General features: G+C 40.1%; 1 protein-coding gene across 5 annotated transcripts; it reads left to right on the top strand.

The window, feature by feature from the left end:
• Positions 1-27776: 27776 nt before the first annotated feature.
• On the top strand, positions 27777-58707 carry REST (RE1 silencing transcription factor). 5 transcript variants are annotated; one of them, XM_043973049.1, is made up of 4 exons: positions 27777-28103; positions 31485-32404; positions 39071-39154; positions 55945-58707. In XM_043973049.1, the coding sequence occupies exons 2-4, from the start codon at positions 31495-31497 to the stop codon at positions 57828-57830; spliced, it is 2880 nt and encodes a 959-aa protein (XP_043828984.1). In that variant the 5' UTR covers positions 27777-28103; positions 31485-31494; the 3' UTR covers positions 57831-58707. The 5 variants fall into 5 exon arrangements, with proteins under 5 accessions (XP_043828984.1, XP_043828982.1, XP_043828985.1 ...); XM_043973047.1 differs by lacking the exon at positions 27777-28103 and adding an exon at positions 28242-28309; XM_043973050.1 differs by lacking the exon at positions 27777-28103 and adding an exon at positions 28467-28506.
• The last annotated feature ends 13382 nt before the right edge of the window (positions 58708-72089 follow it).

The raw sequence follows: 72089 nt of genomic DNA on the forward strand, positions 1-72089 counted from the left end.
TTTCTGATCACATGTCTTCTACATGACGTATTTTAACCCAACTTTCTAGTTCACAAGAATAAGGTAACATGCTACTTCAATCTAGCTAAGCTAACCCCGTGTCTACATTACCCTTTAAGTTATCCACAGTTGTGATTTTTCAGAGACTGCAGTGTTTATAATGATTAGTAGCCATATAACATCATTAGGAGAATACTGGTGTTAAAAAGATAAGCATTTGTGTTAACGAGCAACCAAGGATCACTGAAAGGCACATAGTTTCCTGGATACAATTTAGTGTTGTGCCTCCCTCCTCTTGAGTTCTATCCCAGCTCATTGCCCATCTGCAGTATGCTCTCTCATATTTATTGCATGATGGCTTATAAGGGGGCAGAATCCTAATGGAGCATTCTCAGTAATATCCATGGCCTCTTAGAGCAGATCAGGCTAACAATCCACAAATGAAAAAACAAATGGATAAATAAAGCCCATTATCAAGGCTATGAGATGCGGTCAGACTGCTAGTCCATCACCATTCCTATTGGCAGGGGGCAGCTAGGTGGCGCAGTGGATAAAGCACCAGCCCTGAGTTCAAATTTGACCTCAGACACTTGACACTAGCTGTGTGACCCTAGGCAAGTCACTTAACTCCCACTGTCCCGCAAAAAAACAAAACAAAGAAAAAAACCAAAACCATTCCTACTGCCATAGCAAATCCTTATTTCCCTTACATACTCTTACCTTGTGATCTATTTCATGTGGACATTTTGTCTTTGTGATGAGATTGTAAGGGCCATGAGAGTAAAGATTGTCAGCGCCTGCTAGCACAGTGCTCAACTCTAGAACTGAACTGAGTTGAACAGGGTGGATAAAGAGACCTGAGGGCTATAATAATAAGCTCAGGTACACTTGCTTCGTTTTATGACCATGCCTAATACCTGACTCTCTCTAAGCTGATTAATGATTGCATCTGTTTGGATCAGATCCATTTGCTAAGTACCAACATGCACAAAAATGATTAGCATTCTTCCGGACCTTCTATTTCTTTTCTATTTTCTACAGACTTGGCAAAGTGCTCTGTTCTCTCTACAGACTTAAGGGCTTGAGCAATCTGCATCAACAATCACCCCTTGATAAGAGCAGCAATTAAGAACTTTATCAGTTATAAATTTCTGCCATCAAACTCAGCTGTTGTTACAACCACTTCAAATACTATCTGGGATTTCCTGGAAAAGTGTAAAGGAATCATAGTGGTCAATCCAGGATCCTCCCTTCCTTCATGACAACAAAATAATGGAATAATGTAGAGGAACCCTAAGTATTCTATTGCACCTGTATAGCTCTAGCAATATGATTGCCATTACCATCCTGTTCACCTTGCTTTGGATGCTCTCTCAGGAAGGGCAGAGGAAGGTGAAAAGTAGGGAAAAGATAAGGTTGTTTTTCAATTTAAACTGACCATGATGTTTCCACTTTAAAGTAGAAAGCATTCTGAATTTGGAATCAGAGTACTTGGGTTTAAGCCCCAGCTCTGCCAATTACCGGTGTGGCCTCAGGTTAGTCACTCAACCTCTCTGGTAGGCATCTCCTAATCTGGAAAACGAGGGGGTTGGACTAGATGACCACTGAGGTCCCCTTCAGCTTTTATCTTTTTTTTATTTTTTATTTTTTTGGTGAGGCAATTGGGGTTAAGTGACTTACCCAGGGTCACACAGCTAGTAAGTGTTAAGTGTCTGAGGCCGGATTTGAACTCAGGTACCCCTGACTCCCCCCTTCAGCTTTAAACCCAGGATCTTAAGGAATCATAGGAGTCTAAGTTCAGGAGTGATGGGACTAATCACTAACAGCTAGGATTCCCCTTTGCCCCTCCATATGGATCAGTTTTCTCTAAAAGGCAGCAAAGGTTACCCTGGGTCTTGACTGGCCTCTGTTTCCCTTGGCAGCTTGTAGGTCACCTTGATGTGGAAAATCACACATAGTCTCTGGCCTTGCTGTGTTCCAGCTACAGCTGCAGGTCTGTGTCTCTCCTTTGTAAGGTAATCTCTGCCCTCCGACCTTGTCTGTCTCAGACAGACTCTGGCCTTGCTCTGTTCCAACTACAGCTGCAGGCCTCCTTTGTATAGTCATCACTGACCTCATCCTTCCTTATGCAATACACTTGTATGTATCTTGCTTTCCTTGCTTAATGATGACTAAACCACTAGGTGCCACTATGCATCCTTTGTAAGGTAATCACTGACCTCATCCTTGTTTGATACACTTCTATGTATCTTACTGACTATGCCACTATATCATGCCTACTCTTTCTGTATATAACCAGGTGGGCTACAAGACTCGGGGGCCCACCGTTGGAGGTCTGTTCCTCCTTTGGGCCCACGTGTAATACACCCTCTCTCTCTTCACCTCAAGTACCTGGCTGAGTAGTTTCTGTGTCTATCGTGCTGTAAGAACCTGAGGGCATAAAAACTTCCCCCCACCGGATTTTCACCTTTGGTGGATTTCTGAATAAATCCATATTGCCTTGCCCTGTTGACCCGCCCCCCACACACACACACACATGAGGCAGTGCTGTATGCTTGCTACCATATGCTTCATTGGGGCTAAGTAAACTTCCTCCCGTTTCCTGTTCAATCACCGGTGAGTGCCTCATTTCATTCCAACATAGAAACTGAACAGGTTCCTGGCTGCGTAAATACAGTCCCTAACAAAAAAGGGCCTTAGAACACGTCTGACGTCCCTCATTTTTACCGTAATGCCAACTTGGGCAAGTAGTAATCTCTCATCTCCGTTGTTTTGAAGTTTAAAAAAAAAGTTTTAAAAGGTCAGTTATAGAACTTCCTGTGCCAAGATGGCCGAGTAAGGAAGCAACCCACTGAGGCTCTCCCAGATTTCCCCTGCAAACTGACATAAAACTGTCTCTGAATTGTCCCAGGAGCAGGGAAACAGCCTACCAGTCCAGCAGGAAAGGTCTGTCTTCCTTGGGTCAGAGGGAGGTCCAGGAACAGCAGTAGCAGGGGGCCTCAAGCAGGGCTCTGAGCCTGGGGTAATCCAACAGTGAGGCTCCACCCACCTGCAAACCAGCAGCTCCCTGGGCAGGTAAGCAGTCTGGAACTTTCACCAGCTACCCCAAAGCTAGCACAGACTACCAGGGAGGCTTTGACCCCACTGCTGACCAGTAGTGAAACCCCACCTAAGTCTGGTCAACAGCAAGTTCCTACCCCTAAGACCTCCCATCAGGGAGACTGTTTCCAGGGCAAATCAGCACCAGGGACTGATCTCAACAAAATTACCCTTCCAGAGCCTGCTAACAGAGCAGAGTGACTGGTTACCATAGCAACCCAGCAGCACCCCCCCCCACACACACACACTTGGGCATATTGAAACAAAATTACTCTTCCAGGGCCTGCTAACAGAGAGGCCCTGGGGCCCACCAACAAGAAGATCACTCCTCCAGGGCCAGCCACCAGAAAGACTTTGTTAACTTCAGCAACCCAACAAAAGAAAGCGTCTAAGCCCTGAAGGGCAGTGGAAAACCACCAATAAGACCCAGAGTCTCAGCACAAACCCTGGGACAGTTTAGGAAGAGAAGAGACCCCCCAACTCGAATAAAAATATCAAGGCACAAAAATGAGCAAAAAAAAAAAACCCAACAAGAGGTGGGGAGCTTAACTATTGACAGTTACTATGGTGATAGGGAAAATCACCATAAACATTGAGGACAATAGGAACAAAATGGCTACAGGTGAAGCTTCAAAGAAAAATGCAAATTGGTCTCAGGCCCAAAAAAAATTCCTGGAAGAGCTTAAAAAGGACTTTAAAAATCAAATTAGAGAAGTAGAAGAAAAATTGGGGAAAGAAATAAAAATGTTTATTATTAAAAAAGAAAAAAGATAAATCAATTGAATCTTGAAGGGATTGGCTTGGTCTACTTCTGAAAGCCTTAGTACTGAAAATATGAGTAACCAAGGTTAAAAAAAAAAACAAGGTAAGGGTGGCTAGATGGCACAGTGGATAAAGCACCAGCCCTGGATTCAGGAGTACCTGAGTTCAAATCCGGCCTCAGACACTTGAACTTACTAGCTGTGTGACCCTGGGCAAGTCACTTAACCCCCATTGCCCTGCAAAATAATAATAATAATAATAAGGTAAAAAGAGCGAGATTTCAGGAATGGTGTAAACCCCAATGCTTTGCTGTAGTATTTACCTCAATCGAGTTTAATTAAACACAACGTGCACAGTTCCGAGATACAAAGACAAAAGAAAAAAAAATTTTAATTGCCCTCAAGGACCTTACATTCCCCTGGTAGATACATGATGCAGATGGATAAGTGAATAGAAGTTAATTGGAAAGTCACATGGACAAGACTGTGGCAGGGTGGCCAGATTTCTTTTATCTTTTTCTTTTTTTCTTTTTTTGGTGAGGCAATTGGGGTTAAGTGACTTGCCCAGGGTCACACAGCTAGTAAGTGTCAAGTGTCTGAGGCCACATTTGAACTCAGGTACTCCTGACTCCAGGGCCGGTGCTCTATCCATTGTGCCACCTAGGGCCAGATTTCTTATGGGGAAGATGAAGAGCTTTGCAGAAGGGCTGAAGAGTCTTTGCAAGCAATTGAAAGAAGCTCTATATTCTGGGAGTTGCCATTGCCAGCCAGCCACAGGACATTCAGCAGCTGCTGCAGGCATAGAAGCTGGGGCTGAGGTTTCTGAAGCCTTCAAATGAAGTAACCAGAGACCAAAACAGGCAGAAGGCCAGGCAGAGATTGAGCAGTAAGGACTGCATGGGAAGAAAGACTTGAAGGCCAAAGAAACTATGCCCCGGTTGCCCTAGAACTCGCAGTGCTGTTAGTAGAGAAAAACCGTGGAGATGTCGCTCCTCCAGGCCTGCTTCCTGGAGAACAGAGAGGACCTCCTGGAATGCTGTGACTTTTTGTATTTGCCATGCATGAAAACTACTGTCTTGATGGAGAGGGGGAAAAGATAGAAGCTCCTTTTCTTCAGGTTTGCTGAACAGTTGCCCTGAGGTAGAGTATACAACTTTAGCCTTGCTGCATTTATATTCTTATTTCAGGATAGTCAGTTATTACTTTGTGGAAATAATTGCATCCAAACAGATGCAATTCTTGTTTGTTTGTTTTTTGGGGGTTTTTGGTGAGGCAATTGGGGTTAAGTGACTTGCCTAGGGTCACACAGCTAGTAATTGTTAAGTGTCTGAGGCCGAATTTGAACTCAGGTCCTCCTGAATTCCAGGGCCCGTGCTCTATCCACTGTACCACCTAGCTGCCCCCAGATGCAATTCCTAATCAGCAAAGAGAGAGCTTGATATTGGGCATGGCCATAAAATGGGTCAAGTGTACCTTTATCCAAAGTCAATTCAGTTCAGTATAGGGCTTCAACCTCTGGAGACTAGGGAATCTAGCTTTCATACAGGCTGAAATCTCATTCAAAGATTTAATATTCTTACCTTTTCTTTCATACTAAAAAAAAAAAACTTGTTTAATGAGTACAGCTTTTCTGTACCTTTTAGGTGGTAAACTGTAAAATGCTATCCTGCTTCCTAAGTGATCTTAAGTGCAGAAGAAAAATCCTTAAAGAAAGCTGTTAAAAACTGCTTACAATTTTAGGGGTCTTTCTCTAGGGCTTTATTACAGTAAATATCAATTCACGTGCTTAAAATAGCCTCACCTAGACAGGGGCCAGCATAATGTTGCTGATACAGTCATTTAGGATCCTTTGAGTTACTCTTGTTGGAACACCGCTGTCTCACAGAGCCCAGGTGTTTAAAGGAAGTAATACTATGTTACATTTAGTATAGAGATGGCCACTTGAAAATAAAGACTTGAATATAACTGCTCTTTAGTTTGCATCTTTTCCTCTGGTTCATACTTTGTTAAGCAAATATCCGAGAAGAACCCTTTGACACAGCTGTTCTGCAAGATGTTGCTTGGGAAATTAATAGCCCTCCAAGCCTTTAGAAAATGTGCATTATGGGAATGGGGGGGAGGGATAAATAGCAATTTTTCCTAATATTAAGTAACTCATGATCCTCTATTTGTGTTTAGTATCAGAGATTCTCCACAGTACTGACTTTTGATGCCTGTTATGGCCTGGGTACTTCATTTGAATGGCCCTGGGTACCCAAGAAGTTTACTGGAGTAAATCAAAAGAACCTTCTCCTTGAGAAACTAAACCAAAGGACCACACACCTAACCAATCTCCCCCACCCCTGGGGAGATAAGATTAGGTGTGGCTGCTGCCTTTGTGCCATGAGGGGAAAAGAGATGGCTTGAGAGATCCAGAGCCACCCCTCACTCAACTTCCCCCAGCCACCACAAGTGGGGGAAGGTCCTCTCCCAATAAGGGAACTTTCCACAGTCAGACAATCACCTCATCGGACCACCATTGATTCTCTATAAAAGTATCTGCCTGAGGGGGCAGCTAGGTGGCACAGTGGATAGAGCACCAGCCCTGGTCAGGAGTACAAATTCGGCCTCAGACACTTAACACTTACTAGCTGTGTGACCCTGGACAAGTCACTTAACCCCAATTGCCTCATTTAAAAAAATAAAAGTATCTGCCTGTCCTCTGCTCAAGGAGATAGGTATTTCAGAGCCATTCCTCTGTGCCATGCCTTCTCCCCATGAGAAGAAGTCCAAGGATTTCTCTCTTGGTTTCTTTTCCCTAGCACCTAAATATACTATTATTTTATTCTAATTGGATTTGTGTGCAACTCTTAGTATACTCTTTTGCTGCTTATATCGAGGAAGAGAACAATGGAATTTATTGAGGTTTTTTAATCATAACCTTGTGTTTCAGTAGTACACAGTACCAAAGCACCATTATTTCATTGGCATCATATTCAAAAGTCTCAGAGGTAGGGGCAGCTAGGTGGTGCAGTGGATAGAGCACCGGCCCTGGAGTCAGGAGGACCTGAGTTCAAATCCAGCCTCAGACACTTGACACTTACTTAGCTGTGTGACCCTGGGCAAGTCACTTAACCCCAATTGTCTCACTTAAAAAAAAGTCTCAGAGGTTTTAGAGTGTCATTGGTACAACTAATTAAACTTGGGACTTCAGGTTTATAAGACTTAATAACTTTAGGTCCACCCATAAACATTTATTTTCTAGTACCCCTGAAGGGAACTTGATTAGGTAACCCTTTCTAGCTCTGTAATTCCAAGAAAGGGCCATGCTATTTTAATGTGTTGGATAGATCTGCCCCAAAGTAAATTCAAAGCATAGTTTTGCCAATAGAATGAGGATAGGAGCTGGCACTCTGTTTTTACTGATATAGGGAACTCTCTGGTGAAAAATTCTTACAAATGCTGGTCAGCATCATCTCTGTGATTTATAGTCAGTCTACTTGTCTACAGTCAATTTTTGTTCAAATATTAAGCCTGTGGCAGCCAATCATGGGATATGATTATTTGACCCACAGAATCTGCATTGGCACTGGTGACATTCCCCTTGTTGCCATTTTGTAACTTTTATTTCTCCCCATTTCACATACAACTAATTTCTCTTAAGACATTCTATCCGCATGTCTCTGCTTGAAAGCCAATTCAGAGATTCTCCCCATTCATGCCCCTTCCTCCCCTCTCCCTTTCCCCCCCCTCCCCCCTGACCAAATAAAGAAATATAAAGAAAAGGCATCATATTCAAACTCTTGGATGTCTGTTTACTCCCATAATTTTTTTTTCTTTCGGGGCAACATGGGTTAAGTGACTTTCCCAGGGTCACACAGCTAGTACGTGTCAAGTGTCTGAGGCTGTATTTGAACTCTGGTCCTCCTGAATCCAGGGTTGGTGCTCTATCCACTGTGCCACCTAGCTGCCCCTACTCCCATAATTTTATAACTCTTTGTATAGTTACTTTGTTCTGTAGCAGACTACAGTGCTCATTAACCTGCTTTCCCACAAGATTAATTCAAATAAATATTGATGCCCCCTTTTTCCCTCTAAAAAAAGTTAATTGGAGAATGGTAGAAAACACTAACAAGTAGATGTACTAGGAAAGGCTTCCCACAGGAGCTGGCAACTCAGGTAAGCCTTCAAGAAAGCTACAAGTTGAGCAAGGAATGCATTCCAGCTACAGGGCACAGAAAAAAAGCAAAGAGGAAGGAGAAAATGCTCAGTTTGGGGACCAAGAAGGAGATAAATGAAAAAGTAAACCTAGAAATGTAGACTGAAATTAGATGGTGGAGGACTTTAAATGTCAGCATGAGGAGTTTGGATTTTGTCCTAAAGGAAATAGAGAGGGGACAGCTAGGTGGCGCAGTGGATAAAGCACCAACCCTGGATTCAGGAGGACCAGAGTTCAAATCCGACCTCAGACACTTGACACTTACCAGCTGTGTGACCCTGGGCAAGTCACTTAACCCTCATTGTCTGGCCAAAAAAAAAAAGGAAACAGAGAGTCACTGAAGATTTTGAGCAGGAGAAGGATACTGTCAAACTTGTGCTTTAAGAAGCTTATTTTTGGTAGCTGTTTGGAGGGTGGTTTGGAGTAGGGGAAAGGAATGGAAGCAAAGAGACCCAATGAGGAGGCTATTTCAATAGTCAGGTGAGATGGGATGAGGGGCTGAACTATGGAGGTGATCATTTCAGTGGAGAGAAGGGACGAGGAGCATGAGGGCTATGGAAGTAGAATTAGATAGACTGACCAACTAATTGGCTATGAAAGATGAGGAAAGGGAAGAACCAAGGATGGCTCTGAAATGGCAAGTCACTTAACCCCAACTGCCTCAAAATAAACCCAAAACAACATTGAACTTGAGATGCCTATTGCATATCCAAGTAGAGATATCCAGTGGCTAGTTAGTGATCTGGGAATTCATGAGAGAGATTCAGGATGGATACATAGGACACCGGGCCAGGTGGCTATCACTCAGCACTCTGCCTTTCACTACAATATCTAAGGGCTCTTGGGGCAGCTAGGTGGCGCAGTGGATAGAGCACCGGCCCTGGAGTCAGGAGTACCTGAGTGCAAATCCGGCCTCAGACACTTAACACTTTACTAGCTGTGTGACCCTGGGCAAGTTACTTAACCCCAATTGCCTCACTAAAAAAAAAAAAAATCTAAGGGCTCTTTACCTACAAGTATTTGTCAATCATGATATGTTCCTTACTTATCAGTCTCTTTTCTTTCCCAGTCCTAGGATGCTACTTTAATTATTGACCTCCACTCCAAGTCAAATTGAGAAGCAGGATAATTTGATTATATATATTTAAAAAACCCCATTAAATTGAAAGGAAATAGACACATTCATCAAAAACTCAATGTTCCTTTCTAATCCTACCAAAAAAATCCCAAATCTCTCAGGTTACTTTTGTTTTTGACTCCTCAGCACCAAATACAGTGACTGGTACATAGTAGGTGCTTGATTAACTCTTGTTCAAGGAGCTAGGTATTTAGCCTGGAAAAGAAAAGATCAAAGAACATAACTCCTATTTTCAAGTATTTGAAGGAGTGTCAAACTGAGTAGCATTAGATTTGTTCTCTTCGGCCACAAAGGACAGAGCCACTAGCAATCAGTTAATGAACATTTCTTAAGCACCTAATATGTGTCAGGAACTGTATTAAGTGTTAGGGATACAATGAAAGACAGTAGTTGCTCTCAAGGAGCTCACAGTGTGATGGGGAAGACATGCCAACAATGTACAAGAAAATTATATGCAGGACAAAATGGAATTTTGAACCTAATCAAGAGAGGGAAAGGACTAGAATTAAGGGGGGGAGGGGGAGTGTTGAAGGCTTTCTGTAAAAGGTGGGATTTTAACTGAGACTTGAAGGAAGAAGCCAGGGAACCTAGTAGGCACTGATAATGAGGGAGAGCATTCCAAGCAAGGGAGACAGCCAGTAAAAGTACCTTGAGTCAAGGGATGCAGTATCTTGTGTAAGGAAAAGCAAATTGGCTGGTATCACCAGATTGCAGAGGACATAGAGGGTTTGGGAGCAGGAAAGTGTAAGAGGTATAAGAAACAAAGTGTAAGAAGACTGGAAATATCAGGAAGGGGAAGGTTATGAAGGGCTTTGAAAGCTAAACAGGATTTTATTTTTGATCCTGGAAATGATAGGGAGGTTTATTGGGTAGGGGGATGATAGGGTCAGATCTTTATTTTAGGAAGATCATTTTGATGGCTAAGTAGAGAATTGGGAGAAAGTTGCAAAGAGGGTAGATAGCAAGAAAAGCTTCCAAACAAAAGCGGGATGGGCTTCTTCTCAGAGGTCTTCGAGCAGAAGTTGGATGGCTGTTTATTGAGGGTATTATAGTGGGGATCCCTTCCAGTTCTCAAATTCCATGATTCTGTGAATCAATGAATGAGGGAACTTTCCATTTCTTTTTTGTTTGTTTGTTTTTGTGGGACAATGAGGGTTAAGTGACTTGCCCGGGATCACACAGCTAGTAAGTGTCAAGTGTCTGAGGCTGGATTTGAACTCAGGTCCTCCTGAATCCAGGGTTGGTGCTTTATTCAAAGCGCCACCTAGCTGCCCCCGAACTTTCCATTTCCCTAGTGTTTGGGCACTTAATAATTCTGGAGGATTGAGGTAATGCTTTTTTCAGAGAGTGAAGTTGGTAAAGATTACCTCCACATTTTTTTTTTTTTTAGTGAGGCAATTGGGGTTAAGTGACTTGCCCAGGGTCACACAGCTAGTAAGTGTTAAGTGTCTGAGGCCGAATTTGAACTCAGGTATTCCTGACTCCAGGGCCGGTGCTCTATCCACTGCGCCACCTAGCCGCCCCACCTCCACATTTTAAAGTAGGTTCTAGAGCAAGGAGTCTTAAAAATCCAGTCCCAGGGAGTTATGAAAAGGTATTATGGTACTACAGGAAAGATTACACACAGTCCCACTTTGAAAACCCTTTCAAGTCCCATCCTTAAAGGAGCTGGAGTAAGAGCGTCAATCTCCCAAGACCCTCCATAGGTGGAGGTTCCCCCTTGGTCGGGGTTGGGATTGGGGAGAAAGTCAGCGATATTAGATCAGTTGTGGCCGTGGTACACATAGAAACTAAATTTAGTCTCCAAACCATGCCTTAGATTCTTCTGCAGGATGGAAAGTGCCAGGAAGTGTTTGGGGGTTGGGGGTAAGTAGGAGGCTTGGAACTGGTAGTGACATCTTCCCCTCCTTGGGCTTTGGGTGTCAATGGAGGGTTGCTGGCATTGTTATAGTGGCTCAGGATACCCTCCTATGGAGGTGTGAATTAAGTAGGTGCTTAAAAAAATTTGTTGCATTAATAGAAATACCCTAGTCCAAATTCTATCTTTTCCAAGAATATTTGTCTGATTGCCACAACCAAAAGTGATCATTTTATAGACAAGGAAACAGACCCAGAAAACTTAAATGACTTTTCCAGAGTCACAGACTCAGTGGCAGAGAACCCGGGTTATGATAACCGACAAAAGTTAAGCCAAAACGTTTCTGTGTAATGTGCCTTTGGCACATTAAGAAAGAGCCTAGGTAAACACTCCACAAACAAAAGGTAAAAATGGTATTGTCTTTATCTTGGGGATGGTGTTCTGGGGATACTTTGTGCATGGCAAATCAAATGTTGACTCTTCATAAACAATTTGGAATTCAATTGTACAAGATATACTTGGCAGTAGATTTGACCTATGACATTGATGTCATTATAATTTGGGTCACCAAATATGCCATCCTTTGTAAAAGGACCTCTACTAATTTTAAGTAAACACAACTGTTCATTTGTCCTTGTGTATTTGCATGATAATGAATGGGGAATGAATTCCCAATTAAAGTATTTGCATTGTGGTCTAGGACTAAGAAATGGAAAATTTCCCCAGGAAATTGTTAAAAGTCGGGCTCTAATGAGAAACATTTCACTCCTTTCTAGATGAAAGAGGAAAAGAAATGATTTTTAAAAAATAAGTGTTGGAGGAGTTATGGGAAGACAAGTACACTAATATACCATTGGAAGAGCTATGAACTGGTATGACCATTCTGGGAAGCAATTTGGAATTTTAAGAGTAAAGTCTTTTCCTAAGGAAATAAGAGACAGACAGAAAGCCACATATATACTGTGAGAATCAGAGATATTCATAGAAATCAATCAGCAAACATTTATTAACTGGCTGTCCCAGACATCTGTTCAGGCACTAGGGATACAAAGAAAGTACTCCCTGATTTCAAGGCATTATTACATTCGAATAGAGGAGGCAGAATGCATACATAGAGATATATGCAAAGCACATACAAAAGAGATCTAAGGTAACCATGGAGGAGAGGTTGTGGGCTAGAGTAGGATTGGGAAGGAACTGCCTCATATAGAAGATGGCTCTTGAGCTAAGTCTTAAATAAACCAGGGATTCCAAACCCAGAGGTGAGGACAGAGAGTCTTTCCAGGCTTGGTGGACAACCAGCACAAAGATGAGAGATCAAATGTCATGTGTGAGGAACAGCAAGGACAGTTTGTCTGGATTGTAGAGGGCATGGAAGAGAGTAATATGTAAGAAGTTTGGAAGGGTAGGGTGGAGACAGATTGTGAAAAGCTTTAAATGCCAAACAGAGGGCTTTATATTTGATCTTAGGAGTAATAGGGAACCAATGAAGTTTATTGAGTACAAGGGTACCATGGGCAGATAGTCACTTTAAGAAAATTACTTTGGCAGCTGTATGGATAATGGACTGGACTTGGTAGAAACTTAAGGGAGAAAAACTAGGAGGCTACTGTGATAGACCAGGCAGAAGTGATGAGGACCTGAACCAGGGTGGTTATTATATGAGTAGAGAGAAGGGAACACATGTGAGGATGTTGTGGAGATAGAAATGCTATGATCTGGAAGCTGATTACTGTGTAAAGAGTCAAAGGTGATCCTGAGGTTTCAAACCTGAGTGGCTGGAAGGATAGTGGTGTCCTCAGCAATAAGAAGGAAATTCCTAGAGGGGTGGCTTTGGAAATAAAGATAATGAGTTCTGTTTTGACCATTTTGAATTTGAGATATCTATGAAGAAATCTAGTTGGAATGTCTAATTGGCAGACTAGTTGCACTTTGCTGGGTAGCAGAAAACTGGAATCAAAACAGCTGATCCAGTATTGGAGAGTAGATGAACAAATTGTGGTATATGAATCCAATGGAATATTATTGTGTCAGTAAAAGATTTGAATGGAGGAATCGAAGAATATAAGAAATTTTAAAAACACAGGAAGACTTCCAAGAAGTGATGTTGATTGTCGGTGGAATTGGGAACTGATCAAACCATTCTGGAGAGCAATTTGGTAATATGCCCAAAGGACTATCAAAATGTACATACCCTTTGACCCAACAATACCACTACTGGGTCTGTATCCCAAAGAGATCATAAAAAAGAGGAAAGGACCTGAATGTACAAAAGTATTTATAGCAGCTTTTTGTGGAGGCAAAGAACTGGAAACTAAGGGGCTGCCCATCAATTGGGAAATGGCCGGATAAGTTGTGGTATATGAATGTAATGGAATACTATTGTGCTATAAGAAATAATGAGCAGGGGGTGCAGTGGATAAAGCACTAACCCTGCATTCGGGAGGATATGAGTTCAAATCAGACCATAAACACTTGACACTTACTAGCTGTGTGACCCTGTGCAAGTCACTTAACTGTCATTGCCCCACCCCCCCAAAAAAATGTGAGGGGAAAAAAAGTGATGCAGAAGAACCAAAGCAGAACCAAGAGGATAATACATACACACACAATGACCACAGTGATACAAATGATAACACCAACATACATAATTCATATGAATTATGAATAATCTTTACTTTGGAAAACTAACAATGCAACATACCTCTTCTCTCAGTAGATACAGGTATAGAATGTGATTTGTACTGCCAAATGAAGTTGCTATGTCATTTTTTGGTTATTGCTTGCATGATTTTCTTTCTTATAAGAATTGTGTGTGTCTGTGAACTTGGTTAGTATACCCTTAATCAATTGATTTCCCTACAGTTTGGTTGATGAAATCATAAAAGATAAGGATTAAGTCATAAGAGGCAGAGAAAAGGAGAAGTTTATCTTTGTTATTCCTTTACAGGGTGTGAAAAAGTTACCAGTATTGAAACTGATGAAATTAAAGGGAACCGAGACAGTAGCTGACATTACACTGGTCACACCCAAGATGGACTTTTTAAAAAGTAGACATCGCTAAGGAAACAATCTAGAGGCATGAGACAGCTTTGAAGAGTGTGAACTCTGCAACTTAAAGAGCTAGTCAGTCCTGGCTACTGGGAGTAGAGATGTAGGGAAGAATGGGTCTAGGGAGCCCAGCTGAGCAAGTAGCTCAGCAGAGACATTATTCTCATGTGGGAGAAGCATGAGGATGCCGTGAGAAGGGAAAAGACAACAGGGTTCTGTAGTGTTGAAGGTATGAGTGCCTTTGTCCACATGTATTTCTTATGATTGTGCCTCTCTACTCTAAGTGTGTGCCCATTCTTCCCACTATTGCTTGGTGTGGTTGGGGGAAAGTGAGTGAACTCCAGGTTCCCTCCAGGAGGGAATGTTTTGTTAACAATTGTTTTTATGATGCAGTCTCAGTAAGTGCTTTTGCTTTGAGGTAACTGCATCAATCAATCATATTGGGTTTTTTTGTATTTGTTTTTGGTTTTTGGGCAGGGCAATGAGGATTAAGTGACTTGCCCAGAGTCACACAGCTAGTAAATGTTAAGTTGGTAGTGTCTGAGGCTGGATTTGAACTCAGGTCCTCCTGAATCCAGGGCTGGTGCTTTATCTACTTTGCCACCTAGCTGCCGCCATCAATTGGTTAAGTATTAAAGGTAAGAACATGTATGGGGGCTCATGAGCTGCAGTTTTAGAAATGTACCCATAAAGAACTTTCAACCTGAGGTAGTTATCCCCCACTCAGCCCCTACACTGGGTCCCAACCCTTGTGGGAAGTGGTCTCATCAGGAGTGTAATATAAGGCAGAGTTCTGTGAGGAAATGGTTAAGGGAAATAACTAATATAAAAAAAAAAAGGAACACCAGCACTTTTAATTTTATTTTTTAAAAAGTTATTATTTTGGAGCAGCTAGGTGGCACAGTGGATAGAGCACCGGCCCTGGATTCAGGGGGACCTGAGTTCAAATCTGGCCTCAGATACTTAACACTTACTAGCTGTGTGACCCTGGGCAAGTCACTTAACCCCAATTGCCGGACCAAAAAACAAACAAAAAAAGTTATTATTTTAAAAAATACTTTTTATTGATATCTTAAAAAAAAAACCAAAACAGTTTTTGGGGGCAGCTAGGCAGTGCAGTGAATAAAGCACAGGCCCTGGATTCAGGAGGACCTGAGTACAAATCTGGCATCAGATACTTGACACTTACTAGCTGTGTGACCCTGGGCAAGTCACTTAACCCCCATTGCCCCACAAAAAAAAATATTCAGTTTTCCATAGCATTCCTCCCCCTGTCCTCTGAGGAGGATTGGGGATTTATCATCCCAAATAATAAATAACATTTTAAGACCCCCTTCCCAAAAAAAGAAAGAAAAGAAAAAAAGGAGGAAAATCAGTGCAACTGATCAATACACTGAAAAAGTCTGAAAACATGTATAATCTGTAAGTGACTTGCCCAGGGTCACACAGCTAGTAAGTGTCAAGCGTCTGAGGCCAGATTTGAACTCAGGTACTACTGAATCCTGGGTAGGTGCTTTATCCCCTGCACCATCTAGCTGCCTCCAGGGCATAATCTTAATAGTAGGGGCACTGGGCTAAAGGGTAAGAACTGTTTTGTAACTCTTACTGTATGATAACAAATTTCTTTCTACAAGAATGGAAACAAATCACAGCCTCATCAGGAGAGGTTAGAGCTCTAAGGAACGGAGTGTTTCCCTCAGTACAAGGAAGAGCTTATTTCTTTATCACCAGCCAGCATGACTTTTATTGTTTTAAAGCCTTTGCTCACTTATTGGGTATAAAGTTGTATGTTAATGTTTTAATTTGCATTTCTCAGATTCTGGAGATTATAAACAATTTTCAGGTGATTATTTATCATTTGTATTACTTTCTAGAATGGCCTATTAGTGTCTTTTGACTATTAACCATCTATCTTTTGATTTTCTATTGGAATAGATACTGGAAATTGTAGTCTTACAAATTTGCATCAATTTCTTATAGATTTTGGATATCAAAATTGCCCCCTCACCTGTTTTTTTCCTTTTATTCTAAATGCATTACTTTTTTTGTTCTGTACAACAAAACAAAACAAAACCCCCAAACCTTTATTTTCTGCACAGAAATCTGTGGGTTTTTTCTTATAATTTTTTCCATCTGTTGGTTATTTGTGTTTTTCAGGAACATGTTTAGGATGAAATATTTTAAAATTATCAAGGGCAATGAAATTCTGTAATTAAGGTGTTCTAATAACAACCCTGATAACCCAAAATAACAACAGAATTAAATTATAAATTAATAATATAATAGAAATTATATAAATATAATATAATATATTAATATAATATAAATTATATATAAATAATATAATATAAATTATAAATTAATAATAAATAAGCCACCATCCCATCTAGTTTCTGTTCCTTGAAGTTTGAGGCTGCTTTAAGTACTGTGTCCAGGACAAGGGAGATAATAGTTCTAATACACTCTGTGCTTGTGGTGGTGGTGGGGTGTGTGCATATTCAGAGGGACAGTGAAATATTGGAGCAAGTCCAGAAGATGGAGTAGTTAAAGGGATGGATGATGTAGCACAGATAAGAAATCAGTCAAGGAGCTTGAGGACATAAGAGCTGCCTTCAAATACATGAAGGGTTATAGCATGGAAGAGGGATCACATAATGTTCTGTGGAACTCCAGGGGCTAGAATGAGGACCAGAGGGTAGAAGCTCTAAAGAACAGAGAGTTTGGCTCGGTTACAAGGAAGAAGTTTTTAACAGTTAGAGCTGTCCAGAAATTGGGTGGGCTGCCTCATGAGCTCCCCCACCCCCATGAGACCATAGATTTAGAGTTAGAAGGAACCTCAGAGGTCACCTAGTCCCAAAGCCTCATTTTATAGATGAGGAAACTAAGGCCCTGCCCAAAGTCACAAAGACATTGTGTGAGGAAGCAAGAATTCCTTCCTCCCTTCCTTCCACAAATATTTATTTAGTACCCACTACAGAATCAGAGATGCTCCAAACTGGAAAGACCCTCACTTAGAAGTGTTCAAGTAGGGGCAGCTAGGTGGCGCGGTGGATAGAGCACCGGCCCTGGAGTCAGGAGTACCTGAGTTCAAATCCGGCCTCAGACACTTAACACTTACTAGCTGTGTGACCCTGGGCAAGTCACTTAACCCCAATTGCCTCACTGAAAAAAAAAAAAAGAAAAAGAAAAAAAAGAAGTGTTCAAGTAGGTATCAGGTGACCAGCCCAGTTCCTCTGTGGAGGAACACTGGTCTCACTGAGTTCATGCCTAGATATGGCGTGATTGGCAGATGAATCCTTGTCTTGGCTGTTGCTAGCCTGATTCCAGAAGGTTATGCCTAAGGGTTGCTCCTTGCTCCTTAGGGCATTGATGCTGCAAAATCAGACTCTAGAAAGCTGGGATGCTAGGGTCCCCTTCCCACCTTTTATTTATTTATTTTTGGTGAGGCAACTGGGGTTAAGTGACTTGCCCAGGGTCACACAGCTAGCTTCCCACCTTTTAAAACTCACAAGGTCACTGAGCTTCCTTCCACTTTCTTAACTTAGAAGAGAAAAGAAAAAATGCAGAAGCCAAGGACCGAGGTCTGTTTATCAGGCCACATGGCCTCAGAGAAGAGAAGGCCCACAAAGTCTTGCCCCTTGCAGCATGGCCTCTCATAGGCCATCATGAATTACACAATAACCGAATGAAGTGAAGAGAAGCAGCCAAAGCTGACGTAGGCCTCTCCAATACACTTCTTATATATTATCCCGGCTCAGCCAGAAGTAGGCTCCCAGCCTCTCCACACCATGCCAGGTAATCTGCATGATCACCAGATCTTTATTTTTACATAATTTGAACATTATTGCACATCTATTTAATCACATACATATTTTGAAATATATTTCCATGTATTATATTGCCATTCCTTATATTTCAGTCATGAAAATAAGAGAAAGAGGATCTCTTATTGTTTGGTAAATGTTAGTTTTCCCATCTTAAATAGACTGCAGTGTCCTTGAGGTCAGGGACCATGTCACAGACTCAGAGAATTTTTTAGAATTGGATAGGGCCTTAGATATCCAGTGTCAGTATTCCAAAAATATTACAAGTAAGGACTATCTTGACTTATTTTCTTTTTAAATTAAAAATTCATAGAAATCTTTCTTACCCAAGAGCAAAGCAAGAGGGGAAGGGGATAAGAGAAAAAGGAAGTGGGCTGATAAGAAGGAGAGAGGATTAAATGAGGCAGCAGTCAGAAGCAAAACAGACTTTTGAGGAAGGACAGGGTAAACGAGAGAGACAGGGAGGGAGGGAGAGAGGGAAGAAGGGAAAGAGAGAGAAATAAAAAGATAGGATGGAGGAAATACATAATAATCATTTTTTTGCAATGTGGCTAATATGGAAATGTTTTACATGACATCACATTTAAAATATATTGTTTGCCTTCTCAATGAGTGGGAGGACACTGGAAGAAGAGAAAAATATGGAACTAGAAATTTAAAAAAATTAATCATAAATATATATAAATGAGTACAATTTTTTTAAAAGAAAAGGAAAAAATCCCTCAATTAACAAATTTATTTTTCTTCTTTTTTCCCCTCCCCCTCCCACCACTGTGGGGGGAGAAGAAAAACAAAACCCTTGTAACAAATATGCATAGTCAATCAAAACAAACCCATTCTGACCATGTCAAAAAAAAATGCATGTCTCATTGTGAAGCACATCCCATCACTTCTGTGTTAGGAAGTAGGTAGCACACTTCATCACCATCAGTCCTTTGGAATCATGCTCATTGCATTGCCCAGATTCCTTAAGGCTTTCAAACTTCTTTGATTTGACAGTATTACTGTTAGTGTATATAAATTGTTTTCCAGTTCCTGCTCACTTCCTTTTTTTTCCAGCTCATATAAGTCTTCTTAGATTTCTCTGAACCATCCCTGTCATCATTTTTCTGGCACAATAAATGTATGACACAATTTAGTTTCCAGGTTTTTTTACCACCACAAAAAAATGCTGCTATAAATACTTTGCACATATGAGTCCTTTTCATTTTTTGCTCTTTGAATATAGGTCTGATAATGGTATTTCTGGGTCAAAATGTATGCAAACTTCATACCTTTGAGGGCATAGTTCCAAATTGCTCTCCAGCAGTGTATTAATGTGCCTGTTTTCCTGCAGCCCCTCAAGCATTGATTGTTTTCTTTTTTTTGGGTCAATTTTGCCAAATTGATGGGTATGAAGTAGTAATTACTGATTGATCAGTCTATAGAAGTAAAATGTTTGCTGCAGAGCTGTTATTTTGGGCCACAACTAGGTAGTGCAGTGGACAGAGTTGAAGTAAAAAAGACATGAGTTCAAATCAAACCTCAAACACTTAGCTATGTGACCATTAGCAGGTCATTTAGCCTCTGTCTCAGTTGCCTCAGAGGCTCACCTCCCAAAGTTATTGTGAGGATAAAATGTGATAATATTTGTGGAGTGCTCAGCAGAGTACCTGGAACATATTAAGTACCATATAAATGTTAGCTATTATTACTAATTACTAATTAAGTGCCATATAAATATTAGCTATTATTACTAATTACTAATGCTACTACCACCATCACTACTACCACTACTGCTGTTATTTCAGATGAGTAGTTTTTTTCCTTCGGTTTGTTTTTAAGTCACAAGTGTCATAAATTCTATACACCTTCTCTTAGAAAGAGCTCTCCTGAGAAGTAGCAGCTAGTATGTTGTGGTGAAAAGAAGGGGGCAGTTGGGTTTTTAGGTGAAAGTGTCACTGTTCTATCACAGTGACTCAGAGAAAAGAAAGTGGCCTTTTAATGAGGCTTTGTACAAGATCACCCTCTATCACACTTGATTTCAATTCATAAAATACGGTTGTGCCCTACACGAGGGCTTTGGCTCCTGGATTATCTCCTTTTTGGATGGTCTTCTATTCTTTTACCTCTCCTTTTGCTGCTTATTTTTGTTCTCCTTAGAGTCTGTTTTCCGAAATCCACAATAGCTTCTATTCTCAAAAACCCCTCCCCCTCATCCTACTCAAAGTACATAATGTGAAAAGTCCCCAACTTGAATAATTTTGGGGGACGATGGGTCAGTCATGCCCCTGAATGGGGGTGGTGGGGTGGCTTGGTTTGATTCCCATCCCTCCTCACTTCTGTTAATAAAATGTCACCAACCAAAGGCAGTGGAATTATTTTACTATTATAGAGGATAGTTTATTCTATGTCTCTTCTTTTGCTTAATATAAGTACCAGTGAAATATAGGGGTGATTTGGGGGGGATAAAAAAATAACCAAAAGAAACATTACTTTTCAAAAAGTACATATATTTAATGTACTTTCAAAAAGTACATATACAAACCTACATATACTTAATATTTGTTAAGGTCCTTGGCACACTGTTAAATGTTCAACATTAAAAATTCATATGATTTTATCAGTGGAATTGACATTAAAGAAAATGCATTACTATCTCCTTTGCTGCTGCACCCGAAAGTGCACAAGGACCTTTCTATCTGACTTGTAGCAGTAATTTCCCTATATGCTATTCCCTCCATTAGAATGTGAGCACCTTGAGAGCTAAAGCCCTTTTACTTTCCTGTTTGCATAACCAGGACTTAGCACGGTGCGGTGCACTTAATAAGCACTTAAATAGCTTTCTGTATTCATTCGTTAAGGTCCAAGCCACAGGAACGCTGAAGAAGGGAATGCTGTGCAAGATGATATGAAACAAACCAACTCCCAATGTCTTCTATCAACCATCTAATCTAACAAGGGTGCTCATTCCTCAGATCTCTGACATCTGGGGGCATAGGTTCAAATCTTTTCTCACGCTAATTGTGTGACAATGGACAAGTCAGCTGACTGCTTACAGCCTCAGTTTCCTCATTTATAAAATGGGGGAAACCATCCTTGTATTTTTACCTGATAGGGCTGACATGAGCAAAATGCTTCGCATACCGAAAGGTGCTGTGTAAGAGAGAGTTACCATATTTAAAAAGATCGAAATCAGACCCAGGTCTTACAACAACATCCTTAAATCTTAGGAGAATTAGTGAGTGAGAAAAAAAAATCATCCCAATTATTATGAAGTTCTACAACTTTTGACTGTTATAGACATTTAGCATGGTGTATCAGTCATAGGATCATAAATTCAGAGGTGGTTTATCCCAATGCCCTGATTTTATGGCTGCAGTCACTGAGGTTTAGTGACTTGCTTATGTTCACCAGAACCAAGACTTGAATCCAGGTCCTATATGACTTCAAGAACAATGTTTTGGATTTCATCCAGAAATTAATTTGGAAAAAATTTAATTAAAAAATTTTTCTTTGTAATTGGAGATCTGAGATAAGAAAGCAGATAAGACAGTAACTAAACCGACCTTAATCAAGTCACCTGGCCCAGATGAATTACAATCCAGAGTATTGAAAGAACTGGCTGGTATCCTTGTTGAGTCACTGGCAAGGATCTGTGCCAGGTCACAGAGTGGGAGAAGTGCCCCAGGACTGAAAGAGTGTTTATGTATTGAATCATTTTTAAAAAAAGGGAAAATGGAGTCTGCAAATCATGAGTCTGTGAACTTGACTTCCTGAAGAGAATTTTTGGGAAGATTCTAGACCATATTATTTTTGTTTGTTTGTTTGTTTTTGTTTTGGTGAGGCAATTGGGGTTAAGTGACTTGCCCAGGGTCACACAGCCAGTAAGTGTTAAGTGTCTGGGGTCATATTTGAACTCAGGTACTCCTGACTCCAGGGCCGGTGCTCTATCCACTGTGCCATCTAGCTGCCCCTAGACCATATTATTTTAATGGATGACTAGTGAAAATTTGAAAAGAGGCAGCTAGGCAGCAAAGTGGCCTCAGACACTAGCTGTGTGAACCTGGACAAGTCACTTAACCTGTTTACCTCTGGAAAAGGCAATGGCAAACCACACCTTGCGAAAAAACTCAATGGATGGTATTGATGTGATGTGGTTGCTGGGGAGAGGAAGAGTCAGACACAACTGAACAATAGTACAAATTTAGAAAAGGAACTTATGAAAACAAAAATCCAACATGGTTTCATCAATAACAGCTCATGTTGGACTAACATCATATCCTTTTTTTTTTTTTTTAGTGAGGCAACCGGGGCCAAGTGACTTGCCCAGGGTCACACAGCCAACACGTGTTAAGTATCCGAGGCTGGATCCGAACCCAGGCAGTCCTGACTCCAGGGTCGGCGCTCCATCCACTGCGCCACCCAGTTGCCCCTTCATCATGTTCTTTTTTGACTGGGTGACTAGACCGTAAGATCATGGGAATGCTAGATCAGGGGTTCTTAACTTGGGATTAAGACCTAGGGAATTCCCTCTCCCTAAAGATAATGGATAGAGGAAAAAATAACATCATTATTTTCACCAATCTTTAAGTGAAATGCAGCACTTTCTTCAATTATGAAGATAGGCAATAAGCATTCTGAATTGGGTTCATAGGTTGTACCAGGCTGACACACAGGAGCCCATGATAAAAAAAGAAAAAGGTTAATAAGAACCTCTGCTTTTGATAGAGTTTACATAGTTGGGTGGATGGGTTTTTTTTTATCAAAGCATTGAACAATATTTTTATGTTATTCTTATGAATGAGATGAATTACAATTAGATTACAATTATGTAGATTCAAATCTGGGTTGATGGTTATTCCCAACGAGTGGTCATTAATGATTTGAGATCAGTTAGAAAAATCTTTAGTAAAGTGTTCCACAGATGCCTACCTTTGGTTCTCCCTGTAGTGTTAAATATTTATATTCATGACTTGGAAAAAGGCATGGATGGTATATTTATCTTTTTTTTTTGTGGGGCAATGAGGGGATGGTATATTTATCACATTTGTAAATGGAACAAAACTAGGAGGGACAGCACTAACATACCTGAAGACATCAGGATTTGAAAAGATCTTCCCAGGATATAGTATTGGGCTAAATCTATGTAAGTAAAATTAAACAGGGATTACATTTTTTAAACTATAGTTTTTTAAAAAATAAATTTGCCCTCTCTCCTTTCCAAGGTGCTTCTGGTCTCCCAATTGAGAAAGGAAAAACAAAACCCTTGTTACAACTATGTAATAGGTTAAATAAAACAAATTTCCACATTGGCCATGTCAAAAAACAAACCCTATCTCTTTCTGAACTTTGAGTCTCTCACCTCTCTATCAGGAGAAGGCTAGCATGTTTCATCATGAGTGCTCTGGAATTGTGGTTGGTTGTTATCTAGATCAGAGTTCTTGTCTTTCAGAGTTGTTTGTCTTAATGATATTGTTATTGTAAAAATTGTTCTGATTCTACTCACTTAAGTATTTATTAATTTATATGTCTTCCCAGTTTTTTCTGAATAATTAGGGGAGTTTTCATAAAAGATAGACAAACCAGGAATAGTTAGAGCCATAGGCCTTTATTATGGCTTGTTTTAATTCCCTTGAAGTCAGAGATTTCAAGAAGCAGAGATGAGGATGGAGTCTGTCCCAGGGCAAAGAAGTGGGAGATCAAATCTCAGATATGGGAACAGCAACTAAGAGTCTGGTTGGAATGAAGAGTGAATGAGAGTGAAGAACATGAAACTGGTCTGGAATGACGGGTTTGGAATAACATCGAGAAGGGCATTAAGTGACAATCGAGGACTTTTGATTAGAGGTAGTGAACCCCTTGAGCTTTCAGAATATCACTTTGGCAGTTGTCTGTGGAGGATGGACAGATGGACAGACTGATGGATGGATAAGGGAGACATTGGTGACAGAGATCAACATCGTGAAAGTACACATTTGAGGTGATTAAGGCCTAAACTGGTCATATAGATAAAAAAATGGTAACAGGTAAGAAAAGACCTGGCAGTTGATTTAGCATGCTCAAGTAAAGGACAATGAAGAGCAGAGGACAACATTGAGCTCGTAAAATTGGATGCATGGCAGGTTTCCTTTAAGAGATATAGAACATGGGGGGTTTGGTGGAGATATATCCTAGAATTTTAGGACCATCCATCCATCTAGAGCTGCATGGCCATTTGGCCCCAAACTCATTTATCTTACAGATGAGGAAACAGATTAAGTAACTTTCCCCCAGGATTATGTAGCTAGTAAATATTTAAGGCCAGATTTTAGTTCTGTTTAGGACATGTTGAGTTTGAAATGCCTTATTAATCAATCAACAAGCATTTAATAAGTGCCTAATGTAATGGGTGTTGGAAATATAAATATAAAAAATGAAACAATTTCTATTCTCAAGGAACTTGCATTTAAAGGGAGACAGAATATTGAATAATATAAACTCAAGTCTCTTAATTCCAAGTCTAGTGTCATTTCCACTATTTTGCTCTGCTTCCTCCTACATTAGTGAATTATAGCAAAAAGGGGGATCCTGCTGTGTTCACCCCAGAATGATGGTGGCAGCTGAGGGAGAGAGGTAAAGGAAGACATTGGGGTTGGACAGTTCCTTCTATTGGCTGCCAGGTGGTTCTAGCAGTTTAGTTTGGTTGCAATATGTTTACATGTTAAAAGGAGTGCTTTGAGCAAAATTGGGGTGAGTGAGGAAACAGATTTTATCCATCCATCTATCTGTGTATATGTGTATGCACACAAGTATGTACATACACAAACTATTCTGTAAATAGTTTGTACAGGCCCCATATCACCTCATGCCAGGATTATTTTTTTAAATATTAAACATTTTTATTTAAAGTTTTGAGGTCCAAATTGTATTCTTCCTTTCCTTCCTTTCCTCCCCCCCTTCCTGAGGTGGTAAGCAATCAGATATGGGTTATACATATGCAATTATGTAAAATATTGCCATATTAGTCATTTTGCATAAGAAAACTTGAATAAAAGAAAAAAATTAAAGAAAGTGAAAAATAGCATACTTCAGTCTGTGTTCATTCAACATTAGTTCTTTCTTTGGAGGTGGATAGTATGCTTCATCATTAGTCCTTTGGGATTTTCTTGGATTGTCATATTGCTGAGAACCATTGTCATTCACAATTCTTCATCAAACAATAATGATGTCACTGTGCACAACATTCTCCTGGTTCTGCTCACTTCACGATACATCAGTCCATACAAGTCTTTCCAGGCCTTTCTGAAATCATCCTGCCTGTCATTTCTTATAGCACAATAATATTCTGTCACAATCATATACCATAGCTTGTTTAGCCATTCCACAATTGATGGGCATGCCTTTGATTTCCAATTCTCAGCCACCACAAAACGAGCTGCTAGAAATATTTTTGTAAGAATAAGGTCTTTTTTTCTGGGATGTCTTTGGGATATAGTAGTGGCATTGCTTGATCAAAGGGTATGCACAGTTCTATAACCCTTTGAACATAGTTCCAAATTGCCATCCAGAACGGTTGGCTCTTTTAACAACTCCACCAACAATGGATCATCATGCCTGGATTATTGCAATAGCCTGCTGCTTATTTCTGACTGCCTCAAGTTTCTTCTCCATTCTAACCCATCCTCCATTCAGCCACTAAAGTGATTTTCCTAAAGCACAGGTCTGATCATGTTACCCCACCAAGTCATTAAACTCCAGTGGATTCCTCTTACCTCCAGGATCAAATACAAAATGCTCTGTTTGGCATTCGAAGCCCTTCATGACTTACCTACCACCTACCTTTCCAGTCTTTCTACACCTTACTCCCAGACTCACACTCTTCGATCCAATGAGACTCCTGCTTGTTCTACAATCTAGACACTCTATTTCTGTCCTCCTCAAAGGCATTTTCTCTGGCTGTCCCTCAGGCCTGAGCCCTCCTCTGTTCCACTACTGACCTTCTTGGCTTCCCACCTAAAATCCAACTTTCTACAGGAAGCCTTCCCCACCCCCTCTTAACTACAGTGCCCTCCCCTCTGTTAATTACTTCCTATTTATCCTGAATTTGGCTTGTTTTGGACTATATATTTATATATTTGGAATATATATTTATATATATATATATATATATGGACTATATTTATATATTGTCTCCTCCATTAGATTGTAAGCTCTTTGAGGATAAGGACTTTAGTCCTCTTTTTTGTATCCCTAGCATTCATTACAGTAGCTGGCACTTAATCAATGTTTATTGACCTACTCAAATTTCCATTTGGATGCTAAACTCAAGTGTAATTCATCATTTTTCTTCCAAAACCATCCCTGCTCCCAGCCTATTTCTGCTAATAGGCAAAGTGCAAAGAGCTTTGCTTTTAGAGTCAGAGGACCTGCAACAGAATTTTGGCTCTTACTACACATGTGACCTTGGATTAGACACTTAGCTTTTTTTCTTTCTTTCTTTCTTTCTTTTTTTTTTTTTTTGCTTCAGTGAGTACCTTCCACCTCCTCCTCTTCCTTTGAGAATTGCAATCAAACCTCCACTACCATTACCTTTGGAGTGATAGGTTAACAGACTGCCCCATTGTTTCCATTCACCATCTTTGTGAGTTTTCAGTCCATAACTTCCTTCCCTGGTTACCACTCCCTACAATGCCATAGCTCCTTGTCTAGCACTGCCTATTTGTATGCCCAATGAATAATACAGTGCTGGTCATAAATACAGTTAAGAGCGTAAGAAATGCCTGCCGTCCATCAATACTTCCATCCATCCATCCATTCATTCGCTCATTGTTTCCTATTTTGTAAAACGAACGGGTTAGAATAGAATGACCTCCAAGGTCTCTTCCAGTCCCAAGCCTATATAAGTGTATGATTTTTCTAAATAACTCAACCTGGAAACGTCAGTGTTATCTTTGATTCTTTTCTCTTGATCCCCAATACAAATTAATATCTAAGTTGGACTCTTTTGTTCTTTTGCACTTTTTTTTGTACTTAGAGTTGGTAGCACAATTGCTTCACATATTAGTTTGCTTCCCAATAACATTTAAATTAACTCAACATGTTTATCAAGCAAAGGCACTCTCTGTTCAGGTGGTTGGCTACAAAGACGAACAAGACAGTTCCTGTCCTAGGTGCTTACCTGGACTTGGACAGACAACAGATGACATGTTAAGAAACAGTTCGAGGTAACAGAAGAGAGATCGTTCCTGGAGCACTTTGGCATTTTCTCAGAACAACTCCCCCGAAGAAAGCTGTTCTGCTCATTTTACAAAAGAGGAAACTGAAGCTCCCAAAGATGGAGTGGCTTGCCCTTGTTCATACGTCAATTACTAGAACTCAGGCCTCAGTCAGAACTTTACTTCCAAAGAAGGGGGCGGAGCACTCTAAGTTTATTTCCTAGTCTCTTCTCTTTGGACCCACAAGAGATAGAAATAAGAGCAATCCGGTGAGTTCGGCCCAGACCCCCGAGACGATCCCCCAGGTGCAACCATGTGCTTGACCCACTTCCCCCCTGGTTCTCCTAATCTCGAGTCCTAAAGAGCCCCTCCTGGACCTCGGGAAAGTGAAGGTGGCTGCCCAAGGGTTCTTCCCCTCGCCGACAAAGTGAGGGGCCCGAAGGGCGCCCGCCCGGGCTCGGAATCCCGGCTGGACCCAGGCAGCAGCCGAGGCGCCCACAGGACGTGCCGGGAGGCGGGGCGCGCGGCGCGAGGACGCGCCGCTCTGGGGGCGCGCTCCCCTCGGCTTCGGGGCCGCGCGCGAGGAGGTGGAGGGGGCGTGTCGCGCTGGAGGCGGCGGCGGCGGCGGCGGCGGCGCGGGCGGGTTGCGCCGCGTTGCCTCCTGTGTTGGAATGTGCGGATCGGGCGGCCGCGCGGCGCAGCAGCCTCGAGCACTGCACCAGGAGACTCTGGCTCAGGCGTTCCCGCTGCTCTCTCGGGCCCCGCACTAGGTCCCAGAGGAGGCAGGAGCTGCCGGAGAAGCCTTTGCAGCGTGAGAACCACCTGTAGCCGGGTTCCCCCGGGCCTCTTCCAGCCCCCGTGGCCTTAGCCCTAACTTTACTCGTTGGTGGCTTTTTTTCCCCTTCTGCAAACAATTCCTGAAACTCCACTCAACAAAGAAAAGGAAAGGGAAGACGCGCACGTGCTGCGCCCCTTCCCCCCTCCCCTCGGGAGCCCCGGTAAGTCCGCCCCCTCCCCCCCCACGCCCCGGGCCCCAGCCGGAAGGAGCTGCTGCTGGGGAGGGGGTGAGGGTTCAGGTAGGCTGGCTGCTCGGCGGCGGCGGCGGCGGCGGCGGCGTGGGGGAGAGGAAGGAGGAGGAGAGAGAGGCGCTGTCCAGGGCTGATTTGCCGATATTGCGGCTCAGGCAGCAGCGGCCCCGGGCGGGGTGAGGCCGAGGAGCGGGATCGGGTTACACCCCCGCGGCTGGGAGGGTGGGAGGGAGGGAAGGAGCCTGGCTCGGAGAGCGGGGGAGGAGGAGGAGGAGGAACAGCGTCGCGGAGGTTGGGGGGTGGGGTGGTTGGGGTCCTCGAGGACGGCGGCGGCAGCGGAGCGGGGCTTTCGGCCCGGACTCCCCTTCTCCAGGTGACTCGGTTTCTCCTTTCTTCCGCGCCGCGGAGCCCGGGGCGGTCTGGGCGCACCTTGCCACCTCGAGGGCGAGCGGAGCTCTCTAGTCCTGAAACAAACTTCCTGCCGCTGGCCCAGTGCGCGCTCGTCCTCCCTTCCTTCTTCGCTCCCTCCTCCCCGGGGACCCTCGCGGCGCGGGGCTCGAGGGCTTGCTCGGCCCCGGCCGGCTCGCGCATACCCACACACTCCTAGGCCCGGCGCCGCCGCCCCCCGTCCCCCAAGCTCGAGGCCTCCCCGCTTCCCACCCCGCCCCTTCGGCTCGGTTCGGCCCGGCCCGGCCCGGCCCGAGCCGCTCCCCCTGGCCGGAAGGCGCTGTTGACTCGGGGACCGGACGGGTTGAGTCAGCCGTGGGGCTCGGGCGCCTCCGCCAATGAGGCTGGACAGCGATTTCTGCTGCTTGGGCGGCCGCCGCTCCTTCCCTCCCGCCCTCCCCGGCCGCGCCCGGGCTGTCCGCGCCAGCACCATCTCGGCCGGCCGCGAGGTTCTGCTCGGCGCGGCGGCGCGGCCCGGGACAGGGCGCACGTAGCCGGCCCGGGGCTGCCTTGGGCCCGGCCGGGCCGGCCCGGCCGCCAGTCTCTCCGGACGCCGGGCCGTGAGGGGGGCGGGGGAGTGAAGTTCAGAAACTTCCGGAGGGAGAGGCTGAAGGGCGGGCGGGCCCGGCCGGCGTGGGTGGGGGAGACCCGCTCGACCCTCGAGGGGTTGCTTCCTCTCCCACTCTCTTCAACGCTTTTCCCGGAGGCGCCGAGGCCAGAGCTGGGCCGCTCCCCCCCTCCCCCCAACCCTTTGGGCCTTGGCCTCAATCCTCGAGGGAAGGAGGAGGATTCTTGGGGAAGCTGAAGGTGGGAGACTCCAGAAGTCAAGTCCAAAAAAAGTCCTGGTAAAACTGACTCCCCTCCTCTCCCTCTTCTCCCAACTTCCCCATCTCGGGGGCGCGGGGTCGTGGAGAACGAAGTATGGGAAGAGGGTCTTGGGTGGAGGAGAGATGAGCCGAGGCAGGGTTTGGGGGTCCACCCAAAGCCCTGGGGCCGGGCTCCGGGGAAATCTGCCGCCTGCTTAGGCGGCCTGTTGGGAGAGAAGAGGGGGGGAGAGGAGGACGGAGCCCCAGAGTTTGCAAAGAGCTGCTTTGTGTTGGGTATTTTGAGAAAATGGCCGAATGCCTATTTCAGGCAGGAATGCAGCAGCGGCAGTGGAGGCAGCCGCCGCCGAGGCAGCAGCAGCAGCAGCACAGAGGAATGTCTGCAGCCTCCCGGGCTTGCAGCTCAGTTTCTGGCCTTGCTCGCCGGGGAGCCCCCCTCCCCCATTCCGAAAAGTTCAGTTTGGTTTGGAGGAAAAAACGTAGCAAACGTAGCCTATTAGGGGAGCGACGGAGGAATCCAGAGCGATGGGGCCGGGAATGCGGGCGAGCTGGGGTTTCCCTGTGTTGGTATTTCGATGAAAAACTCTTCCGAGTTTGTGGGTACTTAACGAAACTGGCTTTTGTTTGGACCCTCGGAGGAAATCGGTTACTTGGATGCCTCTGGCTCGGGCTTCTGGGTTCTCAACAGTGTTTCTCAGTTCGACCTTTGTTTTCTCTAGAAAGCGAGGTGATAGTTAAGGAAGGCAAGGCATGTTTAGGTTTGTGGAAGGAGGGTAGCCAGACCCCTCTAAGGCCAGCTTGCCTTCTTGAAGGTGATTGTGTGTAATGGCTTCCAGGCAAGTAGGCCAAATCCTGCATGCAAAAAAAAAAAGTTACTCCTGGTCCTGTTGGCTGCTGCCCCTCCCAGGAGTGAAATTCACGGTTGTTTTTTTCATCCAGGAGGTTTTTAGCCAATCAATATCACATTCCTTTCATAGGAATTGGGGCCATTAACCTTTTTTTTTTTTTTGGACCAATGGGAGCCTTTAGAAATTAATAAAACAAACTCGATGGTCCTTTTCACAATAGGTTAGTCATCTGGAATTAGTGATTGAGTTCATATGAAATTCAATTAAGTTGACCAATTATCGCAGTCTTCCACTTTCCAGACTTGTCTGTGTGTATATAATGAATGCACAGCATGGCTTTCAGTGGCCTCAAAGCCTTCTGATTCATGAGACAAGTGAAATGTAGAGGGGTGTGAAGGGGAGGAGAGAGCTCTACAAGGTTATTGAAATGTTCTGATAATTCTGTGAAGTGGAACTGCATACCTAAAAACCTGGAAAGAAAGGGACAAAATAAGATCTAAGCAAAACTGAAGAATTGTCACTTGTAAACTTTTTCCACCTGAAATTCTGAAGGGGTGGAGTAGAGAAGCCAAGAAAGGAATGTAAACCGAATAAATACATCTTGAACATAGACTAAACTTGGTTGGTAATATTGAAATCGACATTTCTTTTAGAAGAAATAATCAAAAAAGCAATTTTGTTTGGGAGGTAGTAAAAATAGTTGTGATTTAAACCGCATTTAAAATTATTTTTAGTTCTCTTGATTTCAGTACTTCAGAAGATCACTGATTTTATTGGTCTGGTGCAGATAATATTTCTTCTTACCAGACTTCTTGTGATGTGCTGTAGCCAAAAAGCCTTGTTGTAGATAGGCCTTTGAAGGGATGAATGTCTCTGAATTTATCTAGGTTGGCCCATCTTTTGCCTCTAGGAAGTTTTCAGATTCCTATAAGCCTTCTGAAGCTGCATTTTGCCACCATAGCCTTTGAACACTCAAGGTCATGTCCACTGTTCAGTGGTGGCCTTGGATTCAGATTTTCAGGGAACAGTAGAGCTCTTAAAGTGCATAAATTAAAATAAAAGTGTTAAGTAACTTGAAGAGCTAGTTTCCTTTAAATCTCTGGGAAAGGCAAGATATGACTTTCTTAAGGTCAAAAAGCTGTAAAGTAGAAATCGATTACTTCAGTTTTAGACCTTAAAATTATATTTCTTCTCACTTGTTTGCTTTTATTTGTCTTGATCTTTGCTTACAGAGCTGCTGTTATGGCCACTCAGGTGCTTGGTCAGACTGGAGGCAACGGGCTTTTCACCGGGAATGCCAACATCGTCATGGCATTGCCTAACGACATGTACGACTTACATGACCTCTCCAAAGCTGAGCTGGCAGCACCTCAGCTGATTATGTTGGCAAATGTGGCCTTGACTGGAGAAGTGAATGGTGGTTGCTGTGACTACATGGTTGGAGAAGAAAGACAAATGGCAGAGTTGACCACAGTGGGAGACAACAACTTCTCAGACAGTGATGGGGAGGGACTTGAAGGAGCTCCTGGAATAGAAAGTGAGTCAAATAGATCTGAAAACATGGAATTGGGGTCTTTGGAAATCATCGTTGTTGACCCTCAGACTGTGTATGAATCATCTGTTCCAGAGACTTTTAGTTCAGAAAAAGACCCTCCTTCAGAGACACCTTATCAGCCAGAAACCCCTGAGGACAAATGCAAGAGCTTGAAGAGCAAGCCTTTTCGCTGCAAACCTTGTCAGTATGAAGCAGAGTCTGAAGAAGAATTTGTGCATCACATCAGAGTCCACAGTGCCAATAAGTTTTTTGCAGAGGAAAATGCAGAGAAACAAGCACAACAGGCACAGACCAAGGAGTCGGAGTCTTCTGTTGCTGAAGAAGCGGATTTTTCCAAGGGGCCTATCCGATGTGACCGTTGCGGCTATAATACTAACAGATATGATCACTATTTGGCTCACTTGAAGCACCACAACAAAGCAGGCGAGAATGAGAGGGTCTATAAGTGCATGTTGTGTACGTATACCACCGTAAGTGAATATCACTGGAAGAAACACTTGCGAAATCATTTTCCTAAGAAAGTGTATACCTGCTCACAGTGCTCCTACTTTTCAGACAGAAAAAACAATTATATTCAACATATTCGAACACATACTGGTAAGAGCCTTTTGTTTTTCCCCCATTCCATGTGTTGTTTTTCCTTTGTGGGAGCCAGGGGTCTTGTGCCTAGTCCTGGTTTTGCCCCAACTCACTTGTTGAACCTAAGCAAGTGCCTTGATCTTTCTTTTATGTGTTCATCTAAGAAGGGAAGAGGGTGGTCTAGATAGATGACTTATTTTTTAGAGTTAGTGCCTTTTACACTAATAAACTTGAGAATGCAAAATAAAAACTTATTAATCAGTATTAATTAGAAGTAGGCTGTATTAAAGGACTTCTTAAAAATTACAAATTCATTTTATCAGTACATGCAATAATGTAAACTTAATGCTAACAATCTTTAATTATATGAAAATCTACCTGTGGTGCTTCTTTTTTCTTTAACATTTGGCATTCTTCTAGACATCTTTTTTAGACTATTTCCTTTAGTGTAAGCCCCCCTCCCCACCTTTTTAGATGGTGCAAAGGAATCAGTTTTAATTATACAGTTGTCAAAGTAGAAGCCCTTCATTTTACATCAATTTAGGAAAGACAGAATCTGCCTAGTAAGTTGGTAAATTTAAGGAAAAATAAAAAATTCTCATTTTGTACAACTCATGAAATCTCAAAAGGTAACACTTCTCTTTTCATAAATATTATAGTCTTCTGGAATTCACTCCTTCCTCCCAATTTATATGGGAACATAAGAAATCTGTTTTTAATATTCAGTGGTTTGAAGACATATGATTAAAACAATACAGTTAGGTGTTGTAATTATACAGGTTTAGATCAATATATTCCATTATATGTACAAGGTCTTTTTATCATTAGAAATTTTTTATGAATAAATGGTTGTCTCTCTTGTTGCAATGAAGTTTTCACATGTCCTGTATTTTTAGTCATGGTGTAAAAATACTACCCTTGAGCTTAATTAGTCATAATTCAGGACACTGGAGAGAGTAAATATTCTAATATATTATTATTTAGGCTACAAATGGAAAGAGCTGGAAAGCTCTGTGTTTATCAACATTAGGTACCCACTGTAGAATAGGCAGTTTTTCCAGAAGGGTGCCAAAGCTAAGCAGGGTGATACCCAGTATTTTGAGGTGTGTTGGCAGGCCTGTTTTAGAGACTTGCATTTGTATAACCTAGTTAGTGAGATTAGTTATGATGTATATTCAAATGGAGTCTCTTTTAATGCAGGTAAAACATTTCGATTACAGTAAAATATAGGACTTGAAAGCCACAGTAGATGGACCACCTAGCTAAAACAGTATTTGATAAATAATATTGCATCAGTGCTTATTTACATGGCACGCTATAAACTGTACAAATGGTCCTCACAAGAACCCTGTGAAGTAGTGTAGTTAATACTATACAGCTTACAGGGCAGAGAGGAGTAAAGAGAGCTAAGAGGCTTGTAGACCTGAAGAAGACTTAACAGGAGAGGGGCAGGACTCAGAGAGGTACTCTTCTGCAGAAGTCTCCAGTAGTTGTGGAGATACACTAAAATCTAACCAAGCCTTCAGTCTTTAAAGGGGATGAAGACTGCATTCAAGTAAGTAAGGTTTGGTTTTTTTTTTTTTTTTGGTGGGGCAATGAGGGTTAAGTGACTTGCCCAGGGTCACACAGCTAGTAAGTGTCAAGTGTCTGAGGCCGGATTTGAACTCAGGTCCTCCTGACTCCAGGGCCGGTGCTTTATCCACTGCGCCACCTAGCTGCCCCCTAGTAAGTAAGGTTTTAATATTAGCTTGCTAACAGTTATAACTGTGGGATAGGGGTATGGTCAAATGTGTCCTCCCTAAGAAGATAGGAGGAGAGAATGAGACTCTCAGTGGTAAAGTGACTTGATTTGTCCTTTTGCAGAAATGTCAGAACTGAAACTGGATCTCAGGTCTTCTGGATTCCAACTTCCATGTTCTCTCTATGCTTTTATAGTTTTTTTGCATATAGTGCACTTAAAAACATGTTGAATTGAACTTCCACTATACCTTGTACTTCAATATAGGAAAATCATTTGGATTAATTCTTGAATTATGTAATTAATGGACTGTGCCCTGCAATTTGTGATGGATGATTTGTGGGTATCTTTTATCCATTTTGTGGCTTATTGGCTAGTTTAACCATGAGCCAGTTTTACCAACCAGGATATTCCTAGTCAACCTTTTCCCATCTCCTAGCCAATATGTACTTTCCTAGTAGGCAAATTAATCTAAATAATAGACGAAGAAAAATAATTATTCTTGTAAGTAGGAATCAGTGCATTTCAAAATGTTGGGGATTGTCTTATTTTAGTTGGTACAATTGCTTCCTTCATTAGCATGAATATATTTTTAAAAGAATTTTTCAAAAACTTACTCATCAGTGAAATAATAGCTAACATTTATATAGTGCTTACTATGTGCCAGACACTGTGCTTAGTGTTTTAAAATTATTATTTCAATTGATCCTCACAGTAACCCTGAGAGGTAGGTGCTATAATTATCTCCATTTTACTGATGAGGAAACTGAGGCAAAGAGGTTGGATGACTTGCCCAGGATCCCCACAGTTAGTTAGTGTATTTGTGTTCAGAATAGAACTCAGGTTTTTCTTACTCCAGGCCAAATGCTTTATTGACTTCACCACAATCAAGTTGGCCCACTTAATATACTGTCTAGATGATAGTTTCAATTAAAAATACAGTTGCTAAAAAAAGATTCTGCAGAGTATTAGTAGTATTAATTCAGGCTTCCATTAAGTTGGAAGTGAGGAGAATTGATCAGTTCATTTTTTTTCCCCCCATATAAAATTTTCACACCACCTGATGTTAATGACATCTGTTGTCTGGATTTGTGCATAATTGAAACTTCATCAAACTTTCTGTAGGTCATGATCCAAACTTATTTGTATTATTTTCTTTATTTGACTAGAAAATGTTTTCTGGGGAGAGGGACTGAGAAATAGTAGAACATGGTGGGGAAAAGAGGGGAAAAGCATCCTAACAAGTTTTTCCATTTTCTTTGTATGTAAAAGGTGATTGAGAATTTTAATTTGAAAAGTATTGGAAGGAACAGGATAAAACATCTTTCCTTATTTTAGATCTAGGGTGTTGTATAGGCTTAACTGTTTTTCTTAAGTTGGGGGGGTGTATATCAGGAAATGACTTTAAAATGACATCACTAAGAAAAGTGAAGGGGAAGAAGCATTGGAAGGGTCTGCCAAGTACATTGAAGTCATTTTGGAAACTTGATGGATGAACTAGAGAGGTAGATCTTACCCATTCATGATGTGTGCTGTGCTACTTTTCAATCTTCAGATCTTAAGATACGCATTCCACTGAAAGATTTGAAAGAGTTAGATGGATCTAACAGCTCATTGTGATATTGTTCTTAATTTGTTTTATTCATTAAACATTAAATTCCTTCATGCCGAGCAAAGAGGTGGGAGAGGTAAATAAGTAAGGATCATATCATAGATTTAGAGCTGGAAGGACCCCAGAAGTCACTTAGTCTGACTTCTCTCCCCCCCATTTTACATATGAGGACACTGAGGTCCTTCACGGTCAAGGGACTTGCCAAACCGGTTGTTTTGCATCAGAGGTGCAATTTAAACTCACATCCTCTGACTCAAAGCCACTGCTTTTCCCTGTACCATGGTACCTCTCAAAGGGCAGAGTCTGTGCCCTCAAGGAACTTAGAGTCTACTAAGTACACAGCTTTGAGACAAAAGCATGTGATTTTTTTTTTTCCTGTGAATGTCTACAGCAAGACAGAGATGATTCTCCATTTAGGGAAGTCTTCATTGAAGAGGTAACTTCATTTGGAGTTTTAAAGCTGGGCATGAGAAGGGATTAATATTTTGTGGGGTAAGAATTGGTGAATAGCCTAGTTCAGAAGAACTTGATAGTTTTTACATAACATTTTGTCTATTAGTTCGTTTTTAAATCTCTCTGGTTCCATTTTATCCCATTAGGAGGTGGTTTTTTTTTATATATGTTCGATTATACTATTGTACCTCATTTGTGTTTTTGTATTGAGGATCAACCTTTGAATTTTCAGGTTTCACTACTCCCTTATTTATGGTGACCCTTGGAGATTATTTTTAGAGTTTTCATCTCTAAAGAGGGAATAATGCTTATCCCTCGTCTACCTTTCCAATATGTTAGGAAGTCATATTTTTAAGCACCCCATGATCTCCTAAGAGATGATTTTCAAATTACCTCTCTGAGTCCTGCCCTCTCCTATTAAAGTCGTCTTCAGGTCTGCAAGCCTCTTAAGGTCTCTCTACTCCTCTATGCCCCCAAATGTTGTTCAAGTTCACAAATTCTAAGATGACATTTTCCAGCATGGGAGAATGTTTTTTATTGAAAATCAGCTGGATGTTGCCCCTTAAGTCCAGTTGTCAATGTCTTCAGGCCTTTTAGTTAGTCAGTTGTGTTATTATTTTTCTCCCTTCACTCCCATGCTTTTTATTCTACCCCACCACTTTTTCAGGACAGAATCATAACCTGAATTTGTATTTTGAGGTTTACAAAGTACTTTCCTTTGAAGTAGACACACTTAAATCTTTCTCTTTTTTTAAGCAGATGAGGAACTTTGAGGCCTAGAGAGATTAATTAACTTGCCTACGGTCACATAGCTTTTAAGTGTAGGAGTTGAAATATCTCCAAGTCTAATGGAATAATAGATCTTTCCATTATATCAGATTGCCTTTCTGATTGTTTTCACCTGTGATTTCATTAGTTAAAGGAAACTCCCTGGTGTGTGAAACTTCCTCCACAGATACATGACTTTTTTTTTTTTTTTTTTTTTTTGGTGAGGCAGTTGGGGTTTAGTGACTTGCCCAGGGTCACACAGCTAGAGTAAGTGTCAAGTGTCTGAGTTCTGATTTGAACTCAGGTCCTCCTGAATTCAGGGCTGGTGCTTTATCCACTGCGCTACCTAGCTGCCCCACACAGATACATAACTCAAATAATTTGTCTTAAATGAGTTGCCTGCAATACTGAGAAATTAAATGACATGTCATGGTCATACAGCTTAGTGGTTTCAGAGGCAGAACATGAACTCACATCTTCCAAACTCAAAAACCAGCTCTCCAGCCATTTGTGGTATGTCACCTCATGACCAGATTCTTGCCCCTAATTATCCTCAGTTAATATAACTATATTAGTACTCTAATTGTAATATATATATATATTTTTTTGCATTTGTATCCCCAGCACAGTTGTGATTTACAGGTGCTTGTTGATTAAACAGTTGTATTGCTTTTAGGGATGTCAGACATGGTAGTTCCTGCTGATAAGAGAGAGGAGGAAAGAGCTGGCCTTTAACCCTAGAATCATAGGAACATGAATCTAGAGCTAGAAGGGTCTTTTTTGTTTTTATACTAGACTGTCTTTCAAATGGAAGTGCCATGGCTGGTGAGCAAAAGGTGGTAGTGGAAAGATTAGGATTGAACAGATACTCTTCTCTTTAAACTTCACCTAAGAGTGGAGGCCCTGAAACTGTTTATCATTTCCTTAGCTCCTTAAACTCATTGCCTTGTGGAGTTATAGTAAATGGGAAGACAGGCCAATAATAGAAGTCGTGGAAAAGCAAAATATTCTTTTTGTTGTGTTCCTGGCCTTTTTAACTGATAGAAATATAGTTTGAAGGCATCTTAGAGAACATCCCTGACCTAATAGATGATAAAATTCAGACCTAGGGATGTTAAATGTACCAAGGTCACACATACAGCAGAACAGGCATTGGGACTTTTCATTCATTGTTGCCTTCCAAGTTATCTTGAAAGAATCCATATACATTAACTTAAATTTTTTATTAGTTTTATTCATAAATGGTTGTCAATTCTAATCTGCCTCATAAAGTTGTTAAAACTGCTAGCTAAGAAAAAATATTTGTATAAGAGCCTATATTTGTATGGTTCATGAAGCTTTGCAATGGACTTCACAAATGTGTGTCCCAAGTCTTAGTGCAGCTTTGAGCTTTACTAACGAAGCTAAGTTTGTGGAACATCCTGTATTTTCCTCTTGTTTGACCCTCACAGTAACCCTTTGAGGTAAATCATACAAAAGTGTTAATATTCCCATTGTATGGGGATATTATGAGGAAACTGAGTTCATAAAGGTCGTGTGGCTTGTTTAAGGTCACAGACAAGTACAAATTGAGCCTACATATTCTCATTCCCAATTTCTGTTAACTAATTTAAGCTTTTATAAAAGCACCTTCCTCGAAATAAGTCTGAGGTAGGTAGTAAAAAAAGAAATTGCCTGAATAATTGTTTGTCATAGATACTATTTATTGTAGATATAAACCTGGTCAAAATCAGATTTTTAAAAAATGGACAATGAGTTCCACACCTATGGCAGACTATTTTTTAATTTATGTTGCTCCATACTTACTACCAGATGTATTATTGGATACTTAAAAGTACGAGGAGGGATGGAGAATATTTTGAAGGATGGTCATTTTTATTGTGCTTAACTTTAAAATTTGTTGTGATTTCAAAGCTGATTTATGAAGATGCTGAATTGCATTGAAGAACTTTTTAATAATTTTTATAGCATACTTACTGGTCATACCAATGTATCAGTTGTGTTTTGCATGGGCATTGACAGTGATGTTTTATGTTTTTTGTCAGTAAGTGATAAATTTTCAACATATTTTGCCTTTATTGACATTTCTAATGTATGATTGATTTATTTGCAGGTGAACGCCCATATCAGTGTGCTATGTGTCCCTATTCCAGCTCACAGAAGACACATTTAACTAGACATATGCGTACTCATTCAGGTTGGTAAGAAAGGGGGTGGGGCTTCTGTCATGGTTGATAAACAACTTTTATAGGGAGATTCTTTTAGAACTCTTACTTCAATCTTTAATTTAGTACAATCTTTAATTGGAGTTAAAATGATGACTAATCTGGTAAAAGGCTTATGTTTAGATAAGTGATCAGTTGATAAACTAGCAAATTACTGAAGCGGTTTCTTAGTGATGTGATTGATATCTTTATGTTGTGATTAAACTAATCTGTGTCTCCACCTAGTGGACATATTCACATGAAGTTTTCCCTTTAATTCAATAGATGTGTGGTAACTTAGACTTTTATGAGTGTTAGTACTTCAGGTATCTTTAATCTCAGTGCTGTGGGCCCTTCCACCACAGGAGATTGCAGCCCCTTTAATTTAGCAGATTCTTAGCAGATTAACAGTCTTTGAGAGTTTGTGTCACCATATTTGCAACCTAGTTATGAGCCTCTCTGAACTTAATAAACTAGGCAACAAACTTAATCTCTTCATAATTGAGTCATTTCCAGGTTAGGTGGACTTGCCAGAGCTTTCACTCCAATGGTATGGACTTAAAGAACCCAGGCTCACCTTCTTGCCATAATAAGGCATCATAGCAGGACTTAAGTAAAGAATATCATTAAAGATATATTAGATTACTGGTTCGTTTGGATCACTGAGTTGCATGCTTGTGGAAATCTTTTTTTAAATGGAGCTAAAGGGGTTACAAATAAGTTTAATGTTAACCTCTATAATAGACCGATAATAGAAAGGAATTCTCTTTCTTAGAATGTAAGAAGGAATGTTGCTTATGTCGTGTGCTGTATTTTGGAGATATTTTTTATGATTGCTTTTGACCACAGTACATGCAGAGTTTACTGACATTCTGATGAAACATGGAAAGTAGTTGAAATCAGCATAATATAGCAGTAAAACAAATGTAGAGACTTAATTGTGCTGGGTCAATACTTGAAGTTGTAGAAAACAAAGGGGATATAAATTAAATTTTAAGATTGTAGAGCTTTATTTATAATTTAATTTATCCTGTCTTATTTTTCTGATGCCATTTTAATAAATCTTTTGCCAAAATACTCTTCTCCGTACCTCTGCTTGGTGATCCTTCTCAGAGAAAGAAAAAAGTCAATTAACCTGTGCATCATGTAAACCTTGTCAGATATTATATGCACATTTCATACTCATAGTCTCCTACTTCACAATAAGGAAAAGGTAGAATGATCCAAACTTGGTCATTATTATGCTGCATTCATTGTATTTTTTGTTTAATACTCTTATAGTAATTGTTTAAACTGGTTTTCATGGTTTGCTTTGTTTCAGTTCAAATGTCTTCCCATACTTTTTTTTTTTTTTTTTTAGTGAGGCAACTGGGGCCAAGTGACTTGCCCAGGGTCACACAGCTAGTACTTGTTAAGTGTCTGAGGCCGGATCTGAACTCAGGTACTCCTGACTCCAGGGCCGGTGCTCCATCCACTGCGCCATCTAGCTGCCCCTCATACTTTTTGTAAATTCAGTATTTATCTTCTCTTAAGACACAGTAATATTCCATTGCATTTATGTGCCACAAGTTGTTAAGACTCACCCCATTAATGGGCATTCACTTTGTTTTCAGTTCTCTGCTGCCACAAAAAGTGTTGCTCTCTAGATTTGGGGAATCTTTCTGTTCTTGGCTTCCTTGGGGTGTGTGCCTCGTTGAGTCTCTGGATCAAAGGGTTTGGACATTTTTAGTCACTCTTTACACCTAATTCCATTGCTCTACTAACAGTGTACTAGTGTGCCAGCCTCCTCTTTCCAGTACTTAGACTTTGCCGTTTGTCATCCTTGACAGTGTAATATGTTTTGATTGGTAGTCCTCTTTCTTAGTGAATGGAGCTTCACAGTTGTTAGTAGTTCTGAAGTCTTTTGAGAGCTTCCTCTTAATATCCTTGGACCACTTGCTTTTCCCTTGTGAACTCTTAGGGTTTAGATAATCATGTTAATATGTTAGCCAAGCTAAAAAGCGGTTGTATGTGTCTCTGTGTGTGTTTCTCACCTGATAGTCTCTGAAATAGGAAAAGTTGGCTGTGCTGGCCTCTGGAGTGGGACTTATCCATGGTGAGTCCTCAGTGAAGGGTTCCTTCTCAATTTTACAAGCTCCCAAACTTGTTGACTGGGGGAGGGGGGTGATCAGACCCTGACAAACCAAATTCTGATAACTAAAGACATGAAACTTAAATAAGTAACAAAAAAGCCATGGCCAACCATGTCACCAGAGGACATAAGATGGGGCATGTCACCTGCCTCCATCCTAACAGAGGGCACAAACAGAGACATGCTTCTTGACATAACCTCTTTGTGGGTGATTCCTTTTGTTTCACTATGTTTATACATTAAAAGCATTTTTTCCTCTGTTTTGTAATAGGGAAGAGGTACCGTGGAGGTTCAAGAGGGTTAGATGTCCACAGGGATGGACTCACAAAGAAAGTGTGACAGGAAAGCAACATTTCCAGAAATGTACAGAAGACAACAGGGAGTGAATTTAAGCAGGGCAGTTTTTTTTTTTTAAATGGCAGCTAGGTAGCACACTAAACTGGATGAAGCCCTAGACCCAGAGTCAAGATGACTGGCTGTGTGACTCTGGACAAGTCACTGAACCAGTCAGCCTCAGTTTGTTTTGTTTTTTTCTCATATGTAAAATAGGGGTGATAATGATAGCACCTTCTTCCTATGGTGGTTGTGAGGATAAAATGAGATAATACTTACAAAATGCTTTGCAGACTTCAAAAATGCAAACCTTAAAGTGGTTTTGCAATGGCAAACAATAGCAATTTCTTGCAATAAATGCTAGTTTATTTTTATTGCATTATACACTTTTAAAAAAAGCAAATAGTACAAAGTAGAAAAATCACCATTTCATATACAATCATTTTTCTGTTGTGTTAAGATTTAAATTTTATTTATTTATTTTTTAGTGAAGCAATTGGGGTTAAGTGACTTGCCCAGGGTCACACAGCTAGTAAGTGTTAAGTGTCTGAGGCTGCATTTGAACTCAGGTCCTCCTGAATCAAGGGGCTGGTGCTTTTTTTAGAAGAGTTCCACATACACTAAAATATTTATTTAAGTCCTTTTTGTAATAGCCAATAAATTGGAAACAAAGGAGATACCTAACAATTTGGGAATGGCTAAATGAGCTGCAGTATGTGAATCTAATGGAATAAGTAGATATCTATAAAGTGAAATATATCTTTTATTATGTGTTCCATTTAATTATAAAGGCAAAGATTTTTAAGTAACTTACAGAGCACAGTTTGTTTTTTCTGCAATGCAGTTTACTAGTATCAATATTGTTCCTAGGGGGAGTAATACCAAAATGCAGAATGTCTATGCTGCTGTACACCATGGCAAAAGTCAAATCTTAGTATGGCTTTGCAACACCTTCTTTAAAGAAATACTAATTCTGTTTATTAAATAATTGATAAAATCTGGAGCCAGAATTCTTTCTAATTGAAAAAATGAGGGACTTGACCAAGTTTTAATAATTTTTTATTATTTTCAGATGGTCCTAACCTTCTAATTTTTCAAAAAACATTTTTAAGGACTACAGGCCCCCCAAAAGTAAGATATACCTTAAAATCTAGGGATGAGGTTAGCATTTGAATCTCTAACCAAAACAAAACAAGAATAAACATGTAATTTATGTGATTAGCTATAACTTTATACTTTCATGTGGAAACAGCTTATGATAATGAGGTTCCTTTCATATATTAGCAGAGTCACCATAAAATCTTACTAAAAATAACACACAATCTTAAAAAGTAGCAGATCATTAAGGAGAAAATTATATCATAAAGAATTAGCACAGTTGGTAATCTGCATGGATCTGGGCTGCAAACCCTTTGTAATGTCACTAGAGTAGTCAAAGTGTCCTGGTGTGACTTCAAGAGCCTTACAGATTATTTAGGCAGAACTATATATCCCCAAAGGAGAGCAAACATAGGGGCAGGTTATGTTCCTTCCAGTTCTACATCTATGTTCCCATTCACACAGTGTAAATACCAACACCCAAGTTCTTTTTTCTGATTCATGGCTCATCCACATAATCTAAATTTGGTCTCCTAAATAGGCTTGTTCATCAAGGGGAGCATCCTTACAGATGATCAGTACTTGTTGTCACGTTATCTAGTGCTCCCATTACAAATCATCAAGAGGCATTCTTATCTATTAAAGTTTCATGTCTTTAGTTATCAGAAATTGCTTTGCCAGGGTCTCTTTACCCCCTGTCAGCAAGTTTGGGAGCCTATAAAACTCAGAAGGGACCCTTCACTGAGGACTCACCATGGCTAATCCCCACCCCAGAGGCCAGCACAGCCAATTTTACCTAATACTTCAGAGACAAGAGACACAGACATATACCCTTCAGCCCCCTTTAATTGTTCTGCTTCTGCTCACTTCTCTCCACATCAGGTCATACCACCCAGGATTCTTAGTAATTAACTTCTTTGCCATTTCTAATGGTGTAGTCATGCTTTTTTACATTCTCATGGCAGAATTGTTCAGCCATTCCCCAAATGATAGATTCAGGTTCTTTACTTCTCCTTGTTTTCTCCTTACTCTCCTTTTATTCAAGATAAGGAATTTATTTCAGTTCACTTTTCCCTCCCATCTAAACCTTCCCCCACCAATCTCCTACTTGTTTTCTCTTTTGAGTTTGATGTATTTCTGTGCCAAACTCTGCATGTACTTGTGTGCCCATGTGTATCTTCAATCCCCCCCCATTTCAAATAAGAATAGTTAATCTGTTGCCCATTCCCTTTCCTTCATGTTGGTGTAGTCTACTCATCCATTCCAGTTATTATGAGAAATAGCGAATTCTACTCTTTCTCCTTTTGCGCCCTCCCTTTCACTCTTACCTCTTTAAAACCATCAGAATAGAACCTATTTGTGCTCAAGTTCTTCTATTTTTCTTATTTGGTTTCCTTTGTACCCTTTGAAGGATGTAAGATTCTGAAGGAACACTTGTTTCCCCTCTATTAGAAGGTTAATACTACATCATCTTACAGTTCCTTCTTGGAGTGCCCTAGTCCAAGCCTTGCTTTCACAGTGAGTTAGTCTCTTCTGGCTGCTACCATTCCCTGGGCTTCCAGAATCCCCACCCTGGGACTATCTTAGGGGAGCCCTGCACTCTTGCTGCTTCTGGATATAGAGCTTTGTAGGATATATGTGTCTCTGACCTATCTTGTTAATTTTTGTGTAGGTCTGGGATGGAAGAGATCATTTCATGTAGTTTTTCATTGAATATCTTAATTAATTATCTTTGTATACAAATCTAAAGTTTTTTCTGCAGCAGATGTGTTAGAGCTAGGCATGTAGAATATATATGCTTCTGTTTAGATAATCATCATGAGTGGGCCTTTCTTTTTATTGTTAGCTTTCTTGGGTCATATGCCTCAGCCAGTGGAATGGGGGGGTTTGAAGGCTTATGGAACATTGTCTCTTTCCGTCTTCTATCATTTTTGAGAGTTTATTGGGTATGTGGTGAAGCCAGAGTAGTCTTGATTTATATTTCTCTAAATAGCAATGATTTTAGAGCCATGGTCTCAAACTTGGATAGAATGGGGCCACTGAACTTACACAAGCATTCTGTGGACATGTATTGACTTAGAAAATTACATATTAACATTATCTATGTTTCATTGTAGTTTATTTTGTTAAATATTTCACGTTTCCATTTTAATGCATCTAGAGTCTTGGGCTGCCAGTGTTAGACACCTCTGATTGGAGCATTTGTTGAGGTCAGGCCTAATGCCAGCTCAGGTTCAATTTTAGGAAAACTAATCCCTCTTGTATGACAATAGGGGAAGGGAAATCTGATTTTATCACAGCATTCTTTGATTTCTTTTTTTTAGGTATTCATATGTTCCTTGTGGAAAAATCCATTTCTTTCATATGATTGCTCATATCCTTTAAACTCCGTAACAAGGAAATACTACACTGCTACATTCACGTACTAGAGTTTGTTAGACCATCCCCCAGTTTATGGGCACCTACTTTACTTCCATTTCTTTGCTACTACAAAAAATGGCTAAAGCATATTTCGTGTGGTCATCTCTATATACATAAGAAGTGCCATAAGGAGTATTGTTAAGAATACTTTATGATTGGAAAAGTGAAATGGGCTGTAGATATACAGATTCATAGATACATAAAACATAAGACTAAACCAAAGGCCTTTTAGCACCTTGGCTAGGTCTTCTGTGTTATTTGTGGGAAGACATGAGCAAGAATTACATATGATGAAAAGGCATAAAAATTGCCATCAGTTAAGTCCCTAGTTTTTTTTAGGTTTTTTTTTTTTTAGTTTTTTCTTAATATGAGCTATTGATTGCTGAGGTCTCTCTCATCTGCTAATTTCTACAGTATGGGACGTTAATAAGCCTGTCTTTACCCGAGAATTGTTTTATTGGATAGGGAGCTTAGAACTTCCTCTGTTAAAACTTACTACCTCACAATCGACTTTATCTATCTGTCTGTCTATCTATTTATTTATTTACTTTTAGTGAGGCAATTGGGGTTAAGTGACTTGCCCAGGGTCACACAGCTAGTAAGTGTTAAGTGTCTGAGGCCAGATTTGAACTCAGGTACTCTTGACTCCAGGGCTGGTGCTCTATCCATTGCATCAGCTAGCTGCCCCCACAATCGATTTTTTAAAATAATTTTTATTGATATTTTTGTTTTTTACATCATCATAGTTTTCTCCAGTACTGCTTCCTATCCCCTTCAGCAGGGAGCCATTCCATATAACAAATGGTTTTTGTGGAAAACCTCCTACCTCCAGGAAGGGGTGGGTTAGGAGTGTTATCTCATAATCTCTTTTCAAGTCATGTTTTTTCTTTTTTATAATTTTTTCATCTTCCATTTATTTTATTTTTTCCAGTTACATGTAAAGGTAGTTTTCAGCATTCATTTTCATAAGATTTAGAGTTCCAAATTTTTCTCCCTCCCTCCCTTTCCTTCCCCCTCCACAAGACAGCAGCCAATCTGACATAGATTATATATGTAGAATCCTCAAGTGCACTTTTTTTTTTTAAGTTTGTGTTCAGTCAGTATCAGTTCTTTCTCTGGGAGTGTTCAGTCAATATCGGTTCTTTGGGAGTGGGATAGCATGCTTTGTCATTAGTCCTTTGGGATTGTCTTGTGTCCTTGCATTGCTGAGAGTAGTCTAGTCATTCACAATCGCTTGTAGAACAATCCTGCTGTCACTGTGCACAGTGTCCTCCCAGTTCTGCTCACTTCACTATACATTAGTCCATGAGTCTCTCCAGATTTCTCTGAAATCATCCTGCCTGTCACTTCTCACAGCACAATAACACTCCATTACAATCATATACCACAGCTTCTTCAGTCATTCCCCCATGGATGGACATTCCTTTGATTTCCAATTTTTAGCCACCACAAAGAGTTGCTTTGAATATTTTTTGTACAATTTTCCCCTTTTTCTCTTTTTCACAATTATTGTTAACTGTTTCCCTCCATTCTATTTTCCCCATGATATTTATTATCTATCTTCTTTCACCCTTTCCCTTTTCAAAAGGGATTTGCTTCTGACTGTCCCCTCCCTTAATCTGCCCTCCCTTCTTTTTCCCCTCCCTCTTACCCTTCCCCTCCTATTTTCCTGCAGGGTTAGATAGATTACGCCACCCAGTTGAGTGTGTATGCTATTCCCTCCTTGAGCCAATTCTGATGAGGTTAAGGTCTTTGAGCCGATTCTGCTGAGTGTAAAGTTCATTTACTGCCCTGCTCCTCCCCCATCTCTTCCCCCACTCCATAAACCCTTTCCTGTTTCTTTCACGGGGGATTTCACCTCCATGCTACCTCTCCCCTTGCCCCTCCCCCAGTGCATTCCTCTCACCCCTCAATTTTACCCTAAAGATGTCATCATGGGGTAGCTAGGTGACTGGACAAAGTATCCACCTTGGACCCAGGAGGACCCCAGCCCCAATCCGGCCTTACCCACCCACTTCACGACCCCAGGCATGTCACCTAACTCCAACTTTTTATGGTTCTCTAGGGTCTTGTATTTGAAAGTCAGATTTTCCATTCAGTTCAGGTCCTTTCATCATGAATACCTGAAAGTCCTCTTTTTCATTGAAGTCCCATTTTTTCCTCTGAAAGATTATGATCAGATTTTCTGGATATGTAATCCCAATTCCTTTGCCCTCTGTAATATCATATTCCATGCCCTCTGCTGGTCCTTTAATGTAGAAGTTGCTAGATCTTGTGCTATCCTGACTGGGGCTCCACAGTACTTGAATTCTTTCTTTTTGGCAGCTTGCGATATTTTCTCCTTGATCTGGGATCTCTAGAATTTGGCTATAATATTCCTGGGAGTTTTCCTTTCAGGAGGTGATTGGTGGGTTCTTTCAATTTCTATTTCACCTTCTTCTAGAATACCAGGGCAGTTTTCCCTGACAGTTTCTTGAAAGATGATGTCTAAGCTCTTTCTTTGATCATGGTTTTCAGGTAGTCCAATAATTTTCAAATTATCTCTGCTGGATCTATTTTCCAGGTCAGCACTTTTTCCAAGAAGATATTTCACATTGCTCTCTATTTCTTTTTTATTCATTTGGATTTGTTTTATTGTGTCTTGGTTTCCATTTGTTCGATCCTAATTCTTAGGCAATTATTTTCATCAGAGAGCTTTTGTATTTACTGGCTTCCATTTGTTTGATCCTAATTCTTAGGCAATTATTTTCATCAGAGAGCTTTTGTATTTACTTTTCCATTTGGCTTTTCAAGCTGTTGACTGTTTTCTCTTGTCTTTCCTGCATCACCCTCATTTCTCTTTCCATTTCTCCCTTTACCTCTCTAACTTTATCTTCAAAGTTCTTTTTGAACACCTCTCTGGCCTAAGACCAATTCATATTTTTCTTGGAAGATTTAGATATAGGGGCCCTGACGTTGCCATCCTCCTTTGAGGGTGCACCTCAATCTTCCTTGTCACTAAAAGAAATTTTTTATGGTCCTCACCTTTCTCTGTCTGCCCATCTTGCCTTTCTTTTACTTGACTTTTAGCTCCTTAAAGTGGGGCACTGTTTCCAGACTGCACTGTCCCAAGCTTAAGAAGTGCCAGGTGGTATGATTGAAGGAGGATCAGGTTCTTCAGTTGGCCTGGCCTGCTCCCTGGTCAGTAGATAACCCCAGGCCAACTTGCTAATCAACCAGCTTTGTGTGCTGTGGTTGTCAGCTCTGCTGAGCTTGTGCCCCTCTCCCACCTGGGCCACTGCTACTCAGACCTACCTCCTGGTTCTCAGCAGGGATGAAAAACCCAAGTTCTGCCTCAACACCAGCATAGACCCCTGTAATTTCCCCCCTGCCCAGGGCTCAGCCTTCTCACTGGACAGTGATTCAGAGGCTCTGGGGGTCTCTTTTCTCTCATGAGATGTGTATCAGTACAATTGTGGGGGTTGGGCTGTACTTCTATCTTGGCACAGCAGCTCCCTCTTTCAGACCTTCCAGGCCGTCCTTGGTTGGAAACTGATCTCAGCACATTCTTCTGTGGATTTTGCTACTCCAGGAATTGTCCTATGCCATTATTTGTAGGTTATTTTGGAGTGATCCTGTTGTGAGTTTGAGAGCTCACTGCTTTTCTTCCGCTGTCTTGGCTCTGCCCCAGAACTCTGAAGCACCAAGGATTCTCTTTTTTATAATTTTGTAATACTCACTTTTGACTTGTGTGGTTGCTCTTTGCATTTTTATTGTTGCAGTCATTGTGTATATTGTTTTCTTGGCTCAGCTTATTTTATACTGCATTGGTTCATGTAGATCTTTTCATGCTTCTCTGTATTCATACTTATCATTTCTTACAGCAGAGTCATATTTCATCATATTCATATACCACAGTTTGTTTAGCTATTCCTCAGTCAGTGAACATCTATTTCTAGTTCTTTGCTATCACAAAAAGTATTGCTATAAATATTTCGATGTATATGAAAATTTTCTTCTTATCAATGACTTCTTTGAGGTATAGCCTCAGTAATAAACTCTTTGGGTCAGTGGGTATGGACATTTAGTCACTTTATTTGCATAATTCAAAACTGCTTTCCAAAATGATTGTACTAGTTCAAACCTCCATCAACAGTGCACCCTGTCTTTCCATAACCCCTCCAAGTTGACTATTGACATCTTTTTATCATTTTTGTCAGTTTGCTCTATGTGAGTTGAAAACTCAGGGTTGTTTGTATTTGCATTTCTCTTCTTATTAGTTATTGGGAGCATCCTTTTATGTGGTTGCAAATACCTGGCAGTTCTTTTTGAGTACTGTTTGTTCCTATCCTTTGACCGCTTACTCTGTGAGGATGGCTAGTAGTCAGAGGTATACAGTTATCCCTTCCACATTGGGGGTGGGGGAAGGAGGGCACCCCCTTGATCTAGAAAAATCTGTATAAATTTTTGGCTCTCTTTGTAACAGAAGTCTGTATTATTTTGGTGTTGAAAGATAAATTATGTTGATATTATATAATACTATACACATGTTTTACGCATTCCTGAGTTCCTAAACTTTTTCTTTGTCATCTGCTGGCCTTCACATGTTGTGTCAAGAAAGTCATATACAGTTATCCCTTCCACAAAACTCCCCTCAAATTTCCATTTGACTTTTTATGCTAACTAGTGATATATCACCACCACAATGGGGGAAATTGAGGTGTGGAAGGGGGATAACTGTATATGACTTTCTTGATTGATTGGTAGATTACATATCTTGGATACGGAACTCTTTTACTCCCGTTTGACTGCTTTCCTTATCCTAGGTGCATTATTATTATTTTTTTTTTTAAGTGAGGCAATTGGGGTTAAGTGACTTGCCCAGGGTCACACAGCTAGTAAGTGTTAAGTGTCTGAGGCCGGATTTGAACTCAGGTACTCCTGAATTCAGGGCCGGTGCTTTATCCACTGTGCCACCCTAGCTGCTTCTAGGTGCATTAATTTTATTAGCAGAAGCTTTTTGGTTTCTTGTAATGAGTTACCTGTCTTATCTTTTGTAATTGCCTCTATCCCTTGTTTAATTAAGAATTCCTCTCCTACCCATAGCTGAGAAAGGTATATGATTTGCTTCTCTTCTAATTTTTTAATGTCACAATCCATTTATAATAGATTTGATTGTTGACTTTATTTTATATTCGGGCAAAATCTGCCTACCTATAACTTCTATTTATGAGTCCCAGTTATATCCTCTGGAGCACACCATTAGGGTTAATTTGAAGGCTTAGATTCTATGTTTTTGAAGACCATGCTTATCTATGGTCCCTATTCATATTCACCTATCCTCCTTTTTTGCATTCCCATCTTTTCCCCTCTTTCCTGCTAAGCATCTCCCACTCCTGTTTGAGCTTGTGTATTACCTTAGTATAGTCTCAGAATTGAGCATAACCAGATGTGACTTAACTAATGCTTGGTGGTTACTTTAATTTTTTCTTGGACCCAGGCCTGTGCTCTGCAATTTATAGTCTTTAATCAAAGAGTAGGATTTTATATTTATCCTGACTAAAAGTAATCTTGATTTTTAAAAAAAATCTTGATTGTCTTGTCTTATCCCACAGAAGCTTAGGCTTTGTATAGTGCCTGACACATAGTAGGTACTTAACAAATGTTTTTGTACACTGCCTTTGTGTCTATTAGAATCTGATAAGAAAATTGCTGAACAGAAATTTAGAAATTCCTCTACTTTGACATTATTCCAGTCAGTACTGCATCTGTGTAACTATATATAATCTTGCCCACATTTTTCTACTTTGTCTAAAACAATCTCATAATTTCTACTAGTTTAGCATTTTATAATACTTCAAGGATCCATGATTTATTTCTTCCATATGATTACTCCTGTCACTCACTAGTGTTAGAACTTCTCTAAGAAGTAGGTGATTTTGTGAGTTGTTGAAACAAAAAAATTCATTGGCTTGTAACCAACATATAGTAATCAGTCTTTCTGTGCCTAGCTCAGCTAGTCCTTACATAACAGATATAGTGTCTTTTTCTATAAGTATAGCCTTCAAGAAAACTTAATGATGAGTCATCAGAGGTAGGACTTTAGTAGACATTACCCTCCTAGTAAACTTGTTAAAGAAAATAGAATTGAGATTAGTTTGGAGTGAAACCATTTTGAGTTAATGATTAGTTTTTCCTTTTAAAAACGTTTACAAATTTGATTACTTCATTTTTGAATTTTGCCTGCTGTCAAACTTGTCTGTGGTTTCTGGACTCTGCTTTTTTCTCTTGTTAGTAATTTTCTTACATTAACTATTGACTTCATGGGTGGGGGAGTGAAAAGATGAACAATCATCAAAAATATAAACAATGGGGGCAGCTAGGTAGCACAGTGGATAAAGTACTAGCCCTGGATTCAGGAGAACCTGAGTTCAAATCCGGCCTCAGACACTTTATACTTACTAGCTGTGTGACCCTAGGTAAGTCACTAAACCCTCACTGCCCTGCGGGGCGCCCCCCCCAAATATATATATATATATATAAAACAAAATTTTAAAATAATCCTTGGGGAAAAGATATAATCACATTGTTATTACATCTGTCAGATTGGCAGAATAAAAGTTGCAAAACTCATTTTTTGTGAGGATATAGAGAAACAGGTACCACCACTGCTAGTAGAGATTTACTTGAATATGCTTAAATATATAGTAGAAGTTTCAAAGATAAATATTTTGGGATTCAATAATTCTTTTGTTGGGATTGTTTCCTGAAAGTGTTAGCAGAAACAACAACAAAAAAGAGGTATGGGGGGGGGGGGCAATTTTGGTTAAGTGACTTGCCCAGGGTCACACAACTAGTGTTAAGTGTCTGAGGCCAGATTTGAACTCAGGTCCTCCTGACTCCAGGGCCAGTGCTCTATCCATTGTACCACCTAGCTGCCCCAGAGTTATCTTTTTAAAGATGTTTACTTGTTCATGACCCCATTTCAGGTTTTATTAGCAGAGATATTGGAGTGGTTTGCCGTTTCTTTCTCCAGTTCAATTTAAAGACAGATGAGGAAACTGAAGCAAATAGGGTTAAGTGACTTGCCCAGGATCATGGATGAGTCTTCCTGACTCCAGCCCTGGTGCTTTATATGTATCCACTGTGCCATCTAATTGCCCAAAGATTTTCATAGGATTATTTGTAATTGCAAAAAATCTGGAAATCTTATTGCCCAATCATTGGGGAAATAGATGAATAAATAATGCTGTTAGTATGGATAAATATGAGGATAATAAAGAAATATTGAAAGATCTCTATGAACAAAAGAGAAAACAGGAAAAGGAATGGTAGTGAATAAACAAATCCTTATAAAGATTTAGATGGAATGACAAAAGTTATGACATTTTAAGGTTTGAATTTCATTTATTTAAATATAAATAATTTCTAAGCAATTTTGTGCAGTGTGATACATTATTTTAATTTGTAAGGGAGTAGATCAGTGCTAAAGGTAGGTTTTAGACAGGCCTAGATCTTATCTTGTCCTTACTGAATTTTTTATTACTCTGTCCTGTCTGGTTATTTTGAAAAGGTTCTATTTGTTTGTTTTTGTGGGGCAATGAGGGTTAAGTGACTTTACCCAGGGCCACATAACTAGTGTCAAGTGCCTGAGGCTGGATTTGAACTCAGGTCCTCCTGAATCCAGGGCCCATGCTTTATGCACTGTGCTACCTAGCTGCCCCTATAAGCATCCTTTATTAGTTTTGAACAAAATATGCTTAAACAGAGTTCATTGGCTTTTGAAAGGCATTATTAGTTACTAATATTGCATATTATTTCTATATTCATCTCTTTAAAGATTTGAAATTATTTTCTATTATGTTAATCCTCGTAATTGATTACATAGGATGTGTTCACATTCCTTAGCTATGGAAATGAATATCTTGAACTGCTTTTTATGCCTTGATTGGGGGGGGGGGTTGTGTATTTAACATTAAACCATATAACATGTTTTGGGAATATGTTAAAGAAGTATTTACTATTATGTCTGCATGTTCTTTATTAATTTTTTAGCTTGACTTAAATTTTTCCTTTAATTTGAATGTTTTTATAATTAAATATTTTATGATTACTCATGGAATTTTGTCTTACTGTACACAAGTTTAATGTCTTAAATGGTTTTTGAAGCTTCCCTTTTAGTTTTATTACAGTTTTTAAATACTTTTAGAGTTTTGGAAAACTTTGATTTTTTTTTTTTGAGACTGTATGAATATTCTGTTTGATCAATTGTTAATTTCCATTTTTCTACAATGCATTCCAAAGGACCAGTTGGGTATGGATACCATTTGGTAATATTACTATAGAGTGATCTAGATGGGTATGTACTCCGATAGAATGTGTGTTACTCTATTGCTCCTTTTAAATTTTTTTTTGGTACTGTTTTTCAGTGTATTTGTGATTGTATTTTTTTCCTAGCTTATCCTTTTATGTGCCATATTTACTTGTGTTTTCCCCTGAAATAGTTCCTTTCTTTCAAAGTAGCCTCCCATCTTCTGCTTAGAAATTGTGATGAACCTGCCAGAAGGGAATCCTTTTAAGTAGTATTTGGTTCATTTCAATAAACATTGAACAAATGTACCTCTTGTATATTGTGTTGAATGAGATTAGAAAATTTTAATAATAATCCTTGCCAAAGGTTCATTGATAGAGCTATATGGGACTTCAGAGATATCATCTACAACTAGTTAAAAACACCCTACTTACAAAATGTGAAACTGAAGTCACAGAGGTAATGAGCATCAGAGGAAGAATTTGAACTTTGGACTTCTGACTCCAGAACCAGTGCTCTTCTCTACCACTTTGCCTACCTGTGGGAATTATCGTTTAGCAGGGGAATAAAAGTTAAAATATACACTATTACACATTATAATGTTATAAAATACAAAGCAAAATGTTTTGCAAGGTTCAAAGAGTAAAAAGTTAAGATAATACTTATGGGTAGTGGGATAAAATAGTTAAAGGTTCCACAAAGGTGGTATTGAGTTGGAATTTAAAGGATGGGTAAAAATTTAATAGGTTTGTTGTTGTCTAGTTTTTTTAGTCATAATCACTGCATTTGGGGTTTTCTTGGCAAAGATGCTGGAGTGGTTTGCCATTTCCTTCTCCGGCTCATTTTACAGATAAGGAAACCGAGGCAGACAAGGATAAGCGACTTAGCCAGGGTCACAGAGCTAGTAAGTTAGTTCCTCGGGTCACCTCTGAATTCAGGAAGATGGATCCTCCTGACTCCGTCCTGGCGCTCTTACCTACTGCACCACCTGGGCCTCTGGCAGGGTTGATTAGGAAGAGGATATTTAGGCATGTAAGATTAGGATAGAGAGATAGGATGGTTCAACCTTTTTAAAGGGTTGTTGAACACCAGGCAGAGAAGTGTGACCTGCTGAGCCATTGTTGCTGACTGAACAGGAGTGATTTGATAGATGATGAAGATCAGAATGGTGGCAGTTTAAAGAATTAATTGAAACGGGGAGAAACTGAAGGTAAAAACTGTTGGAATGCAGCTTGCATTAGGCCCAGTATTTGGGAGTGAGCTTATGCCAGGGCCTCTTTGTTGTATGGGTTGAAGCCATTGATGTAAATGAGATTACTGAAGCAGAATGTAGATAGAGGAGAGGAAAGAAGAGAAGGAAGAAACAGGAAAACGGTAATTAGAGTAGTGGGGGACAAAGCAGGAAAATGTCCTGGGGATGGGTTTGAAAACAGAGGGAGAAAAAATTTAGTAACTCCTGTAAGGAGAAGGGAGGAAATGAAAACAGGTGATGCTGAGAACTTTTTTGGGGGGGGGGCAATGAGGATTAAGTGACTTGCCCAGGGTCACACAGCTAGTAAGTGTCAAGTGAGGTGCTCAAGGAGAAATTGGAGGAATTGTCCGTGGGATGGCCTTAATTTCAGTAAAATAAGAAGTTGCATCATCTACTTTTTAAGTGTTGGGTGGGAATATGGTTGAGAATTTTAGATAAATGACTTCAATCTCTGAGTTCCCCAATTGCTCCTTCTTTAAAATGAAAGAACTGAAATCAGTTTCTAGGATCCCTTGTTTTTTTGTTTGTTTTTGTGGGGCAGTGAGGTTTAAGTGACTTGTCCAGGGTCATAGAGCTAGTAAGTGTCTGAGGCCAGATTTGAACTCAGGTCTTCCTGAATCCAGGGCCAGTGCTTTATCCTCTGTGCCACCAGCTGCCCCGGATCCCTTGTTGATATAACAATCTTATGATTCTGAGAGAAGTGAATAGGTTCTTGAACTCTCACTGTGGTGAATGTGATATAGCATTTGTGCGAGTATAGACAGTGAATTAACTTAAAGGAACAACCAGTTATTTGCCATTGGCTGGGAAATGGAATAGTTTCTGACGTCAAGAAACTCACATGCTAATGGGGGAGACAAACATGAACATAATAGATATAGAATGGATGGAAGGTAATTTCAGAGGATAAGGCAGTCAAAGCTAGGGGTACCAGCAAAAGCCACCTGCTATCCATTACCATGCAACTCTTAGGAGGGCTTATTTTTAAGGTTGATGATATTCTCAAATTAAAGTTGCTAAGAATGGTAGCAGAAACAGATAATAGTTCTTCCTTTTACGGTCAAAATATGGGCGGGGAGGAGAAACCACTAATAAATATGGCAACTAAAAGGTGCATGGGTCAGTTTTTTACTTTGTGCATATTTGCTTAAACTTGGGTATACTGTTTCCATCCATCCCTCTACATTTGTTTAAATTAATTTGGAATTCATTTTACTTAAAATTAATTTTCTTCCCACTTTTCTTATCTTATTTACAGGTGAAAAACCATTTAAATGTGATCAGTGCAGTTATGTGGCCTCTAATCAGCATGAAGTAACCCGACATGCAAGGCAGGTTCACAATGGGCCAAAGCCACTGACCTGCCCGCATTGCGACTACAAAACAGCTGATCGTAGTAACTTCAAAAAGCATGTAGAACTCCATGTGAACCCACGACAGTTCCTTTGCCCTGTATGTGATTATGCTGCTTCCAAGAAGTGTAATCTGCAGTATCATATCAAGTCCAGGCATTCTGACTGTTGTGATATTGCCATGGATGTTTCCAAAGTGAAACTAAAAAAATCCAAAAAGAGTGAGGCAGACAATTGCGGTTCTGATAGTGTAACCAGTGAAAAAACTGAAAAAGAACAAACAAAAACAAAGGGAGATGTGGTGGAAAAGATGAATGATAGGAATGTAAAAGTTGAGAAAAAAGAAAAAGAAAATGCCTCAAAAGAGAAAAAGCCATGCAGTGTGGTCTCCTTAGGCCAAGTGACCACGCGAAATCGTAAGTTGGCAACAGAGTCAAAGGAGATGGATGTCAAAGCAGGGAAAGGTTCAGAAAAATCATGTAAAAACAAGAAACTTAAAAGAAAGATGGAAAGTGCAGCAGCTTTAAATAGTAACCCAATGAATGAGACAGAACCTGTGGTGAAAAAGAAAAAGAAAGTAGAAAGCAGATCCCGAAAGAGCCAGGAAGCTGGAAAAGATGAAGTCAGAGTGGAAGAGCATAAAAGACAGAAACCTGGCCTGAAGAAAAACAAAAAAAAGAAAGCTTTGAAAGGTAAACATGGTAAAAAACCCACCAAGTCCATTCAGGTAAAGTCGACTCAAAATGAGCTGGCCCCTGAAAAATGTCCTCCTCCTCCTTCTCCTCTAGCTGCTTCTCTTCCTTCTCCCCCTCCTCTTCAAGAGGATCCAAAGGAAAAATCTGACAGCTCTAGGGAAGAACCACAGAAAGAGGAAGTCCTTGTGGAAGATGCCTTAGTGCGTGTTAGTAGCCCAATAACTGAAGAAAGGTCAGACACTCAGAACTGTCTGTCAATACCAGCGTCAGCACCAGAGTCAGCATTGGCACCACCAGTGCCAGAGGCAGTGCCTGTGGCAGCACCTGCACCTGTACTAGCACCTGTGCCTGTACCTGTACCTGCACCTGCACCTGCACCACCAGCTGAAAATGGAGAGAATGTGGAAATGAAAGACCAAGAAATGATCCTTGAACAGAAGGAAGAAGACAAAGAAACTGCTCTTCAGAAAGCTATAAATGAAGAGCCAAATAAGAGTCAATCTGGTTCTACCCAGGAATCACTTCGTCCATCATCTTGTGAGCCAGAGGAGGATCTTCCCGATAAAGAGCATCAGACTGACATAGTGTGTGAAATGGAAACTGAAACAAGTCCAACCCCAGCCGAGCATCTGGCTGATAAAGACTTGACAGCTGAAGAGCCCCCTTCACTGCCAGAGTCGCCCTTGCCAGAGTCCCCACTGTTACCAGAACATGAGTTGCCTGCTCCTCCACCACCAGCAGAGCAGTGTGAGCCAGCTTCCCCGACGGTGCCAGTGCCCTCCTCAGCTCCTACTGCTGCAAATGAGTCTCAGGAGATTGATGAAGATGAGGGCATCCATAGTCATGATGGAAGCGACCTGAGTGACAACATGTCAGAGGGCAGTGATGACTCTGGGTTGAATGGTGCTCGATCTGTGCAGGAAGAAACCAGCAGAAAAGCTTCGCAGGAAGAAGGATCAGCAGCAGTTGAAGCAGCAAACTTTGTTTGCATTTTCTGTGATAGATCTTTTAGAAAGGAAGGAGAATATAGCAAACACCTCAATCGACATTTAGTCAATGTCTACTATCTTGAAGAAGCAACTAAGGAATTAGAGTAACTGAACTCCTTATGAACAAGACTGTAATTCTTTTATAAGATCTATTATGTTTTGCGAATAATTATTCTAGTAGACAGTTCCCTTTTAAGTTTGGAGTAGTGTCTGATGATTTCAGGTAGATACTTTTTCTCTTACCACCTTTCTTGTATAACAATAGTTTGTTAATCTCTTGCATGCCCTAGTGAATCCAAGGAATTGGATTTCTCTTTTCTACTAAACTAGCACTAGTGAAAGACTATTAGCCTTTGCATAAATTATTTTTAAATGAGATTTAGAAAACCAAGATTATACACAGATGTTCTGTTGATCATATAGTTAGCAGTAGTCAGTGTTTTTCCCATTTCTCATTAATAGTTTTACCTAAAATACATTTTTGGTTTCTTGTTTAGTTAGGTATAAATCAGCATATTGGTAGCAAATTACTCAATGGTTTTCTTTGAGGAATCTGATGTCTCTTTCAGAAAATTAGCACTTTGAACAACAACAAAAAAGCCACGGTGTGGTTAAAGAAATGAACAGTCATAATTTTTTTAAAAATGGGGTTTTTTTTGTTTTTCCCTAAAATGGACAGTAAATTACGTCCACATTTATTGGTCTTTTTTTTTGGAATTTTGATGAAAACTTCTGATTTATATGAGTCAATCTTCATAAATATTATAACAATGGTTTTAATTGTGGGAAGTAAAGGGGAGTGTTATTTTTTATTTTTGGTGGTGCTTTAATGGCTTAAAATGTTGCACATTGTGTTTTTTGATTTTTTTTTTCCTTTTTTACCTATGCATTGTAATCTTTTAGAAATAGCATTTTTTGCTGTACAGGAACACTTTATATATGTGTGTGTATGTGTGTGTATATATGTGTGTATGTGTGTATATATATGTGTGTGTGTGTATATATATATATATATATGCATGTTTATTTTGGTTGATTTTTTAAAACTTTCAGGTTTGTTGCTTACCACAAAGCAGGTGTTTATCTGTTCATTTCCTTTGCTGCAGTTTATTGTCTTTTTCATGGGGAGTCATTTGAGTTTGCTAAAATTAAGAATTACTTGTGCATATGTGCTAATGTGTAGTTGGTGAGCAGATGAAGCAAATGCAGATTCAGTCCATTATATTTTGGTTTCACATTTTATGCATATTAGAATCTGTGCTTGATGTTAATTTATTTTTAAGTGGCTGTAGTAAATTGGCATTCCTTGGTTTTGATTTCATGATCATTATGCAGTTTGGCTGTATACTGTATATATGTATGATGAATTTGTGAGTAGAATCTCACAGAGCAAACATCAATAGATTTCCCCCCTCCCCAAGTCTGTTTTGGTATAGCTACTTCCCAGACTTCATCATATAAACTGAATCTTTCACGCAAACAGTTCTTCCTAAATGGCTGATGTCCATATGAGCCACCAATCCAAATAAATAAATGTAACATGTTAGTAAGTAGCAAACCTGGGATTGGAAAAGGCGGAGGGGGGGGGATTGCTTCTTCCTTTTTTCATTCGGGTTACACGGCCTTGGAATCCTCCAAGACTTCAGCTCTGGGGTAAGAGAGAAGGCATTATAGACGTTTATCGACCAGCCCCAGCTCCCTGTGAAGAGAGTGAACAGGACACCCAGCATAGCTAACTCTAACCTAGGCGCCATCCAGATGGAAAATAAAAACAAAACCCCGCATGCTCCCAGCACACATTTTGCCAGCTCCAGTGCTGAGTGTGCCCTGGCTTGCCCTTACCAGCAGCCTGAGGCTATTAAAAAAAAAAAAAGCTAACCACTCAGATTCAAAATGGGCAGTTGGCACGAGAAGGAAAACCTCTTTTCAGGATGGAGTGTCTTCTTCTTAGTGGTCCTTTCTTCATAGGTTCTTTGGCCAGCTGCTAAAGACTACAAACGAAAATTTGACTTAAAGTTTTGTTTTTTAATCCGAAAAGTTTTCGTAGCAAATGTATTGGATTTGAGTACAACGGGGAGGAAAAAAACCCTGAGAAATCCTAATCTTGCGCTTCTGGAAAGTCACTTTAATGTTTAGGTTCTCTTCTTTAAACGTGGGACCTCATCTTGGAAATGAGTTCTGGTCACGTTTTGACCATGTTCCCAAATGTGCAGCAGTACAACTTGAATGGATGGGGAAGCTGGGGTGGGGGTGGGGGATGGAAGGAGGGAGAATACAGACATGGGATGGGGGTGGGCTGGGGGAGATGCTTCTTTTGGCAGTGATCTGAAGACGAGTTTTAGGTTAAAGGGTGTGGAACTTGGTATTGAGAGGCCAAAGATTTAAGGAAGCAGAAAAATCTCTCATGGCAGGAGTAGGTTGTGTGATGTAGCATGTGTTCAGTGTGCATGAGTGGTTATGATTAAATGGTGTTGAATACTAGGCTCTGACAATCATTGTCAACATAAGATCAAGTTGCAACTATATTTATGTTTTAAAATTTTTTTAATAATGAAACTAGTTATGTCTTCCTTTAAAAAAACACCTAGTTTTAATATTCATGGGTACATTTTATTGGGTTTCCTTTTATAGTATATGAATATAAAAATTGCCATCTTTTGGTGTTTAGCAGAGACTTATAGAAACCTCAGTTCTGAAAAGAGGTTTTATTAGGTCCCTTCAAATCTCTTAAGCAAGAAAATTTGCCATCTCTTTAGATGTTTAAGAGCTTTAGTAATATTGTAATCCAGTTGTAAGACTAGTCTAAAAAACATAAAAAGCTAAGTGTAACAAATTAACAAATAACTTGATCATTAAATTGATCAAGACCTATGTTGCTGCAAGATAACTTTTGTTTTATTGGGTAGTAGGTGGAACATAAGGCCATTCTCCCAGCAAGCAAGGACTTTGTGACAGTCAGGCCTATATTAGGTGCTGTCCTTTGTTGCTATGTATTTTTGCTTATTGATTTAAAGTAAATCAATAATTCCAAATACAAATTTCCAATAAATAGAAATTTCTTTTGGAATATGTAGTATTTGCATGAAAATGTCTCATCTTTCAGTTTTTTACTTGGATAGAACCGAAGCTAGAATTTTTGGCAATATATTAAGAGAAAGTAACGAGAAGTAACATTCTATTCATGTGTGTAAGTTGATGCTTCTGTATTATTGGTAACAAACTACCAAAATACTATAGTGTGTGAACCTAATTAACTTATGCTGTTGTTTTTCTAAAATATGTATTTCCTTTGCCCTTTAAACTTATGTGTACCACATCATTTCTTTTTTTCAGTATTTTCAATTTATTTCTTATTTCTCTTTTCAGTTTCCAGTCATAGGTGCTTCTTTTTCTAGAGGCTTGTTGATGATGCCTCTTGTAGATATAAATCTGCTCTTGTCTTTCATACTTGGCCCATTTGGGGAGCCAATTCTCAGTTTGAACTATGTTGGGGGAGGGGAGGATATATTGATTGACATTTGGAGGTTCATAGCCTTAAACAGAAGCAACCCCTATAGCATATTGTCCTGTGTGTTTGGAATGAGGAATTTGAAACTTGTTAGTGTAGTTCTCAATTCTGGACTGAGACTCGAAGGCTGAAGTTTTTCTTTATATAAATTGCAAAACAGTGAAAACTGACAGCCCGTGTGTTGTCACCTTGCTGACCTCAGCAGAATAACTGAGCTCATAGTGTTACTCAAATTCAAGGAATTCCTTGAATATCGGTTTGTGTAGGTCCAGTCTACATGCAATATTAACTGAATCCAGATAGCTAATGCAGTTGTTTCACATGTACATATGCTTTGTTTTTGTAAGACTACACTAGTTATTGAACTTTTGTAAGCTGGCACTGAAACATTTTTTAAAATGTTTTGTTGCACCATGTTTGAAGCTTTTACAGTGCAATAAATGTATTATTTTCTGAAGTAAACCAAAGGTAAATCTCTCATGGTTCTTGCTGCCTGCTATTGCAGCACTTGAGGATCTTTTATACATTTGTAATAGATGAAAAATAAACCAGATTGCAAATCCTGTTTTTTTTTTTTAACCTAAACCATGTACAAGTCTTTGGTCCAAATTGTAGTGTAAAGTTAAAATAAATTGCATTATATTAACCCATATGAGTGTATTTCCCTAAGCATAGTTATGTTAAAATAAACTTCATTAAAAAGTGTATTGCCTCAGTGTAAGTCTTGTTCATAGTCCTTGAAAATTATTTCGGCATAATTGTAATTCAACATTTATTAGATAATCTGATATTCAAGAAGGTCTAAATAGGTATGGAATAATCGGGGTCCCTTACAGTACCTAATAAAAAACAATCATTTATTAGGTAGTTGTTTTAGAGCCATTATGGTTAGAGTGATAACTTGCAAAAAGGTTGACATTTTGACATGAAATGATTAAGAGGCTGTTAAGATTTATGACATGATCTACATACTGGCCTCTTTAGTAATATCCACCTATTCATTACTCCTTGTTCAGCCTTCTGGGGCCATACAAAACCATTCTTGATTCCTCTTCTACATGACAGCCTTATAAGTATTTGAGCATCCTTATAATGAATGTTTTCCCTGAACATAATTTCTTGAGCTACACGTGACCATTGCTGCAGCTTGTCTTCATATAGCATCGAACTAAACCTGGTTGCGATTCCCAGAATTGTACATAATACTCCAGATGTGCCCAAATAGGGTATAGTAGATCCTCTTATTCCATCTCAAGGTCACATTAGGTTACTTGGCTTCCATATCACACTTCTCATATTGTATTTGCAGTCCCCTAAACAAACTTTTTTTTTTTAACTGCTGTCTTCCATGTCTTGTGCTTGGGAAGCTGCTTTTTTTTTTTTTTTTTTTTTTGGTGAGGCATTTGGGGTTAAGTGACTTGCCCAGGGTCACACAGCTAGTACGGGTCAAGGGTCTGAGGTCGGATTTGAACTCAGGTCCTCCTGAATCCAGGGCCGGTGCTCTATCCACTGCGCCACGTAGCTGCCCTGGGAAGCTGCTATTTTGAAACCAGGTTTACTACTTTGCATTCATCCTTCTTGGATTTAATCATATTTGATTCAGCCCAGTGTTAAAGATTTAGATTATCAAATCTTTTTGACTACCAGTTTTTGTCATTCAGAGTGTTAGCTATTCCAGCTTTCTGTTAGATCAGACTGTAACAAGAATGCCATCTATGCTATTATCCAAGTCATTGATAAAAATAATAACGATCCCAGAAGCACTCCACTGGAGACTGCAAGTTGACACAGACCATTTAGAAATCTTTTTTTTTTTTTTTGGTGGGGCATTGGGGGTCAGGTGACTTGCCCAAGGTCACATAGCCAGTAAGTGTTAAGTGTCTGAGCCCGGATTTGAACTCAGGTACTCCTGAATCCAGGGCCGGTGCTTTATCCACTGGGCCACCTAGCTGCCCCTTGGAATCATTCTTTGAGTAATCATTTGATTAGTTTTGAACCCATTTATTTATACTACTCTTTAATTATACTTACTCTTTAAGAGGATTCATCCATCACTCTTAGATTGTGATTGGTCACTACAGCTAATAAGAATTAGTTTGTCTTTTAGTGCTGTTTTCACTTATACAAAAGGGGGAAGGGAATAAGCATTTATATAGCTTCTATAGGGTTGGCACTGTGCTAAGTGCTTTACACGCATTTTGTTTGGTCCTCACAACAACCCTGAGAGGTAAGTGGTATTATCCCCAGTCTGTAGTTGAAACTGAGGCAAATGGGTTAAGTGACTTGCCTAGGTTCTCACAGGTAGCGTCTGAGGTCATATTTGAACTCTAGTATATCCACTGTCTGGCCTACTTACCTCATTTTGCATGTTCTAGTTCAGTAGCTCTTTTAAAATTTGCAGAATGCTTTGTAAACATCTCAATCCTCATCTTGTGAGGTAAGTGGTATTAACCCTATTTTAAAGATGAAGCAATAGGCAGAAAGCTTAAGTGACTCGGTCAGGGCCACATAGCTATCTATTAAGTGTCCAAAACAGGATTTAAACTTTGATCTTTGGCGACTCCCAAGTTCAATGCTCTACCCACCATACCCCCTAGCTCCCTCACTTTGCATATTATACTTAAGTTCACTTAGAAAATCAAGAGAATAATTTAGATGACCTTTTGTGGAAGTGAGCAGTTTGAGATAAGAGAGAACACCGATTTTCCAAATGCTATTTAGTTCAGTCTCCTTGGTTTGGGGTCCAGTATATTGTATATGTGCAATAAGTGTTCCACAAATATATTAACTTGCTAGGTGCATGCCATGGTCCAAATAATTTTTTTTTATCTACTTTGTTGTTGTTTTTTTCATTGCTGTAGATTTCATAGAAGAGGCTTGATTTTTTGTTTTGTTTTGTTTTGTCATTTTCTGATTTTTACATCACCTATGTTTTCCATTGTATCCTTTCCCCTTTTCCCAGAAAGCCATTCCTGGTAATAAAGCATAAAAAAGGAAACATTTCAGGAAAACTAAACTAAATCTTTTTAAAAAGTGATTATATGCTGTATTCCACAACCATAGTCCCACAATCTATAAACAAGCAATTGGACATGCCTTCTCTTATCTTCCTTGGAGTCAAGCTTGATGATTATAATTTAAAAGCATTTGGTTCTTATTGTTTTGCTCTTAATATTTATATTGTTGTCATATATATTGTTTTTGGAATTTTTTACTTCATTTTATGTAATTCTTCGCTTGTTTCTCAGTTGACTATAAATTCAGTATGAGTCAACAGTGTGAAATGGGAACCGAGAAATTTAACATAGTTTCAGGCTACATTAAAGGAAGCATGTTGTCCAGAAATAATTTGATAGCTGTGCCCGGGCCTGGTCAAACATCTAGAATTTGTATTAATATTCAGTTATGAGTGTCAGGACTTACAAAGGACATTAACGAATTGGAGAATGTTCAGACAAGACAACCAGGATGGTTGCCATATATGATGGCAAGGAAATGTGGAATATAAGTGAAAAGAAACCCTCACTCCCCCACCCCCTTCCCAAAACGAAAGACCTAAGGGAGAAATGTTAGCTATCCTAAACTGCTTGAAAGGAAAGTACTAGAATGTCCAAATTATGATTTCCCCAAAGGGATAGAAAACTGTCAGAAGCTTTCATAAACAAAAGGGGGGGGTGGAGATAGGTTAAAGTAAAGCCCACTTTTAAAATGTCCTGATTTTCTCCTGTTGAGGTTTGCCTAAATCTAGTTCCATTTTCCATCCAGGTCAGTCAACCCCAAAATTGCAAAGTCAGTTACAACTTGATATTTATATGGTTCTTTGTTTTGCAAAGTGCTTTATTTTAATTCTCATTTGTTCCCATTCATTTAAATCCAGCATTCATAATATCCCAGGATCAGAATGTTAGAACAGGTTAGAATATTTACTCACCAATGATTTTCATATCACTTACAAGAGTTAAGTAAGTAAAAAAAAAAATCTCAGCAATTATCAAATTGAAATTTATCTAGGCTTCGGAAGTGCTTGGCACATAGCATAAAATAAATGTATTTTCATTCATTTCTCAACATTAATTTTTTTATAGCCTTTAACATTTTAAGTTTCTGGTTGTTTAAATTCAAATCAAAGTTTAAAAAAAACCTTAAAATTTTAAAACATTTAAAGATTTTAAACATCTCCATTTTGCTTAAGTGGAAGCTGACCTCAACATTCATTTTCTTCATTTTTTAAAATCATGCAAGTATTTTATTATTTTCCAGTTTCACATAAAGATTGTTTTCAACATTTGTTTTCATAAGATTGTGAATTCCAAATTTTTCTCCCTCCTTCCCTTTCTTCCCCTCCCTTTCCTTTCCCCTCCCTCCTCTCCAAGACAGAAAGCAATCTGATATAAGTTATATATGTACAATCATTAAACATTTCTGCATCAGTCATAAATGTTCATTTTCTTTTTTTTTTAAGGCAATTGGGGTTAAGTGACTTGCCCAGGGTCACACAGCTAGTAAGTGTTAAGTGTCTGAGGTCGGATTTGAACTCAGGTCCTCCTGACTCCAGGGCCGGTGCTCTTATCCACTGTGCCACCTAGCTGCCCCGATGTTCATTTTCAGTAAGAGCCTTCCAAGATTATTATAAAAATGAACAAAATTCAGTTCAAGGTTTCTCCTTTTTCCCCGTCTTGTCCAAGGTTTGTTTCATTGGTGCCAAAGGGGAAAAAAAAAGCTCCCTTTTTCACTTTATCCCCTACTCCCACTAACATGTGAAGTTATATGCACAACCAGAAAAACTACCCACAGACTACAATATAAACACTAAGAATAAAAATGGAACTGAATGCTGCATAAGTACAATGACCAAGCTTGACTCCAAGACATGAGAAAATGTCTTTCTAGTCTAGATTTGTTCATTTTGCTTATTTCTTTCTTTGCTTCAAAGGGAAGCTCATGAAGAGAGGAACATTTTTGAAAGTCAATGTAAGAAAATTAAAAATCTGAGTAGAGAGCAAAATAATAAAAATAAATTCTGGGGGGCCAGCAAGATAGCACAGTGGATAAAGCACCTGCCCTGGATTCAGGAGTACCTGAGTTCAAATCCGGCCTCAGACACTTGACACTTACTAGCTGTGTGACCCTGGGCAAGTCACTTAACCCCCATTGCCCCGCAAAAAAACAAAAACAAAACAAAAAAATAAATTCTGGGCTTCTAAGTGGTTTTTATTTGTAAGATTAAAAATTAAGACAGGAAAATCTGTATTGTACAGGAATTCAGGAATTTATTTGGAAAAGGCTTGGTGGTCTTGAAAAAATCTGTAAGGCACTTTGAGATAGAGCCGATAGGATTATTTTATGAGTTTCTTTTTTCTCACACCACCCTCTGACACCTGAGCTGATAATGGTAACAAAGTAATTCTTCCATTTCCGAAAGCTATCCAGTGAAATTTAAGCTGTGCTCTGACTCATTGAGTATGTAGACATATCACAAAGCTGCCCAGACTAGGACACTATGCCCGATTAAAGAAGTCTTTGTCCTGGAAGATCATTATTGAAGACATACGCCTTTTTATGTCTTTGAATGATGGCGATAATTTGAGGCTCAACAGAAAGTATCTTGAGACTCGGCGGTTTGGGGACTCTCAGAAATTTAAGCAGTCGCTTGTGTGATTGTAGTTCAAGACCTTATTACCCACTCATCTGAGCTATTGCAGTAGCTTACAGTGTCTTCTCCCTTCTATTCCACCACCCCATCTATTGCTACTAGCATAGTTTTAAAGCTCAAAGCTGCCCTGGTAAAACAGCTTCAGTAACTATTGCTCACAGAATAATGTTAAAATTCTTTTAACATAGAAATAGCCTTCTGTGATGTCAAGAAATCTGTGAACCTCAGTTTCCTCATCTATAATGTGATGATCTCTGGGTTCTCTGGAATTCATCACTCAACCTGCTTAGACAGACAATGCCCTCTTCCTGGAATACTGGAAATATTGCTGAAATTGACTGGAAAACTGCCTGGAAGGTCATATTAATCTTTCAAGGTCCAGCTTGGATGTTATCACCTTTAGTAAATCTTTCCTCATCACCTCAATCACGATGTTTAAAACTGAAAGGCAGAGGTAATCTTTGCCTCCTTTTCAATCCCATAATATATCTCATACAGCACATCTTTTTCTTTGTTTTTTTTGTTTTTTGTGAGGCAATTGGGGGTAAGTGATTTGCCCAGGGTCACATAGCTAGTAAGTGTTTTAAGTGTCTGAGGCTGGATTTGAACTCAGGTACTCCTGAATCCAGGGCCGGTGCTCTATGCACTGTGCCACCTAGCTGCCCCTAGCACCTCTTTTTATATCATATTATGGTTCGTTCACTACATGTCTTATCACCTACTTGAAGAAAAGGGATAGTATCTTACTCATCTTTATCTTCCATAAATCCCCATCACAGTGTCTTGGTATGGCATAGAAAAGCACTCAGTAAATTTTGTCAAGTTAAATAGGAGATGTGCAAGAATAAAACTCTGGAGAGGCAAGAGGAAACCACTTCTATGAAAAGGAAAAATGGGATCCATCTAAGGGAGACCAATGTGGTTGTCAATGGAACTCACCAACCAGTTTAGATGTAGTGCAAATCTAATGGAAAGGTATTTTTAGATTTGGGGAGATCTGAATGACTACCTGAATAAAAAAGCCTTTATTGAACATTTAGCACTGTGCTAAGCGTTGGGGACAGAAAAGACAGCCCCTACTTTCAAGGAGTTCACTTTTTTTTTTTTTTTGGTGAGGCAATTGGGGTTAAGTGACTTGCCCAGAGTCACACAGCTAGTAACTGTTAAGCGTCTGAGACCGGATTTGAACTCAGGTCCTGACTCCAAGGCCAGTGCTCTATCCACTGTGCCACCTAGCTGCCCCAAGAGTTCACATTCTAATGGGGGAAACAACACATGGCAGATGAAATGGAAAGGTCCCGTGGTGCTCACTGTGTATGTAGCAGCCAAGCCGCTGGTGATGCATTCATTATCCATGTTGTCTGTTTCCACTGGGGAAGAAAATCCTATCATTTTCTAGTGTTGAATAATTGGACAGTGCCAAAGACTTTGGTGGTCAGAACTTTTCTGGGCCTTCAGTAATTGTGGCTACAGTACCTCGGGGAGCAGCTTGTTTCCTAGTTCCATGGTTTCGAGGACTGGGCTGAAAGCATGTGGGGATTGATTTTTGCAATGCCGGTCAGTGGCAGGGGTGAGTAAAGTGAGCTCCTCCACAGTGATTTCCTTACTGATGGTTACAGGACCTGGGCTGGAAGCTGCAATTTGGGTCCCATCACTCTTAAGACTCACGGGCTCAAATAAACCCTGGCCTATCTCCAATAGAGTATGAGGGAAAAATGATAATGGAGAGGTGGTGACTTGTCTAGCACATGGCCTCTTTTTATTTATTTATTTTTTTTAGTGAGGCAATTGGGGTTAAGTGACTTGCCCAGGGTCACACAGCTAGTAAGTGTCAAGTGTCTGAGGCTGGATTTGAACTCAGGTACTCCTGACTCCAGGGCCGGTGCTCTATCCACTGTACCACCTAGCTGCCCACACATGACCTCTTTTATCTAGTGCTTATTTAATCATCTTTTAGTTTCCATTAAGGGGTTATACCTTCATTCCTTATATCATTATTGGAAACTTTTCATTTTTAGCAAAAATTCAGTAGAGTCCTTGAAGTAACAACTTTTAAAATTTTATTTCCAAATGTTTACTACTTTTTTTCTTCTTATTCCCCCCCACCCCCCGGGACAATGAGGGTTAAGTGACTTGCCCAGGGTCACACAGCTAGTAAATGTCAAGTGTTTGAGGCTGGATTTGAACTCAGGTCTTCCTGAATCCAGGGCTGGTAATATATCCACTGCACCACCTAGCTGCCCCAACATCTAATTTTCAAATTAGTTTTATTCTCAACCTAGCAATATTATATACCAACAATTTTGTGGAAAGGGTGTGAGAATTGGGAGCTGTAGAATGCCCTTTGTTCTCCTTTTGAGATGCTTCAAAAATTTGTTCAACTTTTGCCTTAAACAAACTAGTAGTTTAAATGATTGTTATATTTTTGTTTAAAAATATCAGTCTCATTTTAAAATTTCTGTGCCTTGGTGATTTTGTAGGAAACAAAGAATTACTATTTTGAAAATTTACTGATGTAACTGCAATTCAAGATCACAAGAAATAAATCTAAATTAGAGAGGGCATGTAGTTAGTTGTGTTTTGTCTGTATTCCTAGATTCATGGATATTTGTTTCATTGTCAGAGCCTTTATTTTAAATATATTTTTATTTTCTTGTCTTTGCGTGCGCTCTCTCTCTCTCTCTCTCTCTCTCTCTCTCTCTCCCCCCCCAACCTGCCCACCCACCTGTCTGCCTGCCTTTCCTCCCTTTTCTTTCTTCCTTTCATCCTCTCTTCATTTCTTCCTTTCCTCCCTCCTTTTCTTCCCCCCCCCCCAGCCTCTGTCTTTTTCTTTTGAGACTAGGTCTCCCCATCTCTCCCAGGCTGGACATGCATTAGCCTCTCACAAGTCATTCCCAACTGCTGATCAGTTCAGAAGCTTTGACCTATATTATTTCCAACCTGGGTGAAACCTAAGGAGTTTATCCCTTCTCGGGCATCCTGGTGATCCCTGGCTCCTCCATTCTGGTGCCAGACTTAGTGTAGACACATAATTGGCTTTGTCCCTACTGTGGTACAGAATTCCAAAGCTCAATAGATCCACTAGCCTCCCTGGTAGCAGCGATTACAGGAGTATACCAATTGTTTTCTTGTTTTTTTTTTTTCAAGTTTCCTGCTTTTAGCCATAATGAGCATTGGTATAAAATAAATTGACAGCAAAACAGCTAAAATATAGATGTACGCTAATTATTTTTCATGTACTCTGCCAAGACAGGCCAACACCAACAATTAGTATACTTGAAAAGAGCTGGACTTCAGGGGTATGGAAGACTTGTGTTTTAATTATACCTTAGACATTGTCTGCCATCCTGGGCAAGTAACTGTAATAATAATACCTTACAGGATTGTACTAAGGATAAAATGGGGGTAAAAAAGTATGTAAAGCACTTTATAGACCTTAAAGTGCTTTAAGGTTTACCAAAGTTGCTATCCATATGATTTCACTTGACCATGCATTATTATGTTCCTTCAGCTATTGTTTGTTTATAAACCATTATAAACCACTCATTAGCTCATGCTGTTGACACCAACCAATGGTTTTTTGCATTGGCTGAGCAGACACACCGTGGCCAGCCAAAAGAAGACCCTAATAGTGTCTGTCTGTGTGAACCTCTCATTATTACATTTTTCCCCTTGGAGAACCCCTCCAACTGCTCATGGAACCTCAGGATTTTGCAGAAGACAGGTTGAGCAACAAATGTTCATCTTACCCAACCTCCAGATGAGAAAAACAAACCTAGCAGGTAGGTATTTATTAAAACTGTCCCTTAAGTATAAATGAACTCCGTAGTCTTTCTCTAAATTATAAATACTGTTTCTTTAAAGTCAGCTGCTTTAGAATATTCAGGTCCTGATTTATGAACATTTGACTTAGGAATGTCCCAACTTTTTCTTGCTACATCCCTTTCCCCCACCCTCAAAAGGAAGACATTTTAATTCAGTGAATTATTTGTTGTCACTAACTAACAAGTCACTGTGCTTCAGGAATACAAAGATATGGTGGGGGTGGGGAAGGTGTGTCTCTGACCTTCAGGAATTTACCATCCGTGAAAAAAGATGACATGGAAACATGCTACAAATGTAAACAAATGTAAAATCATCAGGCAGCTAGATGACACAGAGGATAGAGCGCCAGGCCTGGAGTCAGGAAGCCCCACTTCAACTGTGGTCTCAAACACTTACTAGCTGTGTGATCCTGGGCAAGTCACTTAACCTGTTTGCTTCAGTTTTCTCATCTGTACAATGGGGATGATAATAGAGCCAGACATTTTGTGGGAGGATCAAATGAGCAAGTAATTGTAAAGCACTTGACACAGTGGCTGGTACACAGTGCATTATAAATATTATCTATTATTCCTACTATTAGTATTTGTATGAACATCAGATATGGAACAATGGAAGCCAGAATGATCCTGCTCAGGCATCTGCAATGACGCCCTAACTCCTCCCACCCCTATCACCCATAAGTCTCTTTATGGGACACTTGAAGCCTTCCTCAGTCTGGTACCATTCAGCTTTTCCAGTCTTACCTTACTGCCAGCCATATTGTCTACGCTTCAGTCAGACAGGACAACTTTCTGTCTCCTGACCACGTTTTATGTTCTCTTGCCTCCTATACGTCGTATATCTCTGTTCATCATCTGCTGGGTTTCAGTCTGCTCTTTAAGGTACAACAGAAAATGCTTCCTCCACCACAAAGGCTTCCCCAGATTTAGAGCTGAAGGAGGTCTTCGAGGAGATCGAGTACAACTCCCTCTTTTTACAGATAAGGAAACTGAGGCCAAAAGTGGTTAAGTGACTTCCTAAGATCCCATATGTAGTAAAAAGGCAGAGCTAGAATTTGAAGTTGGGTCTTCTGACTCCACATCCCACGTTCCTTTCCAAAGTATTTAAATTTTTTTTTCAGGGCAATGAGGGTTAAGTGACTTGCCCAGGGTCACACAGCTAGTAAGTGTCAAGTGTCTGAGACTGGATTTGAACTCAGTTCCTCCTGAATCCAGGGATTTATCCACTGCACCACCTAGCTGCTCCCCGCCCCCCAAGCACTTAGTTTTGCAGGTCTCTTATGTACTTATGTAATGTTGCATGTTATAGTGATCCATGTTTCTATCTTCCTGTAGATTGCAATCTTTCTGGGTTGCAGATTTCAGGGGGGTAGAGGCCATGT

Source organism: Dromiciops gliroides, chromosome 6, assembly GCF_019393635.1.
Source record: "Dromiciops gliroides isolate mDroGli1 chromosome 6, mDroGli1.pri, whole genome shotgun sequence".
Lineage (NCBI taxonomy): Eukaryota > Metazoa > Chordata > Mammalia > Microbiotheria > Microbiotheriidae > Dromiciops > Dromiciops gliroides.

What these genes read in the sequence shown, in the direction of transcription:
- REST (XM_043973049.1), top strand. Translation starts at nt 31,495, where the DNA reads ATGGCCACTCAGGTGCTTGGTCAGACTGGAGGCAACGGGCTTTTCACC. An exon ending in ACATATTCGAACACATACTG is followed by an intron (nt 32,405 to 39,070) that starts GTAAGAGCCTTT and finishes ATTTATTTGCAG; the next exon opens with GTGAACGCCCATATCAGTGT. An exon ending in ACATATGCGTACTCATTCAG is followed by an intron (nt 39,155 to 55,944) that starts GTTGGTAAGAAA and finishes TCTTATTTACAG; the next exon opens with GTGAAAAACCATTTAAATGT.